This window comes from Trichomycterus rosablanca, chromosome 13 (assembly GCF_030014385.1).
Source record: "Trichomycterus rosablanca isolate fTriRos1 chromosome 13, fTriRos1.hap1, whole genome shotgun sequence".
In the NCBI taxonomy this organism is placed as follows: Eukaryota; Metazoa; Chordata; class Actinopteri; order Siluriformes; family Trichomycteridae; genus Trichomycterus; species Trichomycterus rosablanca.
The window spans coordinates 22,580,236-22,641,565 of NC_086000.1; the positions used below are offsets into that span (position 1 = coordinate 22,580,236).

The following is a 61,330-nucleotide window of genomic DNA, read 5'->3' on the forward strand; positions in this document are numbered from 1 at the left end:
GGCGCAAGTCACTTATCATACAAAGCACATTTTAATATAATATCGCAGACACAAACACTAAATACATTTGTTTTGGATGTATACAAATGTCTTTTAAATAGATTTTTGCTTTCTAAATAGGTGTGTCATGTGCTGACATGTTGGATATCAGGATTTGTGACAGTGAGTCTGAGTTTCGTTATGCGTTACTTTCTATCTGTGCTGGACTTGTATCTTTATGCTTATCGTCAGTTAGGTTGGATAGGTGAAAGTCACACTGTTGATCCTATCATGTTGGAGGGGAATCTTGTTATTTCTTTGTCAATGCTATTGTTCCAGATTTCATTTCTCATTTTTAGTTTCTTTTACTGGTTAGTTTTCACACTTCTCAGTAGGTTCACTTACTCATGCAGTAGACAGTGATGACATGATATGTGTGCTCTTTATTGCAGAGTGGAGCTAAGATGTGCTTTGAGTTGTGACAGCCAGTGTGGATATGTCTGGAGACAGCAGAACGCTTTCCTGGAAACCAGCGCTGAATGAACAGCAGCAGGCGTGTAGTGGTCGCTCTGAAGTTTCTAGAGATGATGCAGACACAGTAAAGATTCTAAAAGTGTGCTTTATTAGTAACAGCTTCAACCTTGGTAAAAACTTTAAACTTGTAAAATGTGACAGCTCTTGGGAAATCAAGGTGAGTGTAATTTTAATTTATGATGTGTTTTTTTGTAGTAGACTTTATTCATCTGTAATCTATCTGCACAAATGAGCTGCATAATGACGCAGCTATTTATGGCCCCAAGTTCAGTCTCCATCTCCAGTTAAGGAATCAGTGGTTTGACACATTTTCCATTGGTCAGCCACCCAAAACATGCTACCAAAGTGGTTACGATTTACTGTCTCAAGGTGTAAATGAGAGTGATAGGGTGATGTCCTGTGTTGGAATGGGTCTCTAGACATTTAAAATAAAATTTTTGCCTTTTGCTCATCGTTTCCAGTATAGGATCTGAATTCAATAAAACTGCAAAAGAGTTACTAAAGATGTATGAATAAATCATCTATAATTACATACAATATTCTAGTGATAGTTAAATGATCAATATTCAATATTATATGCAACCTGAATCTCTCTGGCTCCGAGTTCATCTCAGTCGTATTGAAAACAGTGGAAACGTGCTGTGGTCAGATGAGTCCATGTTTCAACTTAATGAAATCAGATGTCAAGTTTTCTGTGCCAAAGACAAAAAGTTCTAACCAGCTGTCATGATATGGGTTGCATCAATGATCTGCGTCTAAAAGACAATGTCAGGCATCATTCTTCACATGCTACAACAGCAAGACTTTATTGACACAGTGTGCGTGACTAGCTTACCTGCAGTGCAGCTCTGTCTTCAATTGAAAATGTTTGGCACGTCACAAAGACCAGAATTAGGCAATGTGACTACAGAGTATTTAGCTTTTGTTAGGCAGGAATAGGCAAAAACTAATTCGCAAAACAGCAACTGTATTCTCAAATGATTAAAAAGCGTAATTAATTTAACACAGTAAACATATGTAAACATGTCTCTTTTTTGAGTGTGTTGCAGAAATCACATTGTATATTTGTTTATATTTAAAAAGTACGATTAATTTTGACTTTTTTCGAAATGGGGTTTGTAAGTAAAGATCCTTTTCTGGTGTTACTTGGTTTGGGGTTTAAAACCTAGTATGTTTTATATGAAGGGCTATACTCTAAAGATATTTATATAAGATATAAGGTATATAAGTGAGATCCCCCATGGAAATGCTTGCTGTCTGAAAACAGATTAATTGGCTCTGCTCTCTGACTGGAAGAGGTGGATTTCATTTTTCATCTATTATTCAAAGTGTTTGTAGCTCGTTATACAGGCTCATGAGTACATGTCGGCAAAAAGAGGGGCCTTCTCTAAAAGCACTGAATAATTTGCAGTCTTATGAGGGACACCAAGCTAGTGAATTTAAACTGCTACAGACTACATTGGGATAAATATAACTGTAACATGTCCATCTGCCATGCCCTCATGCCTTTGTTTTTACTCTGAAGGCCATCATTCAGTCTATTTTGGAAAGTGGACGACTTGGTCCAAACATCAAATTTACTGGTTGCTATGGTTTGAGGCTAAAACACCTCAAATCAGACGAAGTGCACTGGCTCCATCCGAACCTGACGGTGGGTGAGGTAGAGAAGAAGTACGAGCAGCAGCATTTAGAGGCAGAGTGGAGGTGTGTATCTCAAACAGGTTAAGTTCTGTTGTAATGTAACTTTTTATGATGATGTTTTTTTTCAACTTATTGTGTATTATGACTAGATATGATCTGAGAATTCGATACATCCCCACTAATTTCTTGGAAAAATTAAAGGAAGACAAAACCACCATGATGTATTTCTACCACCAGGTTAGTATAGAACATTCATAAACCATCGTCTGCAATGACAAGAGTTTACAGAAATATATGTCATTTGATTTTTGGCATCTTACAGGTCCGCAGTGACTACATGCAGAAATGTGCCAGCAAAGTCAGTGATGGCATGGCTTTACAGTTGGGCTGCCTGGAGATCAGGTATTAGCACACTGTGTAATTAGATTTGCTTTGTTTACCTGCAGTATGTACTTTAACATTTTCGTTAGGGCATTTTCTTTTTGTATGGATTGTCCCCTAGTTGTACCTGATTTGTTTTTCCACTCTTAACCGAGGAGGCTAACACATGTTGGGTCTGACTGCTTCTTTTCTGAAAAGGAGTGCGTTTTTAGTTTAACATGTTATATTAACAAGTGAAGATGAATCAAAATTATTTAAAATGTGACTCACAAACCCATGTAACCCAACAGGAGATTTTACAAAGATATGAATTCCAGCGGACTGGAGAAAAAGTCAAATTTCGATCTGCTGGAGTAAGTTCAATTGCTTTTTATTACTGCATGTATGCTTACGACTCATAATACATGTACTTAGGTGGTACACAGCATAGAAATACTGCAGTAAAATTAATAACAATTGGCTTGTTGTTTTTTTTAGGAAAGAAGTGGGCCTTGATTTGTTCTTTCCACAAGAACTGATCAGCAGTATGAAGGTAAAGTTTAGATTAAAAAGTCTCTGAATATGCTGTAATTTGGATATTTTAGTTACTTATGCTTGTTTTCATTTTGGGTGCAGCCAAAGCAATTGAGAAAAATGATCCAGCAAACATTCCAGCAATATTCATCTCTAAAGGAAGAGCAGTGCATCATGAAGTTCTTTGAGACTTTTTCATTATTCTCCAGTTTTGATGAGGAAGTCTTCCCCTGTGAGCTAGTGGTGAGGACCCTTATTACTGCTTGTTTTTTTTTATTTTAATGACTTTTATTTACAGGTATGATTGAAAAGATAACCCCTTGTCTTTCATCTAAAAAAAGTTATAGCTACAGACAATTTCTCCACACACATCGCAATTGAACCCAATTCAAATCCAATTTCAAAACAATTGGGGCATAAAAATAACAGCAATGAATTGCAAATCTTTTTTTTATTACTTCCTTAATATAACACTTATGCAGCTTAGCATTCTGGGCTCCAACAACTACCTACATTTCAAAATTGCGAGTTTGAGTCTCAGCTCTGCTATCGGCCGGTTGGGCACCTATATGGACAATAATTGGCTTGTTCGGAGGAAGGAAGGCTGGAGGAATTCCTCATAACTGCCTGCACAGAGAGGGGGTATAATAGAGATCAGTGCATGGATCTCCATAAAAATTTGCCTCACTTGTAGTGATGTATCCTCGCTTGTAGTGAAGTCTATGCTGCTTCAGCAAAGTGTTAAATTGGAAGTCTGATTTCTTTTGTGAATAAGATTTTAGTTTTTAATTTAGTTAATGTAATTAAATTAATGTAATTTTAAAAGCTAAAAAGCATTACTTTGTTAAAAACTTTGTTGTGCAAAATGGCAATTACGTCCAATTATAATCGGATCTCCAACACAATAAAGTATAAAAAGTGTTGAGTTGTCTGAATACTTTTTGAATAAGCTTACTTTGATCACATGTTCCATCAGATTACCCTTATAGGTCCTCTTCATTTGATATAGTAAGAAACTTAAAACAGGGCACAGTTTCAGTGTAATTGCTAACTGCCTTTATTCTTTATGTACAGCAAGGATGGAGCTTGGCTGTTGACCTTGTTATTGGGCCAAAAGGCATTTGTCAGCGAACAGAAAAAAGTTCTGTAGTAAGTCATGCTCTTTTATCACCACAACCTGTTTTCTTTCTGTGGATATTACATAAATAATATATAAATAATACAGCCATTTTTATATTTAAAGTTCTTTTATGTTTATTTTAAAGGCTTTAAAACATCTTAGAGTTTTGATTTAATTGTACTGATGTCAAACTAATCAAGTTTTATTCATTAAAAACAGGCACTTAGGCACCTTGTTTTAAGCAAAAAAACAAATCAGGAGGGTAAAACATGCATCGTAAGGGTGACAACTTGCAGTAATAATGATGAGTAGCTAATAGCGAAGTTAATATTTACCAGTATTATTTACACAGTCAAAGGTAGTTGGGGTGCTATTAATTAAATGACAAAAAATTTAATAAGGTTCATTTATTATTCACGTACACACTCACAGCAGCGCCACTTAGCTGGGGAATCAAACCCAGGCCCTTCTTGTTGTTAGATGACAGCACTACACCCTGTGCCACCGTGTCATCCCATTTAGTGTCTGATAATGTTTAAATGTTTTTTTTCTCTGTGGTTTTCTTTTTGTTTTACCTTTGGTCTCAGATGTGTGAATTGCACTTGACTTTAGCTAGCTGGCATGCTAAGTTGGTAAAATTAAAGTGCTCTTTTTGATTACATCAAATAAATCAATATTATTGGCACCATAAGCAGTAAACTGATTTGACAGTTGTATATGTTTTGGGACAGAGTTTTAACTGCTCATTTAACTGCTATTTTAACACAGTAGGAAGAAATGGGGGTTTTCAATAATCTCTGGTATTTTAAATGAAGGAAAAGTGAGGCTTATACACTTTGAATTCCCGAGAAAGTAAAGTGACGAAATCAGTATAATTAATGCAGGCTTAACAAATTTTATTCTCAATGTTTTTGTTGTGTCCCTTTTAACTCTATTATTAACTACTTTTGCTACAGCCCATCTGTCTAGCTGCCTTCTCTCAAGTTCAGAAAATCAAATGTTCCCTGCAAAATGATGGAAAGGCTCTGTTATATGTGGAAATAAAGGGAGCTAAGCAGGTAAGATTATTAATTATTAAATGGCATTAAACTGTAACTATGTAAAATAACTGCTATTGGCAATTAGATTTAAGTAACTGAACTTGAAGCAAATTTCAGGATAATTCATTCTAAAACAAGCAGTTGCATTTAAGCCTGAAAAAATCTATCTGGGAATATATAAAAATGCCTAATAATGCAATTAAAATAGAAACTAATAGAAAATGTTTTGTTTAGATAGAGTATTTAGCACTTGCAACAAATGTCATATAGCACTGGATACTGCCTGGCACCAGAGTACACATTGCACAAGAAAAAAAAAAACTAAATCTGAACTACCAAATTCAAAGACCTGTGGACCCTATTCTGGACACAATCAACTGCATTATTCAGTTTAAACTCGCTAAATTTAATATTCCTTCCTACTGTGTGCATGTAACTCCATTCTATATTATTCATCCATTATTACTCTGTAATGTTAGTTCCTTAAGCCTCTGAATTAATAGGAAGTAATAGCCAACTGGGCTGGGCTATTTTTTGTTTAAACTTGTTTTAAACTGTTGTTTTTTTTGCTAGGCTTTATTAAGGGTTTTGTTCAAATTTCAACTGTGAGTGGCCCCTATACCACAATAAAAATTGCAGAAAATTGTAACAAGTGGATGTAGTTACAGTAATATAGCTATATAGACTTCACTTTGCACAAATTACATATTGAATAGTTAATTTAAAAATGTTGGCGTATATCCATTCTTAGTAATCAGATTATTCAACTTCATGAACAGCCAGTGAACTGTAAGTATTTTGGAATTAAATGCAGAAAATTTTTACATAGCGAAATATTACATATCTTTGTTACTGTGTCTTAAACTAGTCCCCTTTATTTTTTTCAGAAAGAATAGTTTTCAAGCTAGTTAACTTGTATTTAGTAGTTAAAATAAATTTTAGGGTTTATTTAGGGACCAGCTTTTATTTTAGTAACAGCAGATTTACTATGTTAATTCCACAGCCTCTGTCAATCAACACAGCATCATTAGCAATTGCTGAAAACATGGCTGACTTAATAGATGGTTATTGTCGTCTAGAGAGTGGAACAGAAACTTCTTTGATCATCAGACCAAAAAAAGGTACGTTGTAGAGCTGCTAGTTTCTGCTGAACATCATGGCAGTTGAATCTGTACTAGCTGAACATTTTGCTGTCTCCTTTCCTAATGAACTAAAACATCATTTTTGGTTAAATATATTACATTGTATTTTACTCTATTTAGTTATTGTGACTTTGTATTTCTCAGAAAAAGAAGCCGTTTCTCTACCTCTTATTCCTAATAGGTGAGTAATGTTACATTGTTTAAGATATTTTAAAAACATGTTTATGAGTTTTACTGTTAAATTCAACATGTTTCTTTTGCAGTAAGGAAAGTACATTTTCTGACAGTGGAAAAGCAAGTATGTCAGACTTTTCTGTCATTCTAAAATGTTTTAATAAAGTCTTTGATTGTTTATGAAACAACAACAGGCAATATTTTTTTTTATTTCACAGACTCTGATATTTACTCAGAGATATCAGATGAAAATCCTGAAACAAGTAAGTGCTACATAAAAAAAAACAAAGGCTGAGAACAAAATCACTCTCATCATAGCAGTGCTTTTCTTTTGTATCACATAATAATTACAGTACCTTTGCTCTGAACAATCAAGTATTTTTCCAATAGCTAGAATAACTGCAATCCTCCTTAATCATTAGGTGACAGGTACAGCATTTCCAGAGATAGTATTGTGCTGGGTCGGATTCTGGGCGAAGGCTTTTTTGGAGAGGTCCATGAAGGAGTTTACAAATGCCAGGTATGTCATTAACATACTCAAAAGTTGATATTTATGTGCTAGCACAGTATTTGTTATTATTTATTACAGGGTTACATTTCAGTTTTACAAAACAAATTGTTTTTGATCTAGACGCTTACTACATACTTACATAATTAAGATTATAGACATACAGTGCAGTGCACATTAAAAGTCGACATTTTCTTGTTACAATGCCAGGTTTTTGTGATGCAATTATTGAGACAGAGTCAAATAATTTCAGAGAATTTCCACCAGTTAATGTGACATAATCTGTACAATTCAATTGCAAAACAACATAAAATGAACGTACAATAATGAAAAAAAAATGTACAATAATGTGGTTGCATAAATTTGCACACCCTCAAACTACAATTTTATTGAAGCACCTTGATTTTATGACTGCCTTTTTGGGTACGAATCTAATCAGCATGACACATCTTGACTTGGCAATCTTTTTGCCCACTCTTCCAAATCTGTAAAACTTAGAGGGCATCTCCTGTGTTTTAAAGTTCCTTACAAAAATGAAAAACCCTAACAGTTTAGTAAGCTAAAAATTTAGAAACTTGAATTGACTTGCATTGCATTATTATTCAGACAGGGGAGAGGGTAAGTGTTGCAGTAAAGACATGCAAGGACTGCTCAATAGACATCAAAGAAAAGTTCATGAGTGAAGCTGGTAAGCCATTTTCATGCTGACATGTACACAAACTTGTGTAATCATGTGATGTACCAAACCATGTTACTCAATCTCTTATGACAGTGATCATGAAAAAACTTGACCATCCCCATATTGTGAGACTGATTGGAATCATCGAAGAGGATCCAGTGTGGATTGTAATGGAGCTCTACCAGTATGGAGAGGTGAGTGATGAAGATAATAATAATAAATATAATGGAAATAATGGAAGCACGATAGTATGATAATCTAACAAACATGCTATGATTGAGAAAGACAGCTTTGCTCATGACTCATTTGAGCTAATGTTTATGACTCATTAGATAAATCTCCTAACCCTATTATTTCCTAACCTGTTTCCTGTAGCTTGGACAATACTTGATTGAGAACCAGCACAAATTGTCTACAGTTACCTTCCTCCTTTACAGTCTGCAGATATGCAAAGCCCTGGCTTACCTGGAGGGTGTGAATATGGTACACAGGTATGGACTGTTAACTGTTAACCTGCAAACCATTATTTAAAACATACTTTTTAATTAACACCTATAAGAACACATTTTTGTTCAAGAAATATTTAAATCTGTGTATTACTATTTGTCTTGTTTCCAGAATCAGCTAGCTTCTTTTTCTCTTTTCTTTTTACAGAAACATTAACTGTCACCACACTAAATGCAAACAATGTCTTAGGTTAAAAAGCATGAAAAACTAAAAAAAAAAAAAAAAAAAAGTTTTTATTATTTTTTAAGTTTGTAGTATTTTCTTTTTGAAAGAGCAAAATGGATTGACTGTTAATTATGCAAAATTGAATAAGGGTGCTTGAGTATGTGATAGACCATCCTAGTCTCAGTGCCTCTGACCTGGTTGGTTGCCGAACACACAGTTGGCTTTTCTGAGGTAGGGAAGGCCATATAGGGTGTTACCTCCATACCATTGCAACAGAAACCCCTACAGTCTAGTCAAGGCACAGCACAAGTATAGTGGAGAAAAACATAGTTTATTATCTGACCTTTAGTGCATGTTATAGCTCTTTGTATGCATCAGCTTCACACTTCACACTTGTCTGCTGGCGTGTGCTAGCCCGCAGCCCTCGACTAGCATGGGTGTAGTTCATGTGGAATTGGAAGACAAAGTCAATCATCAACCAAAACAACTTTACAGTCCTTCTAGATATACATTACACAGGATTGCCTGTAGTCTCTTGATTTTGGATCACCTTGGCATTATCAAATTAGTATATGTTTATTCAAAATTAAAGAAGCCCACAAATGAACATTTATTAGCTTATTTTTCTGCCACAGCCAGTTGATTTACTCAAATATCATTTCCTGCTTTATCTTGGGGTTGTGGTGGGGTCAAATTCACTGGTAAAAACACTGGACAAAAGGCATAGCAAGGCCTTGGCCAACAAGCATCCCCTAGACATAGCCTATCATATCTGTGTAGACAACTGGTCAGTTCAAACTCAGATCCTAGCGGTGGTGGGCTAGCGTAATAGACTAGCACGCCAAGTGAAACAGAAGTACAGTATGTATTATAATGCTGATTGAGTACATTGACCAGATAACACTCCCCAACACTTTAAATATTCAGGTCTATCTGAATTTTAATAATTAAATTCTGTAATGAAATTTTTTTTAACCAATAACAATAGGATTAACAAGAACCTTTTGTCACATATCACAGTGCTTGGACACAACGTTTTGACCAATTCAACCATTTAACCATACATGTAATCATAGACATAAGGGGTTATTGAGCTTGTTAGCTTACACACAACTTTTAGTCTCTGCTTAGGTCATTTTTTCTATCTGAGACCTATTTGTAGATCAAAGTCTTGTATGTTCATTGTAATACAGTATCAGTATCAGTGGTTTAGTGAAAAGCATTTCTACTTTTTTTGTGGGCTGCAGTGGCAGGAAGACAGTCTGCAACAGGAAGAAATGTTTTCTTTTTTAATTTTTGTTTGCTGTCAGAACAAAGAGACATGTTGTTGTCATATTCAAATGCAACACATGAGTTTGTAGTTGAATAAAACCCAATTTATGAGTGACTATAATAATTATTTTTAGTTTAATTAAAACACAAACTATAAATGACATACAAAACGTGTCTCAAATGTTAAATGTATGCTACCAAAAGTTTGTTTTTGTTTATTGTTTTATTGTTTTATTGTTCCTTACATTTCTATTAGTTTTTTTGTTTGTTATTTCAGTATCCAGTGCGTTTTAAAGTTTTTGACAGTTTAAATACAGAATAACAGAGTTCCTTTTGTTTTGTGACTTTAGAGATATTGCAATAAGAAATATTCTGGTTGCTAAACCAGACTGTGTGAAGTTGGGCGACTTTGGGTTGTCTAGATACATAGAAGAGGAAGATTACTACAAAGGTAAGTAAAAAAAAAAGGTTTTTACAATCAGGTACAGGTTTTTGTGCTCTTTAAATGGATAAATGCTCACTTTTTATATTATTTTTATACAAGGTATTGATTAATTAAATTACTAATTTCATTATTTGATGAATCTTAACAAGGTGGCACAGTGCCACACAGCTTCAGGGTCATAAGGCCAGGGTTTAAACCTCAGCTCCAGTCACTGTCTGAGTGAGATGTCACTGAGTTTGAGTACGATCTTCCCGTGTTCATGTAGTTCTTATCTTTTAGATAGAAAGGTTATAAGAGATCTGTTTGTGTAACTTCAAGGACCTCACTGTACATCCATATTTAGGAGTTTACACATCAGGGTGGCACGGTAACACAGTGGGTAGCGCTGTTGTCTTAAAGCAAGAAAGGCTCCTTTCTGGGCTCCTTTCTGCCTGGAGTTTACATGTTCTCCCTGTGTCCATGTGGGTTTCCTCTAGGTAATCTGTTTTTTTGCCAGAAGTCCAAAGACATGCAGTCAGGCCAATCAATTGGAGCTACAAAAAGTGTGTGTGTGTTTCTGCCCTGTAATGTACTTGTGTCTTTTTTTTTTAGCATGTTTTCTGCCTTTCACCCAATCAGACCCACCATGACCTTGACCAAGATAAAGGTGTTAAAACAGACAATGAATAAATGGATAAAATATACACATCATCTACACATAAAAAGGGCCCTGGAACAATTAACCATGTCGTATCTCTGTTATAATTAGTGGGACAGTGGTAGCCTGGTGGGTAAAGCTTTGGACTATCAACTGAACGGTTAAGAGTTTAAATCCCAGCTTGAGCAAGGCCCCTAACCCTCTCTGCTCCAGGGACGTACAATGGCTGACTCTGTGCTCTGACCCCAGCTTCCAAACAAGTTGTGATATGCAAAGGAAGAATTTTATTGTACTGTACACCTGTATATGTATATATGACAAATAAGGAAATTCTATTTTATTTTTTATCTAATTACACAGTTTCCTCTGATAAAACTCTGTAAACCATGTTTTCTATTTAAAGCCTCTATTAGTCGATTACCTATCAAATGGATGGCTCCTGAATCTATTAATTTTAGAAGATTTACCTCAGCTAGTGATGTCTGGATGTTTGGTAAGTGACTTCTCTTATAGTTATGATTAAACCATTACATCCACTTACATTTTACTCAAAATGTTGGTACTCACTGTATGAACAAACATTATTTAAACATAAACAAATTAGAAACATGTACTCACACAACACAAATGAATGTCATTTAGTACTTGGCATCATTAAAACAGAAAAAATGTTTTTTAAAGCAGTGTTATTTAGTTTTGAAATATTCAGCTTGGCAAACTGTCTTTTATTTTCCAAAGTTACAAGGGTCCTTCTGATGGACTTGCGATTTTAAACTGATTGAAAATGTTTTAAGACCATTCAGTCATTAGGACCATTAAGACCATTCAATCATTAGGATTTAAAGTATACTGCTTTATATGTTTTCGCACTTAAATTCACTTTAAAGTCAGTAAACTGAACGATTGTATTTTTATTAGCTGTGTGCATGTGGGAGATTATGAGTTGGGGTCAGCAGCCTTTCTTCTGGCTGGAAAACAAGGACGTCATTAACCAGCTGGAGCAGGGCATGCGGCTGCCCAAGCCTGAGCTGTGCCCTCCTGCCCTCTACTCACTCATGACCTGCTGCTGGGCCTACGACCCTAAAGAACGACCCCGCTTCATAAACCTTGTCTGTAATCTCAGGTTCGTATTTGCCAGCCTACTCACTATGAGTTGGGAAAATACAGTAGAATGGCCGCTCAGGTGGCGCAGCGGTAAAAACACACACTGGAACCAGAGCTGGGATCTCGAATACATCGTATCGAATCTCAGCTCTGCCTGCCGGCTAAAGCTGAGCGGCCACATGAACAACGATTGGCCTGTTGTTCAGATATGGGCGGGACTAAGCTGGATGGGGTCTCTCTCTCATGACTGGTGCAATAACGACCTCTTCTGGCTGATTGATGGCGCCTGCACAGAGATGAGAATAGAGTGCTCTCAGGATGACGCAATTGGGCAATTGGATGCGCTAAAAAGGGAGAAAAAGGGGAGAAAATGCATAAAGAAAATATTTTAAAAAAGAAAAAAAAGAAAATACAGTAGAAGGGACAAAATGCATTTTTTTCTTGGCAGTGATGTTTACAAGATGGAGCAGGAACAGACAGTGGAGCGGCAAAGGGACAGAGTACGCGCTTCGAGCATGCACTTTCCTCCACCTAAGGTATCTTATCCTGCTTTTGTTTTCTATGTATTAGCTACCTCTAGACAATCACTCATGATTTTCTTACTCTTGTTTTATTAGCCATCAAGACAGAAATCAACTGATTTTAACACTGTTAACCCAAGGCTACAGATGCAGGTATACTTTTCCTGTGTCCCAGTGTGCATATGTATGTAGACACCCTGTCTAACTAACAGATTTGTATCTGTTAGTTAGACTTATTGCTAACAGCTACACGCAGACATTCCACCAACACTGCGCATTGACAAGTTGTGCTGCTTTGGTTATTTTTCCAACAATTCAGTTCATAATTTTCTTTCTTGTTAGAACTGACCCATTCAACTGTAACTGCTAATATTGTTACTTGTACACATTTAGGAGCAACCACAGCTTAGGGGGGACTGCCATATGCAAAAGCATGCATCATTAAAAAAATATCTTATGCAACACTAATGACCAAGTTTTAAATTGCATATGAAGGCAAAATTTTCTATATATTTTTATGAGTTTTGTTGTTTTGGTGTTGGTACTTACAAACTATTGCTCATATAATGTGGCTTGTATTGTACAAATCACTCTGCAAGCATTTCTTCTTGAGCCATATCAATGCTTTTAGCTTTCAGTGTATATAGGTCATTGCCTGTATGTATGTATGTGTGTATAAGTTCGCCATATGTGGGTACTGTGGTTTTGTTTGTGAGCGTGTCTACGATATTTTTTTGTGGCCAACTTTCCAGCTCCCTGGCTGTCTGTCTGCTAGTTCACCTGCGCTTGCTGGCTTACCAGGCTTCCGATCGGCACACATCATCATGACCCTACCTCTGTCCCCGCGGCACTGCAGCCTGGGGGTAAGAGTCATGTCATTGTCCCCTTTCTGCATATCTCTCATACTGAGTAGTTTCAATGAGTTAAATAAAACTTAATACAACACAAAGGAAAGATAAGTAAAACCCTATATTATTTTTAAGAAACAAATAATCCAAAACTGTATTTAATCACTGTGAAAACGAATCTGCAACCTTATTTTAATAACTGGCTGCACCACTCACAGCAGCAGTGGCTCTATGTAAATAAGACATATAGAAACACTTGTGTTCCAAACTAATTTAATTTTTTTCCTGTACAACATTATACGAGAGGTTGTATTTTTGCATATGTTAGTTAAACAGATGTTTCTTTTGGTTAGCAGTAGTTTCCTCCTTGCTTCCCCCACATAGACACAGTTTGACCTTTGTCTTTCATATTGTGCACTTACAGGGCTAGAGTTGTCTACAGTTCCTTACATTTCTGTGACTTCCTATATAATGTGTTAGTTAGTCTTACTCTGTTGAAATGTCAGCAGGTTGTTGGAATCCTAGAGCCATGGCTTTGTTGGAATCCTAGAGCCATGACTTTGTTGGAATCCTAGAGCCATGCCTTTGGTGGAATCCTAGAGCCATGACTTTGTTGGAATCCTAGAGCCATGCCTTTGGTGGAATCCTAGAGCCATGACTTTGTTGGAATCCTAGAGCCATGACTTTGGTGGAATCCTAGAGTCATGACTTTGTTGGAATACTAGAGCCCTGGCTTTGTTGGAATCCTAGAGCCATGACTTTGTTAAAATCCTAGAGCCATGACTTTGTTGGAATCCTAGAGCCATGACTTTGTTAAAATCCTAGAGCCATGACTTTGTTAAAATCCTAGAGCCATGACTTTGTTAAAATCCTAGAGCCATGACTTTGTTGGAATCCTAGAGCCATGGCTTTGTTATAATCCTAGAGCCATGACTTTGTTGGAATCCTAGAGCCATGACTTTGTTAAAATCCTAGAGCCATGACTTTGTTGGAATCCTAGAGCCATGACTTTGTTAAAATCCTAGAGCCATGACTTTGTTGGAATCCTAGAGCCATGACTTTGTTAAAATCCTAGAGCCATGACTTTGTTAAAATCCTAGAGCCATGACTTTGTTGGAATCCTAGAGCCATGACTTTGTTAAAATCCTAGAGCCATGACTTTGTTAAAATCCTAGAGCCATGACTTTGTTGGAATCCTAGAGCCATGACTTTGTTGGAATCCTAGAGCCATGACTTTGTTGGAATCCTAGAGCCATGACTTTGTTAAAATCCTAGAGCCATGACTTTGTTGGAATCCTAGAGCCATGACTTTGTTAAAATCCTAGAGCCATGACTTTGTTGGAAACCTAGAGCCATGACTTTGTTGGAATCCTAGAGCCATGACTTTTTGAAACATCTTTTCGGATTTATGACAGACTAATGATTTTCAAGCTGGCTTTGCTGTTGTGTTATTTCTATTCTAATGGCTTTTTCTATGGCATCACATGCTTAGAGTTATCTCATTTTAATGCATACCTTCATTTTAATCTTTTTATGCAGCTTCATGTCTATAGAGCATATCATCCTGTTTTTATTTTTAAGATTACTGAGCCATCCAGTGTTGAAGATGCTCATCGGTTGTGGGAGCTGGAGAAACAGAGCATGCAGGAGACTCTAAAGAGGCAACAACGGGAAATGTTGAAGGACAACCAGTGGCTTGAGGAAAAGGAGAAATTGCTGGTGAGTCAATAAATTATAGTATGTAACCATTAATTTGGGATTTATTTTACCTTCATACTGTGTACTCTGGAATTGAATGTCTTTTTATTTCCATAACCATCAGATTTTAATTGGATGTTAAGGGTTTTCTGGTGAGCACTGTAAGCATTAGAGCTCTTTGTAGGAATCAGCTGCTGGCTTATGGTTTAGACAGAGAAACATTAGTTTGTTTCAACTGTAAACAACAGATTTAGTCCGCACTTTCAACAGCAATTGTATTATTTGTTTAATTCAACAATCAATTGTTTACTGTACCTTGGTTTATGGTATGTTCTTCTAAGTAAGTGTAAATTGTAGGTTGTGTGATGTTTATGTTCAGGTTCATATTCATGTATGTATTTAAATGTCATAGTTGCTTACTGAGTATTTAACTTAAATGATGTCCTTTTTAGGACCCAATGCTTCATGATGACACAAAAGTAAACATGGTAATGCTCTTATCCATGCTTATCTTTTAACCTCTATCAGAAATATCAGGTGTTTAATATAACTGTCAGTGTTTTCTCACAGCCATTTTTGTATGTATTTCTTTAGGTGCCAAAAATAGAGACAGATTATGGTAAGTAAACAGGATGGTTTGCCTATTGCACATTTAGTTCTGGTGGTGTTAAAACTGATTATACCTGAATAACTATAGCACTTTTTTTTTAGAGCACAGTTATATGCAAAAGCTTGGCCACATTTGACCTACATACAGTATACACTGATCAGCCATAACATTAAAACCACCTAATTGTTTCTACAATCACTGTCCATTTTATCAGCTCCATTTACCAAATAGAAACACTTTGTAGTTCTACAATTACTGACTGTAGTCCATCTGTTTCTGTACATGCTTTGTTAGCCCCCTTTCATGCTGTTCTTCAATAGTCAGGACCCCCACAGGACCACTACAGAGCAGGTATTATTTGGGTGGTGGATCATTCTCAGCACTGCAGTGACACTAACATAGTGGTGGTGTGTTAGTGTGTGTTGTGCTGGTATGAGTGGATCAGACACTTTAATGCTGATGGAGTTTTTAAAAACCTCACTGTCACTGCTGGACTGAGAATAGTTCAAAAATATCCAGCCAACAACTGCTGTAGGCAGCATCCTGTGACCACTGATAAAGATCTAGAAGATGACCAACTCAAACAGCAGAAATAGATGAGCGATCATCTCAGTGAGTGGACACAGTATTTAAAAACTCCAAAAAAGTATTTAAAGTGTCTGATCTACTCATACCAGCACAACACACTAACACACCACCACTATGTCATTGTCACTGCAGTGCTGAGAATAATCCATCACCTAAATAATACCTGCTCTGTGGTGGTCCTGTGGGGGTCCTGACAATTGAAGAACAGGGTGAAAGCAGGCTAAAACAGTATGTAGAGAAACAGATGGACTACAGTCAGTAATTGTAGAACTACAAAGTGCTTCTATATGGTAAGTGGAGTTGATAAAAATGGACAGTGAGTGTATAAACAAAGAGGTGGTTATGGCTGATCAGTGTATATGTTAAATGTTATTGCAAAGTTACTTTAAAATGATATATAAATAATTTTTTTTGTTTTTTAGGCAAAAACTGTTTTGGCCTGCTAAGACTTGTCAGACAAGTTAAGAAATATCATTAGATCATAAAAATATTTAATTTTTCAAGCCTTGTGCAAACCATGTGTTCCTCTACTTAGCTAATGATTTTGAAATAAAAATATATAAAATCCTGCAGTTTCCACTGTCTAAAATGACATTAAAATGACATATTACTGTGTGACTTTGCTAGAGAAAACATGATCTGCATGAAGAAGTCATCACAAGGAAACATTATATGTAAATCTTGTCACAAAAAATCATTTCTGGAGCAAAACAACAGTCAGAGGAAACAAGTGCTGTGAACTAATGATGTTTAAATGAAACTCTTTGGAGACAAACAGCAAAAATATGTTCTAAGGACAACGGGGCAACATTTAATAAAAAAAAATAAAAAATTGTCAGCACATAAGCATGGGGGTTGATCCGATTGTGTGGCAGCCATGGGTAATGACAGCATGATTTTTTGTGGTTGTGTTTACTACTTTGCATTTCAAAAAAATGGTGTCACAGCAGTTTATTGTGCTAGCCCATAACCGCCGAGGTTTGAATCAGGAATGGGGGTCATAGTTAGCCTGGTGCCACCTGAAATACACTGGCCTCAAGTCAGGCATCAAAGATAGGGCGTGAATCTATTGCACAAAATATATTTGCCAAATTCACATGCTTACACCTAGGGGCAACGTAGAGCAGCCTGTCCACCTGTGAGAGTTAAGAGGAAATCAAAGGAACCAGAATAATCCCACTTGGACATAGTGACAAATGGATTGTGTAGTTCTGCTGACCAGAGATGAAAAAAAGCCACAATGGCATTTTAGAGAACTGTGTTCTTCTTACTCACAACTGTTTGGAAAATACCCTTCCTATTTCAGCATATCAGTGACTTCTGCTCAAAACATATTTTATAAAAAATAGTTTGTTGTAAAAGAACTTGCCTGGCCTGGACAGAGCACGAAATGCTTCAACAGCTTTAGTCGAATTGGAAGTTGAGTGTGAGCCAGTTTAAACCTTTACTTATGCTTTGCGGGTGAATGAGAGAAAATCTCAGTCGCCTGGTTCAAAATCTAGTAAAAAACTTTTTAAAAAAATTTAGAAGCTGCACTGCTCAGGTGGCGCAGTGATAAAACATGCTAGCACACCAGAGCTGACATTTCGAACTTGTCGGTTTGAAACTCAGCTCTGCCATCTGCGATTGGCTGTTGTTCATACAGGGTGGGAGCAGGAGCAGGGACCTCTGTTGGTGCAATTACGACCCCTGCTGGCTGGTTGATGGCACCTGCATAGAGTCGAGGAATAATGCGTTGATCAGGGTGTGGCTCTCCGTACACAGAGCTGATCCACTTATGAACTTGCCTTGTGCAGGTGAAAAGATGCAGTCGGCTACTGCACTTGTGTCGGAGGGGGCGTATGTCAGTCTCTTGTCAATCAGGAGTGGAGATCAGCATCAGTAGAGAGGAAGCATAATGCAATCAGCTAACTGGATATGACTAGATTGGGAGGAAAATTGGGAAAAATGCCAACATACTTGTACCCATGTCTTATATTTAAAAATTCAAATAACATCTAAGTGGCTTTTTAAATATTTAAGTTTCTATTCTACTCACAGTGTACCCACAGTAGGTCTCTATACTCTTACAGATCAGATACGACATCCCCCAGATAAGCCACCCAGACAAGCCGCACAGGTAATTCCACTGTTAATCCATCTAGCAAGGAGTGTGTCTTTGCCCTCCACTTTAAAACCATACTTTTGAGGTTTCTAAATGATCAGCTAGCAACAATCAAAGTAACAGAGTTTAACAAAATGCTTAGATAACATGTATAGGACTTGCCAGTCCTACTTCTGCACCTTACTGTTTTAACCATGTACTTTAAGGTTGAGCTCTAAATCTAACCAGATTATACAAATGATTATGACATTTGGTAGAACTGTCAGGACTGAAACCTTTACCACACACTTGATCTAACACTGAGGTTGTCTGTCACAAAACAGCCCGCCCCTACAGCTGAACTGGACCGTTCTGATGATCAGGTCTATCACAATGTGATGGAAATGGTCAAAATGGTGATGAAGCTCAAGAATGATGTCAACACATTGCCACCGTCTGAATATGTTGGTGTAGTGAAGGTGGGATTGGTGTTCATAAATCACATTAAACCACAATTGCAGTAGATTGCCAACGGATCTTGTAAATGTTGTGATGAAATGTGGTAAACAGACTTGCCGGAGGTTTCTAAAGTAAAAATATGTTTGTTTGTTTTTTTGCCAGAATGTGGGGTTGACGTTGCGTAGTCTAATCCTTAGTGTGGATCAAGTCCTACCAAGCCTGCATGAGTCAGTCAGGGCTGAGGTAACACACAGCAAAAAATATATGCTTATTTAACCCAGTAATAATGTTTTTAGGCTCCAGGGGGGTACAAATTTAAACAGGAGGGTTGGTTCAGGAAAAGCTTTTAGCATAAAAAATTTGCCAAATCAAAAATACAGATGGTCCAGCGTGGCAAACCCTAAATGTGTTTAAATGTGTTTAATTTAAACACAACTGCTTCAACAGATTCCTATACGATTTATATTAAACTCACATAAAGCACACAGAACCTGACAGCCATTTTTATGTTTGTTCTTAATACAGCATATTTTTAACCATAAATCAATTTTTTACATAATTTTGCTACATCCACAGAAACATCTACACTTTGTACCATTTAAACAATTTAACATATATTCCAAGCAAATAATCTAATCTAATTAACTACATTCTCTTTTTTGCTACTTATCAGTGTATTAAAATTTTAAAGGCAGTCAGTGGTAAAAGATATTTTACGTTTTGTCTGGTTAAATATGCGTCTATTGCTGCAACAATTTCAAGTTTAAGTTGGGACGGTAAAGCATGTACCACTTTGTGATGTTGTCATTCAGTCTGTTGCATCATATAGGACTTTATTTTAGGATACATGTTTAGGACAGCTTAACATTTCTGTTATTGGGCAATGATGCAAATTTTAAATGTAAAGTTTTCCAAATTTAAACATAATATTGAAATTTAAAGTTTTACCATCAAATTTGGCAGACACTTTTATCCAAAATGACGTACAGTACTGTGACAGTAACCAATTAAAGGTTAACAGCCTTGCTCAAGGGCCCAACAGTGGCAACCTGGCAGTGGTGGGGAGTGGTGGCAGTGGTGGGGCTTCAACCAGTGACCTACAACTGCCTAGCAGTCAAATGATTTTTCTGTAATTTTCTGATCTGTTATGCCTGCCTGTCATGACTAAAATAAGAAACAATGGAGTAGACATCTATAAGGAAAGAAAAAAAATGTTGAATTCTGTAACAGTTATGCATTTTAATATATATATACACATTACCCTCCCACATGTTGGTGTGTTAGATCGAAGGCACTCAGAAGCTGTTAAATAAGGACCTGGAAGAGCTGATCAAGAAGATGCGGCTAGCCCAACAAAATGCCATTACCTCTCTAAAGGATGAATGTAAAAAGCAGATGCTAACAGCAGCACACATATTAGCCATGGACTCCAAGAACCTTCTAGATTCTGTGGACCAAGCCCGTGTACGAGCCAATATTGCTAAGCCTAAACCTATCAAAAACTCTTAAGATGAAGAGTAGAGCCAGAGAAGTGAGTCAAAGCTAGCAGTTTTTATTTATGCAGTGGCACAACTTTACCATATTTGTTTATTTATGTTTACTGATTGTAAGAACTTTCAATGCTGAATATTTAAAATGTTATTTTTCTTGGTTCATGCTTTCTTGGACTGTATTCAAAAGTCTTCAGAACAGATTCTTGTTTTCTTGTCAAAAACAGTAAAGTACAGTGGTGTTAACATGCTCAGTTTCTGATTGCTTTGTTATTATCCCCTTTGGTTAACCATCCTTCAAACTGGGTTCATCTCTCATATCTCTTATAGCACCATCTGACCCGCCCCATTTCAAACATAGAACATTACGTATTCAGCTAATTCATCAAATTTCATTGTTAAGCTAATTAGGCTAGTTAAACATGACAAGGAATAATTCCAGTTAGCACTGTATGATATAAATCAAACATGGTGTTAATAGTGTAGTGGTGTGGGAATGCTTTGTTTTACCAGGGTCTGAACTAAGTTATAAAAGAAACAGTGAATGCCACTCTCAAAAATGAGAAATTCTTATACCCAGAAACCTGGCACTGACTGTTTTAAAGAAAGTGGCCTAAGTGTTCTTAACAGTATATGAAATGCAAATACTAAATTATAGAAATCATTTATTTGCTGTTATTGCAGATAACCCCTATATCATGACAGCTGCTGGCTTTTCGACCATTTGTTGATCACTGTCTGGATGTTTATTTTTGTCTTTGGCACAGTGAAGTTGACATTCAATTTACTAGAATTGGTGTATGGCTTCTATTTGTGCAATATAGTTTGAGGTTGCATTTATCTGATATAGGAAAAACTGTGTTAAGTGGCGTCTGTGTTCCAAAGTACTCTGGAGCCCATGTCGCTATATTTATCCTAGTAGCATGTTTCTCATTCAGTGTCGTCTTGAGCGCTTGAAAGCCACATACATTAAACAGCTGTTTCCAGCCTTTGCCCTATACAGACTTGCTTGCTCTAGACAGACACAATGCACAATATTATGTATGGTAGACTGTGAATAACCTAAATTATTTGCAACCTTGAAATGAGAATTTTCTTTTGAAACTGTTTGCCACAGCCCCTCTCTGCTTTGCAAAGACCCAATCATGATACCCTCACCCTGTTTCCAATTTTACGGTGGTGATGTGCAACATTATGCGGACTGTTTTAAAATTAAGTTGAATGTTCTAGAAACTTTTCCCTTTGATCCTGCCCAGCTTTCTGAGTGTGTTGCAGGCATAAAATTCAAGATTTGTTTATATTTACACAATGCAATCAAGTTGATCAGCCAAAACATTTATTTTATGCATTTATTAGTAATTAGAGCCTAAAGAGAAATAACATCTGCATCACATATTCCTGTTTTTATTGCATTTTACAAAATGTCCCAACTTTTCTGGAAATGGGGTTTTTACAAATTACACCAGTTTATTGCCCGTGAACCAGCTGGACTGCTAACTTGACATTATGTATGGCTCCATCTTAAATACTGCATACTATGCCATGTACAGTTTGACATGCAAAATAGTACAGTTATATGTAATTTGGAAGTCCAAATGTATATTATGTTATTTTACCTCTAAATGTCACTCTGAGACAGCGTTGCTCCGGATATATACCTGCCAAATACCACATAAAGGTTACTTAATTGTTACATTAAGTTTTAGTTAAGATGAAGACCTGGTACAAAATGTTACTTGTGTCCTCCTGCGGCAAATGCAAATGAACAATTAGCTCATTTAACATTTTCATATTGTTGAACATAAAACCTTTGTGTACATAAATGAAAAATGACTTCTGGCCTTTCAGGTAATTACCGCTGAGTGTAAAAACATCTCTAATACATTCAGTCTAAATTGAACTGCACTGGTACCAATAAGGGTCACATATCCCTAGTCTCTTTTATAAAGGTTAATTTTGCATATTAGGTTGAAGGTTGTTCTTTCTATGAATGTGGAAGTGACTGAGCTTGAAAGCAGTATTGTAGCAGGAAATGTCAGTGCATTCACAAAGATGATAGGAGCATTTCTTTTGCAACAGCGATGGCTAAAGTCACGGCTGAGTGGATCTGAACTATTGCAACAATTGACTGTGACCTCTGGTAATTCCTGAATAGACAAGATATGCTCTCACACTTATTACATCACTGACACTGTGCCCAAAGAACCAAGAAAGGGCTTTAAAGGAAGGCTGTTAAAATTCAGATTTTTAACTCATTGAAGGACATCTTATTCAACAACCAAATGCACTAAAACTGTTTTTCCTTTATAGACTATATTCGGATGACTTGGTTCCCAAGGGTAAGTCTTGGATCCATTATAGTGGTTGAATGTTAAAACCTGATGTCTATATCTGTTAACTTAGAAGAGGCAGCTAGATCATCCCCGAGAGCCAGGGTGGAAGAAAGAGGCCAAATGTCCCCAACAGGCACACAATGATGAACATCCAGAGAAAGATGCGGTCAATCACCATAGCTACATATTTCCAGTCCTCCTTAACCTAGACAAGACAAAATCACAAAACATAGCAAATAAAGGCTTTTGGGGAAACATAGTATATATAGATACATGCATTTTTCATAACTGATAATTGTCATGAGAGCCAGAAGAGCTCCAAACATAAAAAGCTAAAATTATTTTTTTTAAACTGCAATTATAGGTTACAGTGGCAAGTATTTAGTATGACCTCTTTTTACACTTGAGCAATAGCAGGAACTTGGAATGGAATGGAACCCTAAATACTGTAATTGCTAACACTTGTATTTTCCTATGATTTCATGTTAAAATGACTGCTGTGGAAAAGGTTGCACCAGGTTTGTGCAAGACATGTTTGAGTATTACATACACATGTAGTTTGAGTTTAATTCATTGAAAGCTTGCTATTAGGCATAACACCAACTTTCAATCACATTATCCAGTACAAAATGCCAAAAATCACATAATTTCACAGACAAAGTCACACTCAAAAGAAAATCATCAAACACACTGGTTACCCAAGATGTGGTATTCAAGCTGTTATAAAAGAATTAACAAATCAGAGGAGAGAGAATAAGGAGAGGACAAAAATTTAAAGGGCAAGAAAACTTTCAAAATCTGGTGATGATGATCGTCCACTTTCATCCCCTCAACTCCTACAACTTAATCTTTCTGCCGTCCTCCCTCTCGTTCATGCGCATGTTCTCCGTTTTCCTCCTGATAAATCTTTTTCTCTTTTCTCCAATGCATACCTCCATGTCTCCAGGCTCTACTCAACCTGATCCATACCATCCTTACTCCAGCTATAAATCACGTCAGTGGTGAAGATCATAGTCTATTGACTGTCAGCCTGTCCATGCCCACTGCAAACATGAAAGGACTCAGAACTGATCCTTGATGCAGTCCCACATTCACTTTAAACCCAACCCTTAAACACACTGCACATCATAAACGTCCTTATAAATACCTTGCACCACGCTTCTTTGCCACTCATTGCTCCACTGGTATGTCATCTGGGCCAACTGCCTTTCCACTCTTCATTTTCTTCATGGCTGCCCTCACTTCCTGCTTGCTAATCCGAATCCTCGTTAACTATTTCTTCATCATCCAATTTTCTCTTTCTCACTTCCTTTATTCATCAGCTCCTCACCGTAGTCTTTCCACTGTTTCAGTACACATTTCTCATTTGTCAGCACATTCCCATCTGCATCTATAGGCCTTGTAATTTTATCACAGTGGTCAACCAATACAGTGTATTCCAAGAGTTGGTAAGGTGAGTAAATCGCTGCTGTTGTTTTCCATGATATGCACCTAAACCTTACTTTGTAAAATACTTTTTAAAAGGCACGTTTTACAGCACACAATAAAAAACATATATTCACTCACTGAGAAATCGGCATCCTCCGCACGTAAATGATCAGCGATGTACTGAACTCCCTCCAAGGCTTGCAGGAAAATAGGAGAGAAGGCTAATTTGGTGTCAGACTTCAGATTGCAGAGGTTGGCTGGTTGAGCATAGTTTATCCTATGTTTTAGTTGCTGCGTGTCGTACTTTTGAAGCCAGCCATCCAAGCCTGATAGTTGTAAAGACATATCAGCAGAAAATGAAAAAGCTGGTAAAATACCCACTTGTGTCCTGCCATCCTTATTCCAACATCTTCCTATATCCACATCAGTCTCCTGCTGCAGCCAGCTTTTAGAGGTGCTAAGACTGGAGAATTGGCTCGGAGCATGTCTTTTTTGGTGGCAAGTCTGGTCAGGCACTGGACGTTTCATGAAAAGAAAACGGGGAATGAAGCCCAGGAAAATAGACCGGACCCAGCATGGCATCTTGTGGGTACTGGGTGATCGGTGATGCACGTTCAGTACGAATACAGTGATGACAATAGATAGAGTTACAAATATCATAGTAAAGAGCAGATACTCTCCAATCAGCGGGATAACTAGAGAGGTGGACGGAATAATCTCAGTAATAAGCAAAAGAAAGACGGTAAGGGAAAGAAGAACAGATATACACAGTGTTATCTTCTCCCCACAGTCTGAGGGCAGGTAGAAGACCAGCACAGTCAGGCAGGAAATGAGCAGGCAGGGGATGATCAAGTTGATGGTGTAGAAGAGGGGAAGACGGCGGATGATAAAGAAATATGTGATATCTGGGTAGATCTCATGGCAGCAGTCATATTTTTTGGTGTTATATGTACCTACAGCATTCACAATAGCCCACTCGCCACTCTCCCAGTAGTCCTTAAGGTCTACAGTGTTCTCAATGCGCTCCAGGTCAATTTTGGCTTTGTCGTATGTCCAGGAGCCAAATTTCATTTTGCAGTTTTGTTGATCAAAAGGGAAGAATGTGACATCAATGCTGCAAGAGCTTTTGTAGATAGCTGGAGGCACCCATCGCACCTGTCCTGTGTGGAACAGGTGGGCTTTAGTCATGTGGGTCACGGCAAACTCACCATCTGCACTATAAGAAAAAAAGTACATGTACATTTTCATTTTCTTGTAAGTTGTCTTAAAAACAGCTAAATCTGGCACTTTAATAATACACTTTTAACAACTAAATAAGATTATTAAATTGGCGGTATAGAAAGTCCTCTGGTGTAAATTTACTTTGCGGCATGGTTTCCTATTTTAATATTAGTATTTATTTATTTATTATTGACTGCAGTTGTAGCCATCTAAATAGAGTTATTGTCACTGCACCCTTTAGTCTGAGGTACCAGCATTACATTAGGGAAATAAAGAACAATAAAAAACAGGCATGTCAATAATTATTTACATGAACTCATGTTAATGTTCATGTTAAATGAACATTAGTTATGCTAGTGCCATTGGTTATTGACAAGTTCATAGCCAACACACACAACATGCATTTCAATTTAATTAAAAACAGGGGGTTAATTTAGGTGTTTTAAAGCTATGACATGATAATAATTAGTGTAGAAAACTGTCCCAGTTAAGGTTCCAGTTGTATTTACATGCCTAAATTGTTATATTTTATCTCTCATTGCTACTTACTCAAATGGGTGTAAATGTAAAGTAATCTGTGGCTTATCTAATCATTTTATTTAGTAAATTGCCCAGTACTGGATGGAAAAGGTTGATTTTGACTTTGTAGTTAAGCAGCTTAGTATAAAATAAACCAAATGTGTGTTTTATGACATCTATTTGGTTTTGATTACATTAAACCACTGGGTGCAGCTAATTTTATTTCCATTTCCTTTCCATCTAAGGATGAATAAAAGTTGCCTGTGGAATGTAATGGGGCATGTATTTTATGTTTTTAATAAGACAGCGGTCATGCTTCATAAATAATTACTGAGGTTTTCTAAATAGGCCTTTACTTTGTCATTAGTTGTTTTAATAACTTCAAAAGTGTTTAAAATCTTATTCCCTGCCATTTGCTCTGATGCTCAAGGAGACAAAAGAGATATGAGTGCCCAGATTTTTATTTCAAAACCCAAATCAATTATAATCATCATATGCCTGTCATGAAGTGCATTCACCATGATCTATCTGTTTAACTATATGTGCAGTACTAAAATATGTATAATACTAAAATATTTACAAAGCCTTAATATACTATAATAATACTTACTTATTATACAGGACAATGTCAGGTACCCAGATCAGCTCTGATGGCACCCTAATGGATGTTACATTATCATAATCAGAGGGCTCCCACTGCAGTTTATAGTCATTCCATTCCTATATGAGTTAAAGGGTAACATTTTATGAAAATAATTATAAATAGTTGTAATAAACATAAAGCATACACATATTAAAAAACAAGCTACTTTAAGTACTTTAATTGGCATAAATTGCTGATAAAATGTGCTCTATTCTTGATAATCATCAAGTCAAAATACTTGACATAAACCAACAATAAACAATAAACAAATGTCCTTATTTAAAACCTTTTTATAGTCCAGAGTGTAAAAATATGTAAACCTCCAGTCTAATAACTTTTTTAAAAGTTGTGGGTTCCAATTAATGAGAAATCGTTGAGGTGTATATTTGTTCATGAAAACCATGCATATTTTAGATAATCTCTTTCAAAACTAAAATTTGTCTTCATTTATTTATTAACCCATATTTTAACAGACATTTTTAATTAATTGTTTATTTAAATTAGTGTTTTATTGTTGCAAGATGTCTAGGCTGTACCAAGATGTCTGTACCAAAACAGCCTCAAACTAAAAAAAAAACATTTTTAAATGGACTGATCATTTGTCTCATTATAAACATTTGTTTAATACTTCACTACAAAACTCTATACTTTAATTAGATGTAAGATACAATACCTGCTTCAGCCAGACATTTGTTGTCATCATCTGATTTTTCTCATCCTGTCAGGAAATGACATTACAGCTTAGTATCTTGATTAGAACAAAGACAATTTAATGACTGCATTTAATTATACTACAGATTTTCAGATCAATTACTTAATGCTGGGCATGTTATGTGAAATGTATCTATGCTTGGATTTCAGCCCCTCGTCTTAATTAAGTTATAAACAATGATATGACATATGCAAATGTATAAGATCAATAAAAGAAAAATACTTAAAGAAAATGTTATTTACATACCACATCAATCAGCTGGGCAATTGAGAGGCCAAACTTGACAATTACTACATCGGTTATATTCTGCACAGGTCTGGACCACTTATTGTAGCCAATGAAGAGTTTTTTAAAGAGCTTGTCTTCAGCATGGGCATGGGTCCATTCACCTGGAAGCACATATGCGGTTATTAATACTGGAGTTTAAGCAATTTTTGGTGTGTAATAGCTACAATATGAAAAATTATTAATTCCTTTAAAGTAACTGCTGATCAGGGTGACAGTATGGTGTCTATCCAGGAAAACAACAGCCACATGGTGGCACCTACCCAAAAACACTGGTTTCACGGCAGGAATAAACCCTGTACAGGGCTTCAGGCTATTGTATGGAAATTCACTTTTATACATTTACTCACATAATTACACCTAAGGGCAAATTAAAGTAGCCAATCCACCTTCTGAAGGTTAGAAAACTCAGGTCTCCAGGACCCATACTGTGGATAATACTGTGCAGCTCTCACACAGCTACACCACCATGCCACCTTTAATCAATTTACTGACAGCTTTTTAGGTGCTGAAAAAAACTGTACCTGGAAAGCACCTACAAATAGGGAAAACATACAAAACTACACACAAACAGTAATTGGAAATTAGAATGGAATCTATCAAACAACAGGACACCAATTCTACATGCAGCACCCCTGTAAAATATTTTTATGTTTTAGTAAAAATAATAAAACACAAATTCCTTCTAACTAAGCTAACTAATTTAAAAGGTTTTTATTGCTATTATTATTATTACCAATTCTTGCTATTTGTTGCCTCATTCTTTGAAACTATATGTTTCTACTGGTTGCCACAAATATAAAACATGATCTTATGCATAAATAAACAGGTTCTGAAAAAAGCTTTCAGATATTATCTCCTTGAAACATACAGTAGGTAAACTGGTTACTTCTTTGAAGTACTGCATGCGTGTTGGTATGCGACCTTGATCAGGATTAAGAGGTTGTTAAAGGTAAATGAATGATGTTAATCGTTTATTTTCTGCTATTTTTAGTTATAATAATAAGACTTATAACTTTTGCAACACAATGCAATACAGTGAAGCCATAATGACATTAAAATTATCAAGAAATTAATACATGTTAAACACACACACACATACACCCCAAACAGGGGGCAGAACATAAACCAAATCTGAAAGTATTAATAAATCCCAACTGATTTCTTATGTTCTATATCCAAAAGTATAGTTTTATATGTGCATTCTTACTTGCTTTACCAGCCTCGAAAACACAGAAACAGAACAACAGCGCCGAAACCGTCCAGATATCTCGTCCCATGTCCTTGTATTCTGTAAAACGTAAGTATGGTCCAATAAAAGTGTGTATATAAGATACAGATGTGATTTACATTTTTCCTCGTGTGCTGAGTTGCGCTTCTCTTGTGAAGCGAGATTCCTGCAGCTCCTCAGTTCTGCACATCTGCGCGCGCTGACAGCCAACAATCAGCCAATCAGCTGCGAATGCGTTCCCATATTCTAATTAGTGGGCGTGGTTGTGTTTTTCTTGGGGTTACCTGTTCTGTGCTCATGTAAAAACATTCACATGCATTCATTATCAATAATTATATAATCGTAATTAGGATCGCAAAGCAGGTACACAATCCATCTATCCAGCATAGACAATCTATGCATCAAACATTTAGCCACTCACTGATATTGGCAATTAAGAATAGCCAGTCCACTTAATGGCATGGGGCAACTAACAGAACAAAACCCATGCAAACAGTAACCAGAGGAGAGGATTAAATCATGACTCCTAGAACCACAGAACTGTCCAGTAGGACCCAGTGTGCCATAAATTGTTTGTATCAGATTCTATTTGAAAAACACAAACACAATTGTGGTTTAAACTCGAATATAACAAGAAAGTCTTATTGTCTGACATGTTTTCCTTGTGTCCAAATGGGTTTTCTTGAGGTATTCTAGTTTCTTCCTGACTATAGCTATAGAAGAATATGTGGATTGGCTACTCTAAATTACTCACTGTGTTAATAAAATTGAATATATTGCTAAGGCTTGGTTAAAAATTATTTTATTATGTTTAACTAACTAAATCATTCGACTGAGGATGCAGTAAGTCTGGCACCATCTGGAAATATGGGCATAGAGCAAAAATATACCCTGAACATACGAACAGTGGGGGGCGGCACGGTGGCTCAGTGGGTAGCACTGTCGCCTCACAGCAAGAAGGTCCTGGGTTCGATCCCCAGGTGGAGCGGTCCGGGTCCTTTCTGTGTGGAGTTTGCATGTTCTCCCCGTGCCTGCGTGGGTTTCCTCCCGGGAGCTCCTCCCACAGACCAAAGACATGCAAGTGAGGTGAATTGGAGATACAAAATTGTCCATGACTGTGTTTGACATTAAACTTGTGAAATGGGCCGCAGCGCTAAAAAGTACGCTAGCACACCAGAGTTGGGGTTTCGAATACATCGTATCGAATCTCAGCTCTGCCTTCCGACTGGGCTGGGCGGCTGCATGAACAACGATTGGCTGTTGTTCATAGGGGTAAAAAACCGGATCATGGGTCCTCATAACTGGTGCAACTGCGGCCGGCTGATGGCACCTGCACAGTGCCCGTCAGTGTGTGAACTTGACTCGTGCAGGTGAAAAATGCAGTCTGTACTGACTGTACGTGCCTGAGGGGGCATATGTCAGTTAAGAGGCGTCCTCAGTCAGCGGTGAAGGGTCGAATCAGTCTAGAGGACACAATCAGGGTAATTGGACACGACTAGATTAGGGGGAGAAAAGTGGGAAAAATTTAAATTTAAAAATTTAAAAAAAATCTTGTGTTACAAGTAACTACCTGTTCTGTCATGAATGTAAACACACTGTGTAAAACATGACGTTAAAATCCTAATAAAAAATAAACTAACAGTGGTGCCTTTAGGAACAATCAGGTCATAAAAATTTTATACTCATTGCCCTGTTGATGCATTGGAATGATCTCCTCTCTCAGCTTTTGTGACATTGCCTAATCGTAAATAAAGGGGTATGAATTCCCATAGGCACACTTTAATATCTCCTGGAAAACCTCTCCAGAAGAGTAGATGCTGTTACAGCTGTCAGGGGGGCTCCATAGTAATGCCCATAATTTTGAAATGTGTTGAGCTCAAGCCTGTGGTCGGAAAATTACATACTTTAGGTAATATGGTTCATTTATATAAAATATTAAGCTAATTAACTAAATAGGTTAATCATAAGGTTTTGCCAAGTCTTTACAAAAGAAAACATTTCAAAAAATGCTGTGGCAAGGTGGGAATACACCTTGTAGGAGCACCACTTTTCTTCAGGCTTTTATTTTTGTAGCAACCATTTATATTTAAGTCACTGCAATCCAACTATGAATATATTTATTGCACTATATGGACAAAAGTATTGGGATACACCTCTTAATAATTGAGTTCAGATGTTTCATTCAGTTCTATAGTTACAGGTGTATAAAATCAAGCACGTAGCCATGCAGTCTGCTTTTTCTAACATTTGTGAAAGAATGGGTTGATCTAAAGAGCTTACTGAATCTGAGTATGGTAACAGGATGTCACAGTTGCAACGAGTAAGTCCGTGAAAATTCTTTCCACCTAGATAATCCATGATCAGTAAAGTTGAAGAATGGGGTTGTCGAGTGCTGAGGTGCATAGAGCTTAAAAGTTGCTTAAAATGTTCTGCTGACTTAATAACTACAGAGTTCCAAACCTTCTCTGGCTTTAACACCAGCACAAAATATGTTCATCAGGACCTTCTTGGCATAAGTTTCCATGGCTGAGCAGCTGCATGTAAGCCTTACATCACTAAATACTATACCAAGCATCGGATGGAGTGGTGTAAAGCACACCACTACTGGATTCTGGAGTAGTGGAAATATTCTGTACAGTGACAAATCACGCTTCTCTATCTGGCAGTCTGATGGACAAATCTGGGTTTGGTGAATGCCAGGAGAATGTTACTTGCCTGACTGCCAACTGTAAAGTTTGGTAGAGGTGTTATAATGCCCTCAAAGTTTATAAATGCATGGTTGGCTAAGCAAAGATTTCCACTGTTTTTACTGATCTATGTGATTGTATTTCATAAATCTAAACAATAAAAAATATATCTATATAAATATATATATAAATATCTATATATGTAAATATAACAATTTTCTCAAGAAATTTGGCACAAAGCACAAAGTGGTGAGCAATCTTTGCTTGCTGAGACTGATCCTTTGGTGGATCATGATTTTATACAGTTTATAAACAGTTTGTCCATATGGTGTATAGTTGGTACATTATATAATTCTGCTGAATACTAAATCTTTATTTATCTGACAAAAGTACAGTGAGTGTATATAAATACATATACCCTATACTTTTGTCCATGTAGTGTCACTAGTGTCCCAATATACACTATATGGAGTAAAGTATTGGGACACCCTATTATTATTATTTTTTAATTTATGTTTCAGCCACAATAATTGGTAACAGGTGTATTAAATTAATTACTTAAGAAAAAAGTATGCTTCTGACCTTGCAGCAATAGTTTAGGGAAGGCCCTTTCCTGTTACAACATGACTGTGTCCCTGTGCACCAAGCAAGGTCTATAAAGGCATGAAGAAAAGATTAATTTAGAAAAAACACCAGTGGCCTGCACAGAGCCCTGACATTAGCCCCACTGAACAGCTTTGGAATAAACAACATCAGTGCCCAGCCATACAAATGCTTTTTTGACTAAATGGGCACAAATTCCAACAGACATACTTCAAAGCCTTTTCAGAAGAGTGGCTGCTGTTACAGCTGAAAAAGCTCACTGTGCTTATCTATTATACATACAGTGTGAAAGGCACAAGTGAATATGGTATACTGTTTTAAGTTGTTGCTGTAAATGTGTATTTTTAACTTCTGCATTTTAAACACATATTTTAGGTGGGTGTGAGGAAGGCTAAAACTTGTTGTTTTACTTCCCTAGAAGGGTAAGTGAATTTTCAATTCTTATTGGACAAATAAGTACCTTAGTCATGCCCCCCTTGCCCTAATTAACTTCTCATTCGCTGTCAGAAGTCCTACCTCTCTTTGTCCTACATTCTAGCCTTTGAAAGCCTTATTGTGTACTTGGTTGCAACAGTTGATTGCTGTCCAGTTTACTTGGTTGAACAGTTCAATACTACTGTCAGTAATTTGCTTTTGTTTTTTAGTACTTTTATCCACTAATTGCAGTTGTTTACTCAATGAGGAAGGCAGTGCTGTTTGGATTGTGGGGCAGTGTTGCGTCCCCTTATCCTCTTCAGTCTTTTCACAAGTATGAATCATGTCTTAACCTACCAAGGTATGTGTTTTTAATCTTTTTCATCTGATCGTTAATTAAATGGTCAGATTTAATCATCTGACTTTGTTTCAGAGGATTCATATCAAACATCATTGGCAAGGGAGGCAATGAGAGCGCTCTGTTTCGTGCTGAACAGGGAAGGATCACACTTTCCCAGGTAAAGACATGCATTTCTTTGCACAGTAGAAAGTTCACATTATAGTGTGCAGAGAGTATACACTCTTGCATTTGCATGTGTTATACAAGTAAATACAATGCAATACAACTGAGAAAACAAAGCTCATTTTCTTATGCTATTTAAATATAAAATTAGGTCCCTGCTGAGTCTGGTTTCTCTGAAGGTTTCTTCCTGTAATGTTTAGGGGAGTTTGTCTTGCCACTGTTCCCCTTGGCTTGCTCAACAGGGGTTTTTGATTTATTGGTATTGGTTGCTGTAAAGTTGCTTTGAGACACTGTCTATTATAAAAAGTGCTATATGAATAAATTTGACTTAACTTGGCATACAATTCAAATTTAAGAGATTCATTTTTGTGCCTGATGAGTTTATTTCCAGCATACTATTAAAACAACGGATCCAGTTAGCTAATGTATTTTTAAAAATTGCACAGCAAAAATTCATAGGATGCATAAAGTATATGATCATTGGTTTTGTCCCCAGTGTATCTTTAGACATATATCGCAAGTAGTTCATAAATTAAGTCAGCCTATACTTTTTAAAGTTAGACGATATGTGTAGCGAATTAATTCTTAATTAGAATAACTTAGTTTAATAAAAATGACAATGTCCATTTAAAAACCTCTTTAGTATAAAACTACTAAAGTATCTACTGAAGTACTGCATACTGCATACAAGATACTACAGTATCTTGTTTCCTTATGTGACAAATGTTTGTTTTAGGTAACAAGGCCTAACAAAAATGTTAAATGTCAGGTAACTAAATACATTTTAATATGTTTCATTAATTCATTCATTTATTTAAACTGACATTTTGTTCTTGAATAAGGTGGAAAACACACTGGACATGACTCTATTGTCCAGTCTGTTCACAGAGTCTATTGCAGGACAGCACACTCACTAGGAACAATATTTTTTATTTATTTATTTATTTACCTTTATTTAACCAGGATGATCTCATTGAGATTTAAAATCTCTTTTTCAAGAGAGACCTGGTCAAGAATGGCAGCAACACACATCAGTTACAATACATAAAACAAAACAGTTTTTAAAATTTTTATAAAAAAAAAAAAGACACCATAAAACAGCTAAGAAAATAGACACCATAAAACAGCTAAGAAGTATCTTATGAATTAAAACATTTACAACAAGATGCCTCCTGAACGTAATGTTTTAGTCTTGTCTTAAAAACATTCAACGAGACCAACTCCTTCAGCTTCAAACCATTCTGAAGTTGGTTCCAGTCTGATGGAGCAGCAAACTGAAATGATTTTTTACCAAGTTCAGTACGGACTTTAGGTATTTCTAATAAAATTAAATCTTCCAATCGCAGCGAATAACCCCCTGTGGATCTGTTTACAATATAAAACAGGAGATAAGATGGTAGCAAACCAGGGCCGGCGCTAGGGGGGGGCTGAGGGGGGCATTGCCCCCCCCAAATTGTGTCTGTGCCCCCCCAAGCAGGGGCGTAGCACCAAATTCTGGGCCTTATGCACAAGAAGTGACCGTGGGCCCCCTTCGAACCGCGGCCGCTCCTGGTGAACTAGCGCTCGGTCGCGTGTACCACGCGCGTCTTCCGACACGCCCCCCTCCCCTTGGTGAGCCTGCGCTCGGTCCCGTATTCCTCCGACACGCACCCCTCCCCTTGGTGAACCTTCGCTCGCTTGCATTTACCGGGCGCGTCTGCCGATCCACTTCGGGTGCTCTATTTCTACGTTTCTTTTCTCATTGTGCCCTCTGGGGCCCTCCCCCGATTTCGGGCCCTGGTGCCTCTGTCCCCCTTTGCCCCCCACTACGAAGCACCTAGTTTTACTGCCCCCCCAAGCAAAGAGGTCCAGAACCGGGGCTGTAGCAAACCCAAAATTGCCTTATACACAAATGTATACCAATGATAAAGTCTGCGGGAGGACAACGCAGTCCACCCAACGCGGGCATACAGAACACAATGATGGGTACGAGCTTCAAGATTTGTGATGAAACGTAAGGCCCCATGATAGACCGAATCTAATAAATGCAACACCTGTGAAGATGCATGCATATAAATTACATCCCCAAAATCTAGGATAGACAAAAATGAAGCAGCAACAAGGCGTTTTCTAGCCTCAAAAGACAGACATGATTTAATTCTAAAATAAAAACCCAACTTTAGTTTTAATTTCTTTATCAGCTGGTGGATATGGGGAGCAAAGGTCAGCGCATCACCTATTATAAAACCTACGTATTTATACTGGGACACTACCTCAATCTGAGCACCTTGAAAAGTAACAATGGACGGAAGAATCTGCGATTTAGATTTAGCATTACAAAATAACATTAGTTTTGATTTCTCAGCATTCAATACAAGTTTTAAGTCACACAGATTGGACTGAATATAGAATTGTTAACTCACCTTCTGAGTGTTTTAGCAGCTAGAAAAAAGTATTTGTACCCAGGTGAAAACTCGTGTGGAGGCAGGGAGAACAGCAAATTTCTCACAGTCTGTGTCAGGATCAAACCCATGTTACTGAGTCAGTTATTTAGCTGTGCGCTATAACCATTGAAAGCAAAATTATGTGACTTTCCTAAACAAAGAACATAATATTTGATAGTCATATTCTTGTAGTGTTTTGGATTTTTTTATAAAGTATTATGTGCCAAAGGCCAACTGAACAACTGAAAATAATACAAGTTTAAAAATGGTTATTTGGATTATATTGCAAAAACTACAACCAATAGAGACCCTACTTGAGCTACATCATAATTTATTTTCTTTATGCCAATGTACATGTGATTGTTCCTTAAAGATGTTTGCAGAGCTGGAGTCTGAGTGCCAAAAGGAAGCAGCCAGTCAGTCCCTGACCCTTCCTGTACCGTTCTCAGTCCAGAAACTCGTTGCTGAAATAAGTCAGGTGGAGTTCAATGAGAAAATGCTTGCTGCTGCTGCCACTCTCAGGGACAAGGGTATGCAGTTTTGTATGAATAACATTTAAAATAATGGATATGGAATATGCAACTAATGCACACATACAAACACACACACACACACACACACACACACACACACACACACACACACACACACACACAGATAGCATATCTAAAGTGACATTGATCTGTGATTATGTAGTGATTATGTAATGTTTGTTTGTAATGTGTTGTTATGTAATGTGCTATAAAACACATACACATACATGATAGGTTGCTGAATGGGATTTTTGACATTAAACACCAACTGAATTATGTATTTATAAATTATGTATACTTTTGTCAGTTGCCTTGAAGAGCTTATCTATGTGGCATGTAGCCTTGTGAACAACATTAAATATTCTAAAGCATTTTTTATTGTCTCTTACTTTGTCTTAAGGCATAACCACATGTGTCTTGGCCAATATCTGGGTTGATGACACCTCTCATAGGGACAGTACCGCTAAGATTCTGTCAGTACTGGAGAGTCACTTCGACCTGGTGGTGCAATCTTGCCATGTTGGGGCAAAACTTCCAGAACCTGCCATTTTACTTACTGCCTTAAATAAACTGAACATCAAGCCTGATCATGTACGTATATCATATTGGCTTTGAGAAATAAATGTAAGATGAACAATTTGAATTGCTACACATTTTAAGTTTGTCTTTCCTGTTAACATTTCCACAATTTATCAACATTCATAAAAACATCATCTGATTTAACTAATACAAGTCTGAGTGGTTAAGAACTGCAGTAACATTGTATGGGTTTTTGTGCATGTCGTGATTAATTAACAAAGTATATATTTATTTGCACATATCTGCTTAATATAAACTTTTGTGCAGGCTATGTGGCTGGATGTTGCAGAGGAGAGTGTTCAGGCAGCTGAGAGCTTGGGCATGAATGCTGTTAAGATTACCGACATTTGTGAAGGACTACAAGAAATAGAGAAATTTACAGGGATTCAGGTAATGAATTTAAATACATTTTACACTTTTAGGTTTCCTCTAAATACAAATTTATAAATTATTTTGATACCCCTTCAGGCCTTTTCTCTCTCAGACATGAGACACTGTGTTTGTAGAGCACCTGATCAGGCTGGTGGCACTGTGTAACAGACTGCTGTACCAGACTTTTTACACAAAAATAGCAGGTTCCATCGCATAAAGCTTAATAGACGTTGGATAATGCAGCAAAACATTGACCCAAATCACACAAGTTACATCAAAAGCATCCAGCCCATATATTTACCTATTTAAGATCATGACCTAAAAAGAATGGCTCTCAGAATTGTATAAAAGTTCTCTTTTCAATCAACAACAAGAAATGATATTGCTGCTAAAGGAAGTTCTGCCAGTTAAACTTATATTTCCATGTACGTTTTAGCCTAATTTATCAATCTGTTCTACATTTATTAGGATTTTAATATCATGTTTTACACTTTGGTAACATTCATAACAGGACAGGTTACATATGATTTACCAGTTTAAGCTCAACGTCAAACACCGCCACGGGACCTTTTCGCTTTGAGGTGACAGTGCTACCCACCGAGCCACAGTGCTGCCCTATCAGTATTTTAAAAGGATTGAAGGGAGATTTAGCACCTTTCTGGATAACCCAGGGCAGTTCCCTTAAAATTAAATGCCTGTCCAGTCAGAGACAGGGATTGTACCACACATGCATATACACTATTTGGTCAAAAGTATTTGGACACACGATCAAGAGCTTGTTGCAGATCCCAATTTAAAAACATGTGGTATTAAAATAGATTGACTAGAGTAAGCATTTGTATGGCTGGACACTGATGTTGGACAAAAAAAGCCTCAATTAATGTCTCAGTTCTTTCCAAAGCTGTTTAATAGGGCTGATGCAAGGGCTCTGTGCAGGCCACTGGAGTTTCTTTAAACCAAGCTTTACATTAATTTGTGCTCTGGATCACAATATGGGAACAGGAAAGAATCTTCCCTAAACTGTTGCTGCAAAGTCACTAAAACATGAATTTACTAATTACATATGGTGTCAAGAATTAATGTCTATTTTTAAAAGGTCCACTAGAAGATCTATTAGTAATTAATAGTGCATTTTCTAAAAAAAAAACCTAGACTGTAACTGCCACAGGCTTGGTAATTAATTAGTCATGAATAAGCAACACCTGAGCCAGATTTTAATTATAAATGTAATTTTTACTTATTTATTAATATTAATTATATTAAACATTTGATTATTTAGAATTCAGGATTGGGGTTGTGTGCATGTGTAGGCACTTTTACTTCACATGTTATGAGTATTTGAGAGCTGTATACATGTTGAGTATTGTGCTGTCAACAGGTGACTTGTGAACAGAAGCCTTTGCTTTGTAATCCTGAAGATCTCAGCCATGGATATGTAAATATCAAGGTAAATACTTCATAACAATACAAATTCTTATTTCAAATTCTTTATTGATATTTAAATGAACTAAATAAGTTGAGATGATGAATATGCATGAATATGTATATACAGTGTATCACAAAAGTGAGTACACCCCTCACATTTCTGCAGATATTTAAGTATATCTTTTCATGGGACAACACTGACAAAATGATACTTTGACACAATGAAAAGTAGTCTGTGTGCAGCTTATATAACAGTGTAAATTTATTCTTCCCTCAAAATAACTCAATATACAGCCATTAATGTCTAAACCACCGGCAACAAAAGTGAGTACACCCCTAAGAGACTACACCCCTAAATGTCCAAATTGAGCACTGCTTGTCATTTTCCATCCAAAATGTCATGTGACTTGTTAGTGTTACTAGGTCTCAGGTGTGCATAGGGAGCAGGTGTGTTCAATTTAGTAGTACAGCTCTCACACTCTCTCATACTGGTCACTGAAAGTTCCAACATGGCACCTCATGGCAAAGAACTCTCTGAGGATCTTAAAAGACGAATTGTTGCGCTACATGAAGATGGCCAAGGCTACAAGAAGATTGCCAACACCCTGAAACTGAGCTGCAGCACAGTGGCCAAGATCATCCAGCGTTTTAAAAGAGCAGGGTCCACTCAGAACAGACCTCGCGTTGGTCGTCCAAAGAAGCCGAGTGCACGTGCTCAGCGTCACATCCAACTGCTGTCTTTGAAAGATAGGCGCAGGAGTGCTGTCAGCATTGCTGCAGAGATTGAAAAGGTGGGGGGTCAGCCTGTCAGTGCTCAGACCATACGCCGCACACTACATCAAATTGGTCTGCATGGCTGTCACCCCAGAAGGAAGCCTCTTCTGAAGTCTCTACAAAAGAAAGCCCGCAAACAGTTTGCTGAAGACATGTCAACAAAGGACATGGATTACTGGAACCATGTCCTATGGTCTGATGAGACCAAGATTAATTTGTTTGGTTCAGATGGTCTCAAGCATGTGTGGCGGCAATCAGGTGAGGAGTACAAAGATAAGTGTGTCATGCCTACAGTCAAGCATGGTGGTGGGAATGCCATGGTCTGGGGCTGCATGAGTGCAGCAGGTGTTGGGGAGTTACATTTCATTGAGGGACACATGAACTCCAATATGTACTGTGAAATACTGAAGCAGAGCATGATCCCCTCCCTCCGGAAACTGGGTCGCAGTGCAGTGTTCCAGCATGATAATGACCCCAAACACACCTCTAAGACGACCACTGCTTTATTGAAGAGGCTGAGGGTAAATGTGATGGACTGGCCAAGCATGTCTCCAGACCTAAACCCAATAGAACATCTTTGGGGCATCCTCAAGCGGAAGGTGGAGGAGCGCAAAGTCTCGAATATCCGCCAGCTCCGTGATGTCGTCATGGAGGAGTGGAAAAGCATTCCAGTGGCAACCTGTGAAGCTCTGGTAAACTCCATGCCCAGGAGAGTTAAGGCAGTTCTGGGAAATAATGGTGGCCACACAAAATATTGACACTTCAGGAACTTTCACTAAGGGGTGTACTCACTTTTGTTGCCGGTGGTTTAGACATTAATGGCTGTATATTGAGTTATTTTGAGGGAAGAATAAATTTACACTGTTATATAAGCTGCACACAGACTACTTTTCATTGTGTCAAAGTGTCATTTTGTCAGTGTTGTCCCATGAAAAGATATACTTAAATATCTGCAGAAATGTGAGGGGTGTACTCACTTTTGTGATACACTGTATTTGCATGCTTCATTTTAACTGTTGTGATAAGAGCTGTACACTACACAAAGGTAAAGGTTCAGGGGTAGGATGTGATATTGTTGCCTAGCAGCTGAGTCACAGTGTCCTGTCTTATTTAGCCTGGGGTTAAGATTCATTTCGTGGAGATGGGGGATGGGCCACCTGTTCTGCTCTGCCATGGATTCCCTGAAAGCTGGTTTTCCTGGAGATACCAGGTAAGAGAATGTTGGACAAATAAATAATTTATTTTTCATTAATAAGATTCACAATGCAAACTAAGCACACATCATATGTGTCTATATATGTCTATATTGGCTACCCATTATTAACAGGCAGGAAAAAGTCAAAACTGCAACCATGTGATCTCTGTAGACATAAATTGGCATTAAATTAAGTACTGTAGGGCCCATTGACTTTCAATGTGGCTGTGAACTGGAAATAATCTAGGGAAACACAATCTTACAGAAGAAATCTGGGTTTGACAAGTGCCAGGAGAATATTGAAAACTGTTAAAGTGTAATGGAATTGTTTGTATTTGGCTTGGAGTTCTTAGCTTCAGTATAGGTAAATCATAATCCTAAAGCATTTAATGAAATTTAAAAACAACTTCAGTGAAACAGTTTGATATGTCCTGTGTATACTAGTATGCCCCTGTGTACAAAGCAATGCCCATAAAGTAAGGGAACTGGACATGTGGGAACTAGACATGCAAAACTGAACAGTTTAAATTCCTGATGTAAACCATATATCAAAAACTTTAGGAACAACTTAAATTGTAGCTGAACAGCCCTTATGCTGTTAGGGCAAAATAAAAGTAAACGTCTTCAGACATATTCCAAAATGTCGAATAATTTTGTCCCATAGAGAGTAGAGAGGGGAGACCAGTTCAACAATATTGACCTTGGATTTAAAAGGAGATGTTCAACAAGCACACATGGGTGTGATGATCTGGTGCCCTCATAAATCTGGTCAAGTATTGTAGCATGTAACTTTAATCAGGTTGTTCCATTTTTTCAGATTCCTGCCCTGGCTAATGCAGGATTCAGAGCTATAGCTTTGGATATAAAAGGCTTTGGTGACTCCACTGCTCCAGCAGGTCAGTTCATATTACAGTGAACTGCTACATTTGCATATGATTTCACAGTGTGTCTGTTTCATTTCATGTCTCTTCTTATATCTCAACAATTCTCATTAATACTTAAAAATATGAATACATTGAGTCTTAAGGTTTTGGTTGTCTGTACACACAGATGTTTGACAAGTTAGGTCAAATCAGACCTTTAAAACTCTAATGTATTTTTTAAATCATACACAACTTTTCTATGTAGAATACACACAGAAACCTAGATTAGTGAAATGTTGAAGAGCTTAAACCCACAACAATGTACAAAGTCTTAAGGCATGGTGGGTGCAATATTATGATATACAGTGTATCACAAAAGTGAGTACACCCCTCACATTTCTGCAGATATTTAAGTATATCTTTTCATGGGACAACACTGACAAAATGACACTTTGACACAATGAAAAGTAGTCTGTGTGCAGCTTATATAACAGTGTAAATTTATTCTTCCCTCAAAATAACTCAATATACAGCCATTAATGTCTAAACCACCGGCAACAAAAGTGAGTACACCCCTAAGAGACTACACCCCTAAATGTCCAAATTGAGCACTGCTTGTCATTTTCCCTCCAAAATGTCATGTGATTTGTTAGTGTTACTAGGTCTCAGGTGTGCATAGGGAGCAGGTGTGTTCAATTTAGTAGTACAGCTCTCACACTCTCTCATACTGGTCACTAAAAGTTCCAACATGGCACCTCATGGCAAAGAACTCTCTGAGGATCTTAAAAGACGAATTGTTGCGCTACATGAAGATGGCCAAGGCTACAAGAAGATTGCCAACACCCTGAAACTGAGCTGCAGCACAGTGGCCAAGATCATCCAGCGTTTTAAAAGAGCAGGGTCCACTCAGAACAGACCTCGCGTTGGTCGTCCAAAGAAGCTGAGTGCACGTGCTCAGCGTCACATCCAACTGCTGTCTTTGAAAGATAGGCGCAGGAGTGCTGTCAGCATTGCTGCAGAGATTGAAAAGGTGGGGGGTCAGCCTGTCAGTGCTCAGACCATACGCCGCACACTACATCAAATTGGTCTGCATGGCTGTCACCCCAGAAGGAAGCCTCTTCTGAAGTCTCTACACAAGAAAGCCCGCAAACAGTTTGCTGAAGACATGTCAACAAAGGACATGGATTACTGGAACCATGTCCTATGGTCTGATGAGACCAAGATCAATTTGTTTGGTTCAGACGGTCTCAAGCATGTGTGGCGGCAATCAGGTGAGGTGTACAAAGATAAGTGTGTCATGCCTACAGTCAAGCATGGTGGTGGGAATGCCATGGTCTGGGGCTGCATGAGTGCAGCAGGTGTTGGGGAGTTACATTTCATTGAGGGACACATGAACTCCAATATGTACTGTGAAATACTGAAGCAGAGCATGATCCCCTCCCTCCGGAAACTGGGTCGCAGGGCAGTGTTCCAGCATGATAATGACCCCAAACACGCCTCTAAGACGACCACTGCTTTATTGAAGAGGCTGAGGGTAAAGGTGATGGACTGGCCAAGCATGTCTCCAGACCTAAACCCAATAGAACATCTTTGGGGCATCCTCAAGCGGAAGGTGGAGGAGCGCAAAGTCTCGAATATCCGCCAGCTCCGTGATGTCGTCATGGAGGAGTGGAAAAGCATTGCAGTGGCAACCTGTGAAGCTCTGGTAAACTCCATGTCCAGGAGAGTTAAGGCAGTTCTGGGAAATAATGGTGGCTACACAAAATATTGACACTTCAGGAACTTTCACTAAGGGGTGTACTCACTTTTGTTGCCGGTGGTTTTGACATTAATGGCTGTATATTGAGTTATTTTGAGGGAAGAATAAATTTACACTGTTATATAAGCTGCACACAGACTACTTTTCATTGTGTCAAAGTGTCATTTTGTCAGTGTTGTCCCATGAAAAGATATACTTAAATATCTGCAGAAATGTGAGGGGTGTACTCACTTTTGTGATACACTGTACATGTCAAAACTTATGTTAGAATTGCTTAATCGAAGTCAAATGATGCTTTTGAAATGGCATTTGCAAAGCCCTGACCTAAACTCTATTAACAATCTAAATGAGTCAATGCCACGAAAAACAACAAACTCCGGCAAGTGTATGTTTGCCTGTTATATTTTAATGAGAGTGAATGTTAGAAACAATAGAATTATTTTTTCTTTAATTCATAGTTAATAAATGTTTCACTTTTAATAATGATTTTACCCTGGTGATCTAGAAGCCAAACCCAGATACAACAATAACCAAGCAGAAACAGGCTATTTACAACGCACGTTCATCAAAGGGCATCATACATACAAATAAAATACTTGCAGGAAACCACACATACACACACTTACTCACTTATTCATAACTGGATGTTGTTCAGAGCACACAGTCCACCTACTGGCAAGTTGTAAAGGGCAAGACTAAACCAGTGAGAGGGAAACCCACTGGGACATGGGAAAAATGTGCCTGACTCCTCTCAGACAGTAACCAAAAAGGGTTATGTAAATGACATAATGTAAGTTTAAACAACTGATTAATAGTTTCAATTCTGGTCAGGGGTTTGTGGTGGGTCTGGTAGTTCCATCTGGAATCACTGGACAAAGGTATGAGAACACCCTGGACAGTGCCCCTATAGCAGGGGTATACAAATAATAAAAAAAAATATTGCTGTAATCCTAACCATAGAAACACTTGCTAATCACATTCAAAAGATACCATTAATACCATATGCTATGTCCTCACAATCTTAGGAATTACTTAAGTATTCCTAAATGAGGAGCAATGGTCTCATAAACCGGAGATATTGGGTTCAAACCCCATTTGTGCCTTTGATATGCATGCACTCTTTATGTGGGCAGTTGTAGCCTACTGGTTTAAGGTACAGGCCTAGTAATCAAAGGCAACTGGATCAAGCTCCACCTCTGCCAGGTTGCCCTTAACCCTCAATTGTTTGACTGTATTCTGTCACACTACAGTAAGTCGCTTTGGATTAAATCATCCACCAAATGCCGAAAATGCAAACACAATATACCACAACTGACATATTGCAGTACCTTAGCTCTACCAAAAAAGTCTTCAAATATTTAATCTCATAAAAAAGCTACATAATGCTACTTTAAAAAGAAGGTAAGATACATACTGTGATTAAGCATTAGGTCCTTCAAGAATCAAGTGGATGCTTTTTAGAAATCTTATATACAAGGTTTATCTCAAGTGACTCACATTCAATTTAAACAGCATCATGAAGCTCTAAGAGCAGCTCCTGTGTTCATCTACTGTGGGTCTATTTTTGTTTTATAATATAAACACCATGCTGGGAATGAAAATAGATGTCTAATACCTTATATGCATGTTCTCTTATGGGATTCAGATGTGTTCAAAATGTTTTGCTGGTTGATTTTAAATCCACTTATTGGTTTATCTTTGTCTGTTATTCACAGTAAATAAATAATGCATGTCCCTTATCTTAATCCCAAATTTCCTCACAGAAATTAAAGAGTATTCCCAAGAAGAGCTTTTAAAGGTAAGCAAAACACACCAACACAACTCAAGATCAACAAATTTAAAAAAAATAGTGTTTTTGGATCTCTTATATTTATCCTTTGTCTTGTATAGGATTTAGTAACTTTTCTGGATAAACTGGTAAGTATCTTTTCTTTACTCTTCCTTTCCACGACTGGCCTAAAAAACTACACACTAATGCAAATGCCAGGTTTTCTGTCTCCAATGGTACTTTCATATAATTGAATAAAATGCCATTATAAACTGTACACCTAGAGTGTATAATTGATCATTTTATAGGCTACATGTACCATACATAGGGACATTGAGGGTATACAATTACTGTAACTGTATATACAATAACTGTAGCTCAGAATAACCCACCACCCAAATAACATCTGTTTAGTGGGGGTCCTATGGATGTACCTTTTTGACTGATAAATGGGGTACAGGGGGATGACAATGCATAGTAAAAGATGGGCTAAATTCAGTTATTTTACATCCTCCGAATTCATCTGTATGGTTGGTGAAGCTTGTAAATAAGAACAGATAACACGTGTACCTACTACGTTGCTCGGTCAGTGTATGTGTGGGCTGTTTATGAATGGAGTCCTGTAAAACTCTACATCTATCAGTCATTTTCAAAAGTAAACACACGAAAGAGTCTTTTTGGAAACATATTTTTGGAGGCTTGATGGCTCACAGATGGAATCAACTTCATGTGTAATGTAACTGCTGCGTTGTAATGGTTGCTAAATATTTAGCTTTAGTTTCAGCCTTGTTAAATTGTATTAAATTTTTTCTATAAGAACAATTAGGCAGTGATGCATAACTGTAAAAAGCTGTAAGATGTATATTTTTAAAATATACATCAAGTTAAAAACAAATCTTAAGTTGCCAATTCATAGTATTAATGAATGTAATAACATTCAGGAAAGTGTTACACCTCCGGTAACCTTTACAACAGCATGAATTTTCCAAAACATAAATTTCACAAGATACTGGATGTGTTGTACAGCTGCAGTCTTGCTAAGAACAACAGTCACTTTATCCTAACCCAAATATGTTTAAAGTGATTGTGTTCTATGGACTGTGCAACTAATGAAAATGCTCCTTGAACCCTTTAGTGATGATACATTAAGCTGTCACAGTTATGACTTATTAGCTTTAAGGCTTATAAGGTAATTGCACATGGAGCTGCGCATTCGTTTCAATATTGTACCACAGTTTTATGAATCTGACACACCGTTGTTCACACACCATCTGTAGCTCTCATATCTGTGCTTGTTTTAATGCAACTTTGATATGGGCCATTGTATTTTACTGTCACCATAACATGAGTTCTAGATACCTGGACTGATCCTTGCCTACAGACATTGTCTGTGCTGGGTTTGACTTGTTTACTCTGTGATATACTCTTAATTACTCGTATGTGTATGTAAGGGATTGAATGGGTGATAGTGTTGCCTTAGTGCCACCCTTAGTGACCTTAGTTGCCTTAGTGACACAGGTGTGACTTTGACCAGGATAATGCGGTTAGTGAAAATGAGTGAATAAAGTATAAAGTGATATTTTGGTGACTACATGTCTTGTGATGTGATGCAGTGTCAGTATAAGCCATAAAGAGATTAACACAGCAGTAAGATTCAGAAACACAAACCAGCAGACTGTGGCCAAATGCATGTACTTTTTAGAGGATGAATCCATCTACCTATCCAGCTAAATTCTACACTTCCATCAGTATAATACAATAGAAAACTGAATTGTTTAATCCATATGGGTTCAATATCCATGCTTAGCTAATTTTAGATAATCCTGACATTCAGCTTGAGTTTTGGCTGTTGTAGATTTACAATATAATAAATCTATATAATATAATACTTTTTCATTTTGATAAACAACTTTATCCTGGTCAGTTGTGGCAGGTCCAGGTCCCCAGGAAACCCCAGGCATGAGGAAAGAATTCCCTGGACAGGGTGCCAATTCATCACAGGGCTTTGCCACCCCCTTAAAGACATAGCCAATCATGTCTGTGAAGATACCTGGCCAGCTGGTAGCTCAGCTGAGATTTGAACCTGGATTTCAGCAGTGGTGGGCCAACATAATAAATACAATTTAGAGGATCACTTGCAGGTTTTTTGCTTTTTGCACTATTCTCAGTAAACAGTTTAAACATGTCTGTGTGGAAAGCCCAGACTCACAGTCATTTCAGAGATCAGCATGTTTAGTGACTTTTATCTTAGCATGTGAAATCATTAAATATCACATAATGTTGATATGTCTATTTAAAGCCAACACTGCAATGAACATGGCATTAAATTTAATAGTTGGTTTTATAAAATGTTGCTACATTTGTGATTTCAGCTTATTAACACACTACAAATGCCAATACATTTTATAAACATTGTCATGGCATTATTTTTATGAAGGCTGTCATAGCATTTACCAGTACTGATTTCATTTAAAATCTGGATGCATTATGTCAGCGTTTTGGCAAAAATATTAAATTAAGTGTTATCAACATATAAATGCATGTGATCTTTCACTGCCAGATGTTTCACAGTGAAGATGTTTCAGTGTTGAAGTCATGATTGGTGTGATGTGTTGTGAGTTATTTTAAGAATGGTGGTGGTGCAGGGCTGTCGCGCCAGTTTAAAGCTGCTCATTATCCACTAATTACAACTGCATTTGCCATTCTAATTAGGTAAAATTTGCCCAAATGGAGTAAATTAAGCTGCTTGTTAAAGTGATTATGTTTTTATTTGGGAAATTACTGACTTATGAACATGGTTGACATCTGCATAAACAGATAAACACAAGAGCCCTGCACTGACTGTGAGATTAACAACAGTATTTTAGGAAACTGGTTATATTGAGAAGAGCGCATACAGTAGAGCACCCTGAAGCTTGGTGTTTTTCTCATCATTCTCACTCATACATTTGGTTCTATAATATAGTTGTATTTGTCTCATTGGTTTTGTTGTTTTCTTTTTCAAACACAGGGTCTCTCGCAGGTCACTGTGGTGGGCCATGACTGGGGGGGTGTGCTGGCTTGGAACATGGCTTTGTGTTATCCAGAGCGACTGAGGTATAAAGTCCAAAACACTTTGGAAAGCATTGCAAATCATGTCCATGCAGTTTAATGTAGCATAAAACATGATAGTGTAGCTCTTGCTTTTGGTAAAATAAGGCACCATGAATTCATTTAAAAAAACATTGAAATATGCATTTTAAAAATCTCATCAACAGTGATAGATAGATAGATAGATAGATTCTTTATTGATCCTTTGCAGGAAATTTCTTTGTTACAGCAGCTCAGACAACAGTCAACAACAACTTCTTGTATACATACAACATTAACTTACAGTGCAAAAACAAGCAATAAGATAAAAATGTACAGTATGGTACTATATACATGTAAACTTTTTATGGTGCATGCATAGCATACAGAAGTAAGTATTTCTTATAAATGATTTATTTGAATTATTGTGAACTGTTAAACAGTCTGATAGCAGTTATAAGAAAGGATTTTCTGTAACGTTCAGTCCTGCATTTAGGAGGAATCAGTCTGTGACTGAAGGTGCTCTGTCGAAACACCTCTAGGGAGTGAAGTGGGTGTGAATGGTTTTTGATAATTGAGTTAAGCTTTGTGAGCATTCTTAACTCTGCTACCTGCTGAACTGAGTCCTGTTCAGACCCCACTATGGAGCTGGCCTTTTTGATCTGTTTGTTTATTCGGTTTGTGTCCATTGTTCTAGCACTCTCACCCCAGCAAACCACTCCAAAGAAAAGAGCACTGGCCACCACCGACTGATAAAAGGTGCACAAAAGGGGCCTGCTGATGTTAAAAGATTTCAGCCTTCTTAAGAAGTACAGTCTGCTCTGCCCCTTTTTGTACACCGTCTCCATGTGTGTAGACCAGTCCAGCTTGTTGTCCAGCTGAACTCCAAGGTGTAAGGTTCTGTGGCGTCAGTGGTACTTACCACTCTTCCCTGATGTCACAGAGCCTTACAGAGCTCAGTAGAGGAAGGCCTTAAATAATAGGCCTTCCAATTAGGGCGAATTGCCTGCAGCTGTGGGCTGGCTTACTTAAGCCAGCTCTGCACAGCAGCGGGTGTCGCACCTTTTGTCTGCTTTTGTTTCTTTTGTTTGTTTTTTCAGTTCTCTGGTGGCAGCGCATCCACGCTTTTATAGGCCAGACGGTATCCCCTGGTGGCATGTGCCATTAGGGTGTGTAGACTGCAAGGTCGAGGTAACATCTTTATTTAGCCTATTGCTTTAGCGTGGTGCGACGCCGTGCAGCCCTCGTGCTGCCTTTTCTTTATTCGGTTAGCGTTAGCGGTGCTGCTAAACAGCAAGCGATAGCGCTTGCAGCCGTATCCGCATTAACCTCTCATCTTAAGTGGTCATTTGGTTTCGTAACCGCTGGATGGCGAGGCCGTTAAGTGTTCGGCTCTCGCGTCAACATCCCCGGTTCGAATCCGCACTTCTGAGGTTGGCTAACTGATTTGTTCTTTTCTTCTCTTTTCAGATCGGCGAACTTCATTAGCTGCAACCTTCAGCGAAGCCACGCCGATCGCGTCCTTCCCGTAGCCCACCGCCGTGCGGGGGGCTATTGATGTCCGGGAGTCCTTAACTCCCGTGTCATATTGCTGTATTGCCTTAGCGCTTTCAGCTTGGTGGGTTAGTAACTGCCTGATGGTGATGCCGTCAAGCGCTCGGCTATAACGCCATTACCCGGTTTACACCCACCGCTTTATTCTCAGCGATAGTGGGATTAGTAACTGCCTGATGGTGATGCCGTCAAGCGCTCGGCTATAACGCCATTACCCGGTTTACACCCACCGCTTTATTCTCAGTGATAGTGGGATCAGTAACTGCCTGGTGGTGATGCCGTCAAGCGCTCGGCTATAACGCCATTACCCGGTTCATACCCACCGCTTTATGTTTCAGCGCCTGTAGGTTCAGTAACTGCCTGATGGTGATGCCGTCAAGCGCTCGGCTATAACGCCATTACCCGGTTCATACCTAGCGCTTTATCTTCAGCGTCTACACACACCCCCTCACCCGCGCTACGTTAGCGCGGTGGCAACACAACCGCCATGCACCGGCGCGACCCGGGTTCGCGCCTTGCATTAATCTTTGTTTTCCTTTTTCAGTTTTCGTTGCCTGCATCGCCCAGCGGTCTCCAGCGGGGTTCATTATTGGTTTTGTTTTTGTTTTGTGTTTTGTGTTTAATTTTTCATTTAAAAAATAAAATTATTGTTTAAGTTAATCTCCGCACTTGAGTCCTTTCTCTCCCACGTGACACAAGGTACCTGTAGCTGGGTACAAGTTCCACCTCAGTTCCTAGGATAGTAACTGGCTCAGGATCCCTCCTCCTCCTTCTAAAGTCCACCACCATTTCTTTGGTTTTTGTGATGTTTAGTTGTAGGTGGTTGTTGCTACACCAGTCCACAAAGTCTTTAACCGTGCCCCTGTATTCCTGCTCACATCCTGCCTTAATACAACCCACGACTGCTGAATCGTCTGAAAACTTCTGGAGAAAACAGTTGTCTGAGTTATATTGAAAGTCCGATGTATACAGCGTAAACAGGAAAGGCGACCGGACTGTTCCTTGTGGGGCCCCCATACTGCTCAAGGTTTTAACAGAGACACAGTTTTTAAGTCGCACAAACTGTGGTCTAGAAGATAGATAGTCCAAAACCCAGGAGACTAGAGCTGGTTCCACATTCATCTTCAACATCTTTTCACCTAGCAGTGCAGGTTGAATAGTATTGAAGGCACATGAAAAGTCGAAAAACATAATCCTCACAGTAGCGTCCACACTGTCCAGATGAGCATGAGCCCTCTGTAACATGTAGATGAGAGCATCATCCACGCCGATGTTTTGTTGGTAGGCGAACTGTAGAGGATCCATGTGTTCCTTCACTCTGGGTCTGATGTGAGCAAGGACTAGTCTCTCTAGCGACTTCATAACATGTGAAGTAAGGGCGACAGGCCTGTAGTCGTTGGAGTTTGTTGGGTGTCTCTTTTTGGGAACAGGAACCAAGCAGGAAGTTTTCCACAGAGTGGGGATCCTCTGTAGACGCAAGCTCAGGTTGAAAAGGTGTGTGAAAAAATGCCACAAAGCTGACTGGAACAAATCCTCAACAGCCTGGGGCAGATTCCGTCAGGTCCAGCTGCTTTTCCCTGCTTAAGTCGATCCAGTTCCCTTTTCACTTGATATGGTTTAAGTGTTAAGGGTGTGGTTACTGATGACAAGGTGGCATTGTGTGCAACTGGTAGAAGGCATTGTGAGGTAGATTGTTCAAATCTGTTAAAGAACAAATTCAGTGTGTGGCAAGCCTTAATTATGCAGTATGATGATACTTATTTTGGTTACAGGAATTACAGTGCAAATTACCTTTTTTAAATATATGCAGCTCTGTAATGCTAATCTCTAGTTTTTACCACTTAAAGGGCTGTGGCTTCTCTCAACACTCCATTTTTCCCTGTGGATCCAAACACGAACCCAATGGAGAAACTGAAGTCTATACCAGTCTTTGAATATCAGATCTATTTTCAGGAGCCTGTGAGTAAAAGACTTTCTTGCTAATTAATTTTATTATTTAAGAAAATTGTGGCTTGGTGGGTAGCACTGTTGCTTCACAGCAAGAAGGTCCTGGGTTTGATTCCCAGGTGGAGCAATCTGGGTCCTTTCTGTGTGGAGTTTGCATGTTCTCCGTGTGTCCGTGTAGGTTTTCTCCGGGTACTCCGGTTTCCTTCCACAGGCCAAAAGACATGAAGTCAGGTTAATTGGAGACACAAAATTGCCCTAGCTGTGACTGTGTGTGTGTTTGCCCTGTGATGGACTGGCGACCTGTTCACAATGTTTTCTACCTTTTGCCCAGTGAATTGAGACTATCACGACCCTGACCAGGATAAGCGGTGGTAAAACAGACAATAAATGAATGAGATTTAACAGAATTGCACATTACCTATTATGTATTTAAAATATGGAAGAAAAACTTAATTCAGTTTAAAATGTTTTAGTCACAACTTTTAATTTTTTGTTGACATTGTGTCTGTGTCCTTTTAAACAGGGAGTGGCAGAGGCTGAACTGGAAAGGAACTTGAAGAGGACGTTCAAACTGCTGTTTATTGCTAGTGATGAGAAAGTGAGTAACAGTGCCACTAAACTATTCTACAAAATACAGTGAAAAATTCAGAAGCTGTAGTAAATAGGGAGTAAATCATACAGAAATTATATTTATTCATAAAACTATATATATATACTGTATATATATATATATATATATATATATATATATATATATATATATATATATATATATATATATAAATATATAAATATATATATATATATATATATATATATATATATATATATATATATATATATATATATACATCATTAATGTTTTACTTAAGTGGCAATGCAATTTCAAATAATTATAGCAATTGTCAACAGGTCTTTCCAGTGTCGTGAAAATGTTTAAGGCTAAGGCTACAAATAAGGCTAACACTATATTTGCACTTTCTCTAGATTATAGTTTCATTGGCAGGTAGCAATTCTTCCTTTAATTGTTTCCTTATTTTCAGTTCACATCCTTGACTAAGAACTAAGACTAAGATTGTTTTTAACTTTTACTGTTTGGAAAGGGTTTGTTATCCAACTGAGTTTACATACATGCTTCTTAATAACACCTTTGTTCTGGTAAACACACAAAATAATACACAGTGCTATTACATCAGACTACTTTATGTCATGATGCCAGATCTGCTGAACCTAGACATCACAAAATAGAACCTGTCTGGCAATATAAAGCAGGCTGGAAGGTCTGAAAAGGCAGCACATGATGCAACGTTTGAAAGAAATTCAAATACGATGTGAAACAAAGTCATTAAAATCTACCAGTCTGGAAAGAGATAAAAAGCCATTGCTAAAGCACTGGGACTCCAGCAAACCATAGTGAGAGCCATTATCCACAAATAGAAAAAAACTTGCAACAGTGGTGAACTGTGCCAGAAGTGTTCACCAAGAAACTATTGAAGACTTAATCAGAAGGTTACAAAAGAACCCAAATGAACATCTACAGAACTGCATGCCTCACTCGCCTCAGTTAAGGTCAGTGTTCACAGTTCCTCAATAAGCAAGACACTTGGCAAAAATGGTTTCCATGGGAGAGTTGCAAGGCACAAACCACTGCTGATCGAAAAAACAAAATACAAAGGCTTGTCTTGTCTCACATTCTTTTTAAACTGATTGACAATTCTCTCTTGAAGTCACAAAGTGGTGAGCCATGATTTATCACTGCTTGCACAGACTGTACCAATCAAAATTCCCTCACCTGATACCAATTAACCTGGTTATTGTGGAATGTTTCAAAACACTGTAACCTGAATATTCGATTAACGTGTTTTGCATCGGTCTCAACTTTTTTGGCATGTGTTGCAGGCATTAAGTTCTAATTGTGGTAATATTTGCAAACTACAATTAAGTTTATCAGTGAAAATGTTAAATCTTTTCTTTCTACTTTCAGAAAGATTAAAATATCTATATATATTTTACTAAATGTCCCAACTTTTCCGGAAATGGGGTTTGTATTAGTGCCTTCGCTGACTATTGATCTCTAAGGCACGTTCTGTTAAGCTCTCTGCTTTGGCTGAGATTACTATGAATCAAGCACACAGCATGCATAATTTGCTAAGGGTGTGAAGAGAACAAAGGTCAGTTCTTTAGTCAGTAGTTAGTTAGTTTAGTCTTTTTCCCAGTAAGGGTAATCAATAAGAGTTCAAGTGAGGCCCTGCATGAAGTACATGCACAATAAATGTTGCTAAATCAAATGAGAGGATGTTGCTGGTAGAGCACTATTCTTTAAACTGAATTAATTACAGATATACCCTAGAGCCTTAATCTTTCTTGTATCTCAGAACACTTACTGCACATGAAGATTAAAAGTTTGGAGTTTAAAGTCAAATAAATGGTGTCTGCATTACTGACCTACAAACCTTCATCCTACACCATGAAGACTGCATACAAAGCACTGGCTTATCACAAGTGTGCATTCCCAGGCTTTACATACAGTGCCTTGCAAAAGTATTCAGCTCCCTTGAACTTTTCAACTTTTTGCCACATTTCAGGCTTCAAACATAACGATATGAAATTGTAATTTTTTGTGAAGAATCAACAACAAGTGGGACACAATCGTGAAGTGGAACGAAATTTATTGGATATTTTAAACTTTTTTTAGAAATAAAAAACTGAAAAGTGGGGCGTGCAATATTATTCAGCCCCCTTGCGTTAATACTTTGTAGCGCCACCTTTTGCTGCGATTATAGCTGCAAGTCGCTTGGGGTATGTTTCTATCAGTTTTGCACATGGAGAGACAGAAATTTTTGCCCATTCTTCCTTGCAAAACAGCTCGAGCTCAGTGAGGTTGGATGGAGAGCGTTTGTGAACAGCAGTTTTCAGCTCTTTCCACAGATTCTCGATGGGATTCAGGTCTGGACTTTGACTTGGCCATTCTAACACCTGGATACGTTTATTTGTGAACCATTCCATTGTAGATTTTGCTTTATGTTTTGGATCATTGTCTTGTTGGAAGATAAATCTCCGTCCCAGTCTCGGGTCTTTTGCAGACTGCAACAGGTTTTCTTCCAGAATGGTCCTGTATTTGGCTCCATCCATCTTCCCATCAATTTTAACCATCTTCCCTGTCCCTGCTGAAGAAAAGCAGGCCCAAACCATGATGCTGCCACCACCATGTTTGACAGTGTGGATGGTGTGTTCAGGGTGATGAGCAGTGTTGTTTTTACGCCAAACATAACGTTTTGCATTGTGGCCAAAAAGTTCGATTTTGGTTTCATCTGACCAGAGCACCTTCTTCCACATGTTTGGTGTGTCTCCCAGGTGACATTTTATAGATATCTTTGAGAAATGGCTTTCTTCTTGCCACTCTTCTATAAAGGCCAGATTTGTGCAGTGTACGACTGATTGTGTCCTATGGACAGAGTCTCCCACCTCAGCTGTAGATCTCTGCAGTTCATTCAGAGTGATCATGGGCCTCTTGGCTGCATCTCTGATCAGTCTTCTCCTTGTTTGAGCTGAAAGTTTAGAGGGACGGCCGGGTCTTGGTAGATTTGCAGTGGTCTGATACTCCTTCCATTTCAATATGATCGCTTGCACAGTGCTCCTTGAGATGTTTAAAGCTTGGGAAATCTTTTTGTATCCAAATCCAGCTTTAAACTTCTCCACAACAGTATCTCGGACCTGCCTGGTGTGTTCCTTGGTCTTCATGATGCTCTCTGCGCTTTAAACAGAACTCTGAGACTGTCACAGAGCAGGTGCATTTATACGGAGACTTGATTACACACAGGTGGATTCTATTTATCACCATCAGTCATTTAGGTCAACATTGGATCATTCAGAGATCCTCACTGAACTTCTGGAGTGAGTTTGCTGCACTGAAAGTAAAGGGGCTGAATAATATTGCACGCCCCACTTTTTAGTTTTTTATTTCTAAAAAAAGTTTAAAATATCCAATAAATTTCGTTCTACTTCATGATTGTGTCCCACTTGTTGTTGATTCTTCACAAAAAATTACAATTTCATATCGTTATGTTTGAAGCCTGAAATGTGGCAAAAGGTTGAAAAGTTCAAGGGGGCTGAATACTTTTGCAAGGCACTGTATTCACAAGGATTACTATAGCCATCAGAAAGTAGTACTGACAGAGATAAAAGAGCAGGCTGTGCCACTGTGGCTGAGTGACTTGGCATCATAATGAAGGCCAGTTAAAGGCCCTCTATCCGGGTCTCTGTCCTGGATTAATGAGTCACTCCTGGCTAGCCAGGCCATCACTCAGCCAAGCTAAGACAGCCACAGCATATCATAATGACTGCGTGGGTCAGAAGCGTTTGGCCTAGACACATACCCCCGCTCTGATAGCCTCCTTTTGTCTCCACACTTGACAAATGGGGGGAAATCATTCTCACAGAGGGAAGACCTTGGAGGAACACCCCACACTAATTACAGTGTCAACTCTCCCCCCATACACACACACACACACACACACACTTCACCCATAAATCTAATTTCACCTATAGAAGGGGATATGTCAAAGCTATTACTGCAACTGATAACTGATGTTTTACAGTGTGACTAGCAAAGCAATATTAAAAATCCTTTCTCTAACTAACATAATAAATATTGACACCTAAAACTTAGGAAATCATATATTTTATAAACGGCTGTCATTACCTTTTATTGTGTGCTTCAACTAATAGTCATATTACAAAATACGTAAACCCACAGAGGCGCAGTGAGTAGTGTTGTCACCTCACAGCAAGAAGGGCTGGGGAGCCAAGGTCATTTCTGTGTGGAGTTTTCCCTGTGCACACATGGGTTTCCTCTAGGTACTCCAGTTTCCCTCACACTAATCCACAGACATGCAGTCAGGCTAATTGGAACTACTGGAAGTTACTTTGGTGTGAGCGTGTGTGCAATTTACAGAACAATATTAGCAATTATCTCTGGATTTTTATGTGACTACATATAAACACTTTATATACTTTTACTTTATCAAAATAGTTTTCATTAAGCTAAAAACGACATACTTTACTTGTATATAAGAGCAAAGGCAATATGCACAGAAAGTTTATACAAAAGCAAATGTAGTTTATTACGTTTTAACCCATTGTAATATAATGGAGTTTAATGCAGCCTGAAAACTACAACCCCAAACATCACCTGTTTGGAATCACATCATTATTTCGTTTTTTCACCTCATTACTATCCCTAAATTGCCCCCGTCCCAACTTTTTTTGGAATGTGTTGCAGGCCTGAAATGCAGAAATGGAGGTATATTAACAAATGAAATAAAGTTGAGCAGACAAAATATGAAATATCTTGGGTTCAATCTGTCTGCAATCAAATAAAATCAGTGTAAGGAACACTGCATTTTTATTTTATTTGCATTTTCCATACTGTCCCAACTTTTTCTGATTTGGGGTTGTAGTTTAACTACTAATTTTAAAAAATAAGCCATAGTAAACAAATGATACCTTGTACTAGACAGCTTTCTCATTACAGTGTTGAGGAAAAACTTTCTTTTTAAATGTATAAAATATATCTATTACAGGATACACATCCACAAGTGGATTTGACTGGGGTCATGAAGCGAGGTATGAAAATTTGTCAAATCACAAATGTAAAATTATGTCAAAAGACATAAATACAAGTTTTATTTAAATTATGAAACAGTGTATGGCTGGTTACACATGGGCTACTTTGGTACATATTTGGTGCTAGGTTCAGTACAAATAAAGTATTAGGTAAAGCTTTACTTCTCTTATTTCAGGTGGTCTGTTTGTTGGGATGCCAGATGAACCTCCTAGAAGTGCCATTTTGACTGAAGCAGCTCTGCTGTACTATGTGCAGCAGTATAGTAAAAGTGGCTTTAGGTAAACAGAGACAAGCAAGATGTATGACTTTCACATACATTCAGCTGACAACATATTAAATATACCTACCTTGTCACTACAAACATGTTACAACTACTATTAGGCAGACCATTTGCAATGAAAACTAGTGGTGATTATACAGTATGATGGCAAATTATGCATAAGTAACTGATGGACAGTCCATAACTGCATACCTAGAAAGTGCACCTGTAAAGTCATGTGTATCTGATTTAAAGTTCAACTTGCATATGTGTATATTACATTAATAGTTTACTCATTGTTTACATTATAAAAATGTTTAATAAATAAATGTTTTACCCTAACATTTAACATTTTTTTCTGTAAAGAAATCTTTTAGTTATTTTGCCTTTTAAATAAACATATACCTTATTTGCTGGTTATTCATGCACGCATTTATTTATCAGAATTGCCATGTTTGCACTAACAAAATGTTTGTATCCAAGGGGACCTCTGAACTTTTACCGGAATGTGGAGAGGAACTGGCGTTGGATGTGTACAAGGCCAAGGGGCAAGGTTAGTGTGATTCAGCTTCTGTGGCTGTTTTCTAGTTCTGCGCCAAGGGCTCTGTTAAAAAAACCTCCAGTGCCCTGCTCCTTAGCAAAATATGCATGGCATCAAGCACAACCATACATGCTGGCCACAACAGATGGCCTCACTGTCTATCCCCCACATTTTTTCCTGTGAGGAATGAAAAAAAGTGCTCTTCTCTTTCTGCACTTTAAGATGTTAAGATGGATCGAAGACAGCTCCTAACAGTTGTTAACTGCTGACTAAATCTTCTTCTGTGCATTTTCCCCTATTTGTTTAAAATACTTAAATTAATTGTAGCTCCTTATCCTTTTGAGTGAATGCAGTACAACATTTTTTTCCGAACGTGCAGATCTTGATGCCAGCTTTAATGGTGACTGCTGGGAAGGACAGAGTGCTTTTGCCCAGCTTTACTACTGGCATGGAAAAGATGGTAAGCCTTACAATATTCAATATGCAAACCTTGAATTATTTAACATTTAGTTCATTAAACATCGTATTTAATTAGGTCAGCTGAATGAGCTTAATATATGTTATGTGTTGAATTCAAAGATTCCCAATTTATCAAGGGGCCATATTGAGAACTGTGGACACTGGACCCAGATGGAGAGGTATGATATTTACTAGTGCTACTATGTACTGTGCATTCTGCACTATGAAAATAATTGTGCTGGCCAGGCAAGGCTTGCACAGGCAAGGCTTTAGGCATTGTCTCTTATCTGCTTCAGAATTTGTTTATTTAATAAATATATGACTATTGTTTATTTTTTATGCCTGCTGGCTATTTCACACCATTGCTCTCCATCCCAATTAAGCAAAATTACTTACAACCCCAAAGCAAATAACAAAAAACAAAACTGCAGTGTATTTTACATTTATATTGACTTTTATTTGATTGCAGACAGTTTGAACCCAATATATTTCACATTTTGACTGATCAACTACATTTCATTTGTTAATGCACATCCATTCCTGCATTTTAGGCCTGCAACATGTTACAAAAAAGTTGGGATGGGGTAATTTAGGGCCATGTCAACAGACTGATGTCAACAGGTATTTGTGATTTGGTACCAAGGCAGTATTCACAGAAGGCTGAGTCTTTGAGGAGCAAAGATGGGTAAAGGATCTCCGGTTTGTCAACAAATGTGTGAGAACATTATTGAAATGTTTAAAAGAAACTACTGGATTACAATAGATCTGCATAGTTCTCAATATACAGTGCACAATATCATTAAAAAATTCAAGGAATCTGCAAGAATTTCAATGTGTAAAAAGCAAGGGCACAAGCCTAAGCTGAACACCAGTGATCTTTGATCATTCAGATGGCACTGCACTGCAAGAACAGTCATTCATTAATAGCTTATATAACCACATAAGCTAGGGATTACTTTGGCAAACCTTTGTCAAGCCCTACAACACAGTTACATTCACAGATGCCACTTAAAACTTTACTGTACAAAGAAAAAGCCTTATGTTAACCATGTCCAGAAGCGGTGTTGAGTTCTCTGGGTTTAGAGGCATCTAGGATGGACCATCTCACTGTGGAAATGTGTATTGTGGTCAGGAAAATCAGTGTTACAGGTCTTATTTTGGAAGAAATACACGCCGTGTGCTCCGGACCAAAGATAAAAACAACCATCTAGACTGTTATCAGCAACACATCCAAAAGCCAGGGTCTGTCATGGTATGGGGCTGTGTCAGTGCCCTTGGCAAAGGTAATTTACACTTCTGTGATGGCAGCATTAATGCAGAAAATACATTCTAGAGCAACATATGCTGCCTTCAAGGCGACATCTTTTCCACAGACATTTTTGCCTTTTTTAACAAGACAATGCTGCACACATTACAAAGACATGGCTGTGGGAGAAGAGGGTATGGGTACTATACTTCCCTGCCTGCAGAATGTGTGGAGAATTGTGAATGAAAAATGTGACAACAGCCCTGTATTGTTGCCTACCCCAAGACATGTTTGCAGGAAAAATGGGACAAAATAACACTTGAAATGCTCAATCCCCTGATAATCTGGGTGATAGATAAATAGTGCCAAAAGTGTTGTGGAAAAAAATGGCAACATTACAAAGTGGTAAATACTTTACTGTCCCAACTTTTTTTGGAATGTGTTGCAGGCCTAAAATGTAGGAATGGATGTATGTAAGAAACACTGCCAAGATAAAAAAAAAAAACACTAAGCTGTATTAAATATTTTAAAGTGAACATATGTTTAATAGACTTTTAAAGTCAACATATGCCCTGTAGTTATTTCGACAAATTTGGTCCCAATCAGATCTGATGCTTTTTGTCAGTTTATTTTATTAGTTTTAGAAAGATATTTTACATTATACTGTAATTTCATAGAATCTCATTGAAGCAAAAAGTGGGAGATTAATTGTAACACTTAATTTTTATTATATGTCTATAGTTACTGTTACAGAATCTTTTTTGCTGATTTACTTCTTTTTTCATCATCAGGCCAGCTGAAGTCAATAAAATTCTGATCCCCTGGCTAAAAGAGATTCATCAGAGAGCCTCCATTCCCTTCTATCCAAAACTATAAAATAATTGCTAAACATTGTGAGTGCAGGGTTCCTATGAAAATACACAACTTCTAACTGTCTTGCCTGTATCTTTATGCTTTCACCGTTATATATGATAATGATACCAGTGATAGCTCAGTGGTTAAGGTACTGGACTAGTAAGCAGAAGGTTGCCGGTTCAAGCCCCGCCACCACCAAGTTACCACTGTTGGGTCCCTGAGCAAGGCCCTTAACCCTCAATTGCTCATTGTGTAAGTCACTTTGGATAAAAGCGTCTGCTAAATGCTGAAAATGTAAATGTAAAATGATACCATGCATGTGTATTAATATAAAAAAAAAAAAACATGAAATAAAAGCCTAACACAAGTTGAATCAATTACTGACTATGTATTTTTGTAAGAAATCAGCTGTATGTCCTCAAAACACCACATGGAGATGCATAAATCCCATTCCTGATGAAAACCTTAAAAATATTAATCCTCTTTCAACTTTACAGCTCTGGTTTAATCAACCCATTCAACACTTCCACTGTTATTAAGATTAGAAAATGAGATACTGGCTGTCATTTCCTGAAGCCTAGCTTTAATTACAGCCACATAAACCAGCCACTAAGAACACAGTGCAGGTCTCTTTGTTAACATACGTTGATTAGTGTAACCCGAGCCTGCCTATTTTTAATCAAATCAAAGGAATTAAACAGTAAAGAAGCAGTACCAGCTTTTTTCTGCTTCAATTTAAAATATTCAGTGCTTAATACAATAAAAGTAAGACTTCAAGATCAGTTTGCATCCTCATAGTAAGTGAAACAGTGAATTAGGTTGAATTGTAACTCTCCTACAAAATTAAATAAAACATAAATGATTTTTAGCTTACTCTTTCTGAAGCATAATTTTGAAGGTTAACGACTTGAGATTCCCTTCAAATCAATGCCCCACTTCACATTTATTAAAGTATTTTAGCATGACTGGCAAGCCAAGTAGAGTGCTTCCTTGTGCTAACTGGAGTCTTGGGCACCAGTTATATATTAATATAGAAATTTTGTTGTTTTCCAGAACGTGAGAAAAAACTACACCGAATGTTTTTGCAAAAAAAAAAAAAAAAAAAAAAAAGAAATAATAATAATTGACACGCCCTCTTTAATACATGCCTTATTCTAGTAATTTTTGCTCCTAATATTAACCTTCTTTTACACTAGGTTTTTTATTAGGAATTCACATGAATTATGTTTTCATATGTATTATAATTTACAAGGGTAACTAACTAAACTTTGATCTGTAAATTTACAGTGGTTACCATTAGCGCAATTTTCTGCTTAATTTCAATTATTAATAATATATTATTTGTT

The 61,330-nt window shown here is 37.7% G+C and overlaps 3 protein-coding genes across 3 annotated transcripts; 2 read left to right on the forward strand and 1 right to left on the reverse strand.

Annotated features, from left to right (window-relative positions):
- The first annotated feature begins 1,779 nt into the window (after positions 1-1,779).
- ptk2ba (protein tyrosine kinase 2 beta, a) lies at positions 1,780-20,388 on the forward strand. Its single transcript, XM_063008063.1, has 29 exons — positions 1,780-2,217; positions 2,304-2,391; positions 2,477-2,556; positions 2,826-2,888; positions 3,013-3,067; positions 3,151-3,291; positions 4,123-4,197; positions 5,125-5,226; positions 6,212-6,329; positions 6,495-6,531; positions 6,614-6,648; positions 6,743-6,787; positions 6,947-7,044; positions 7,639-7,720; positions 7,805-7,905; positions 8,087-8,202; positions 10,006-10,106; positions 11,141-11,230; positions 11,656-11,860; positions 12,290-12,377; positions 12,459-12,515; positions 13,115-13,225; positions 14,792-14,929; positions 15,361-15,396; positions 15,503-15,527; positions 18,179-18,225; positions 18,534-18,668; positions 18,811-18,891; positions 19,933-20,388. Exons 2-29 carry the CDS (start codon positions 2,371-2,373, stop codon positions 20,155-20,157), a joined length of 2,508 nt encoding a protein of 835 aa, XP_062864133.1. The 5' UTR covers positions 1,780-2,217; positions 2,304-2,370; the 3' UTR covers positions 20,158-20,388.
- A 2,086-nt stretch (positions 20,389-22,474) lies between these two features.
- chrna2a (cholinergic receptor, nicotinic, alpha 2a (neuronal)) lies at positions 22,475-28,559 on the reverse strand. The gene is made up of 6 exons (XM_063006711.1): positions 28,499-28,559; positions 27,241-27,383; positions 26,956-27,000; positions 26,250-26,359; positions 24,038-25,115; positions 22,475-22,676 (listed from the first exon to the last, which is right to left on the reverse strand). The coding sequence occupies exons 1-6, from the start codon at positions 28,557-28,559 to the stop codon at positions 22,551-22,553; spliced, it is 1,563 nt and encodes a 520-aa protein (XP_062862781.1). The 3' UTR covers positions 22,475-22,550.
- A 3,834-nt stretch (positions 28,560-32,393) lies between these two features.
- Positions 32,394-60,361, forward strand: ephx2 (epoxide hydrolase 2, cytoplasmic). Its single transcript, XM_063006709.1, has 19 exons — positions 32,394-32,575; positions 32,648-32,732; positions 35,534-35,690; positions 36,094-36,284; positions 36,540-36,662; positions 38,023-38,091; positions 39,958-40,053; positions 40,856-40,934; positions 44,424-44,458; positions 44,551-44,577; positions 47,439-47,524; positions 50,899-51,010; positions 51,522-51,596; positions 56,581-56,623; positions 56,800-56,902; positions 57,367-57,436; positions 57,804-57,884; positions 58,004-58,062; positions 59,921-60,361. Exons 1-19 carry the CDS (start codon positions 32,478-32,480, stop codon positions 60,003-60,005), a joined length of 1,674 nt encoding a protein of 557 aa, XP_062862779.1. The 5' UTR covers positions 32,394-32,477; the 3' UTR covers positions 60,006-60,361.
- Positions 60,362-61,330: the final 969 nt, after the last annotated feature.

Coding starts and splice junctions, on each gene's coding strand:
- ptk2ba (XM_063008063.1), top strand. CDS start 2,371: ATGATGTATTTCTACCACCAG. Junction 3,068..3,150: donor AACTGATCAGCAGTATGAAG/GTAAAGTTTAGA, acceptor TTTTGGGTGCAG/CCAAAGCAATTGAGAAAAAT. Junction 5,227..6,211: donor AAATAAAGGGAGCTAAGCAG/GTAAGATTATTA, acceptor TTAATTCCACAG/CCTCTGTCAATCAACACAGC.
- chrna2a (XM_063006711.1), bottom strand. CDS start 28,559: ATGGGACGAGATATCTGGACGGTTTCGGCGCTGTTGTTCTGTTTCTGT. Junction 27,001..27,240: donor TTGCCCAGCTGATTGATGTG/GTATGTAAATAA, acceptor ATTTCCTGACAG/GATGAGAAAAATCAGATGAT. Junction 22,677..24,037: donor CGGAGGATGCCGATTTCTCA/GTGAGTGAATAT, acceptor TGTCTTGTCTAG/GTTAAGGAGGACTGGAAATA.
- ephx2 (XM_063006709.1), top strand. CDS start 32,478: ATGAGGAAGGCAGTGCTGTTTGGATTGTGGGGCAGTGTTGCGTCCCCT. Junction 36,663..38,022: donor AGAAATTTACAGGGATTCAG/GTAATGAATTTA, acceptor TGCTGTCAACAG/GTGACTTGTGAACAGAAGCC. Junction 40,935..44,423: donor TGACTCCACTGCTCCAGCAG/GTCAGTTCATAT, acceptor ATTTCCTCACAG/AAATTAAAGAGTATTCCCAA.